The sequence below is a fragment of the Aquarana catesbeiana genome, linkage group LG03 (genome assembly GCF_042186555.1).
Source record: "Aquarana catesbeiana isolate 2022-GZ linkage group LG03, ASM4218655v1, whole genome shotgun sequence".
Classification (NCBI taxonomy): Eukaryota; Metazoa; Chordata; class Amphibia; order Anura; family Ranidae; genus Aquarana; species Aquarana catesbeiana.
The window spans coordinates 681,590,169-681,662,257 of NC_133326.1; the positions used below are offsets into that span (position 1 = coordinate 681,590,169).

At 43.1% G+C, this 72,089-nt stretch overlaps 2 protein-coding genes across 2 annotated transcripts; both read left to right on the forward strand.

The window, feature by feature from the left end:
- Nucleotides 1-22,424: 22,424 nt before the first annotated feature.
- On the forward strand, nt 22,425-38,092 carry LOC141134118 (extracellular calcium-sensing receptor-like). The gene is made up of 6 exons (XM_073623703.1): nt 22,425-22,552; nt 27,070-27,361; nt 29,291-30,097; nt 32,299-32,526; nt 34,254-34,377; nt 37,004-38,092. Exons 1-6 carry the CDS (start codon nt 22,425-22,427, stop codon nt 37,915-37,917), a joined length of 2,493 nt encoding a protein of 830 aa, XP_073479804.1. The 3' UTR covers nt 37,918-38,092.
- A 12,804-nt stretch (nt 38,093-50,896) lies between these two features.
- On the forward strand, nt 50,897-63,515 carry LOC141134120 (extracellular calcium-sensing receptor-like). Its single transcript, XM_073623704.1, has 7 exons — nt 50,897-51,122; nt 51,320-51,563; nt 56,664-56,955; nt 57,067-57,891; nt 58,484-58,828; nt 60,002-60,125; nt 62,596-63,515. The coding sequence occupies exons 1-7, from the start codon at nt 50,897-50,899 to the stop codon at nt 63,513-63,515; spliced, it is 2,976 nt and encodes a 991-aa protein (XP_073479805.1).
- The last annotated feature ends 8,574 nt before the right edge of the window (nt 63,516-72,089 follow it).

Consider the following 72,089-nt stretch of genomic DNA (forward strand, 5'->3'; position numbering starts at 1 on the left):
GTTTATTTATTTCATTGGCTTTGATTCGCATGGGGGTTCTGGTGAACACATCCAAATTTCCACAAATTGTGAATGCAATCCTAAAAATTTTAAGGAAAATTGTTATCCATACTTACCGTAATTTTCCTTTCCTGGATTCTCCCCATGTCAGCCTACTATGAGTCAGCTCTGCCCCCTCTGACCCCTCCAGGACCACCTCTTTTCTAGCCCATAAAAGGGTGGCTGTCTGCCCACACCAGTGTTCAAAAAAGCCCCGCGACGGATAAACTGGGTGGGAATCCTCCAGCTGACATGGGGAGGATCCAGGAAAGGAAAATTATGGTAAGTATGGATAACAATTTTCCTTATTCCTGGACCTCCCCATGTCAGCCGACTATGGGATGTACCAAGCAATATTAAGAAGGGAGGGAAGACAAAAAATAAAAAATAAGCCTAACCCTCAATGCAATGCTACTTTTATTATACTTATACTTATTTTTAATGGGCAACAGCCACTGTAATAACCGAAGAGCTAAATGTTTCCTCAGGCGGACAAGCCATATTAAGCCTGTATTGCCCAATAAAAGGTGTTGGGCGCGCTCCAGCTTACTGCTCTGCAAAATACCTCAGGGGCGACCTTCCCGTATGCCCAGGATGCTGCCATACCCCTCGTCGAATGTGCTTTGATCTCTGAAGGAGGAGGAAGGCCCAGCGTTTTGTATGCAATATGTATGGTCTTGACAAACCAGGAAGACACAACTCTGGATGTTGCTGGCATACCCTTTTTAGGCCCCATTGGGAAAACCTACAGCTTATCTTGTTTTCAAAAGCTTTTATTTCATTTCAGGTAGGTTGAAACCGCAGAGAAAGGCTGGGAGAATGACCTCCCAGTTCATACAAAATTATGTGTCTACCTTAGGTAGAAAGCTCAGTAACAGCCTAAGGACTATCTTGTTTGGGAGCACCAAACAATATGGTTCTTTAGATGAGAAGGCGCACAACTCGGAGACTCTTCTGGCCGAGGCCACGGCTAGTAAAAAACAAAAACAAAAAACTGTTAAAAGAAATAATGAACAAGAGAAAGCTTGATCAAACCGAGGAACCAGCAATGTTCCCAAGACTAGTGATAAGTCCTCTTTTGGAAAAAAACATTTCAATGGAGGTCTGATTTCTATGGCTGCCCCTAAAAATCAGATCACCAACGGATGTAGAGCATATCTTGTACACGACATAGCCGACAAGGCAGGGATTTGACCCTTCAGGGAATTATAAGCTAACCCTTGGAGACCACTCTGCAGAAACTCCAAAATGTTAGATACTGAAGGAGATCCAAGGTCCCAACACCTTTCCATAGTATTCCAGATCTGGTGATAGGTTACATTTGTTCTTACAAGCCTGTAATAATGCCATTAACTTTCTGCTGTTCGGATGTCAGGCCCCACTCTGCAGAAGGAGATTTTGACAATGAGGCAGAGGGATTGGTGAGCCCAACTTTATCCTCCAAGCCAGAGGGAACCACAGCTCCCTGAGTCAGTAAGGTAAGACTACTATTGCTGTGACCCTTTCTCGCTTCAGCAGGATTTTGAGAGCCAATGGAAGCGGCGGGAACACATACACCAAGGGGAAGTTCCAAGACCTGGACAGAGCACCCAAGCAAGGCAGTTGACAATTCTCCTACAATGCCATAAGATCTATCAAAAGCGTCTCCCTGACCCTGAAGATCTTGCGTAGGTACTTGGGGTTGAGGCCCCATTTGTTGTGATCCCCAAAGCCTCGACTCAAGCGATCTGCTAAAACATTCCCAGGCCCTGGGAGATAAGATGCTGTAGGAGCCGAGATTCTTCTCTGTGCATAGGAAGATTGACAATGCCACCTGAAGGAGAGGGTGACTTCTTGTGCCCCCTTGATGAGACACATAAGCCACCGTAGTTTTGTTATCCAAAAGAATCTTGACGGCTCGACCTCGTAACATAGGTTGGAACACTAAGAGCGCGTCTAAAAGCATCCAATCCCAGGAAATTTGAACTCTTCGCACCACAAAGCTTCCACTGGCCTTGAACCTTCTGTCCCAGGCAGTGTGCCCCGCAGCCTGCCAGACTTGCATTGGTTGACACCACTAGGCCTTCAATGGAACTCTGTGGGAAAGATTGCGAGCTACTGACCACCAAACCAGGGACCAGATTATCGGAATTGGCAGACAATCCAACTAAAGAAGTAGGTTGCATTGAAACCTCCTTCTGCACCACCTGACCCAGGGGACTACTGGAACTGTGGCGGATAAAACCTCCAGATACTGCATGCATTCCTTCAGCATCATAGAAGGACTGGCCATCACTGCTTTGTCTGAGACTGGATCTCCTGGACCTTCCTCTGAGGATGAGTAACACGACCCCGATCCATGTTGAATTGTACTCCTAAATACTCCAACATTTGGATCAGATGCATCTGGCTCTTCCGAAAGTTGATCAACCCACCGAAACGAGCTAGTGTTTTGCAGGTGAAATTCACATGAACTAGAAGGAGCTCATTTGAGGGACCCAGAAGTAGCATGTTGTCTAGATAATAGAATATTTGCGTTAAAAACGTTCTCGGAGTCGTGCAGAGACCGAATGGGAGAGATTAAAAATGAAAACGAGAGCCTTCCATGGAAGGCCTGAGAAAGCGATGGTGAGATGCGTTTATGGAGACATGAAGATACGCATCCGCCCGATCGATGGAAACCATCCAGTCTCCTAACTCCACAACCAAAATTATCGTTTCCAATGACTCCATATTGAATGGTGAAACCTTCATGTAAGAAATCAGGACTTTGAGGTCAAAAACTGGTCCAAAACCCCTGAAGCCTCTGGGACCAAAAACAGAGGGGAACATACTCTTTTCGTGCCTTGGAGCCGGAAGGATGGCCCTTGCTGCCAACAGCTCCCCTATATATCCTTACATCCTTTCCAAATCCATGGAAGTCCAGTTTCTATGAACAAGGTCTGAGGGGGCCTTGTTCTGAATTCGAGACGATAACGTGATCGAATGACAGCTACAATCCAGGCATCATGTAATTTGTCCACCCAAACCCCCCCTGAATTGGGCTAGTCTTGCTCCTACTTGAGAGGGTTAAGTGGAGACAGCTTCAGAAGGACTTATTTGAAGCCTTAGGAGCTTTGTTGGCCCTAGGCTTGTAAGGTTTTTGAAAGGTTCAACCGGCTCCCCTCCACTGTATGAAAAACTGTCTGTAAGCCCTGGCCTCTCTGAATCCTTCTTTGGATCCCTTGTTAAACCGAAAGGGCTGCTGTGTCTTTTTCTCTTCTGCGGGATTAGGCCAGATCTGCTGCCGGAAACCCGCTGAATTGCTGATTCTAAGACTTCCCGAAGAGTAGCTTCCCTTCAAATGGAACTGAACACAGACTGTGCTGAGAAGCCTTATTGGCCTACCAATGCTTCAACCATAAGGCTCTGCGGGCTGTGACGGAATGAGCCATTATCTTTGCTGTCATCTTGACCTGGTCACTTCAGCCACAACTCTACAGCAGTCTTAAAAACTGAAGAACTGCCACTTCCCAGACTTTCACCCAAACATCCATCCACCAGCTCCGCTACCCACACCCATGCACTCACAGCGCTCAATGCATTCCGCAGAACCGCACCACAGAACGTGTTCCATAGGAGACCATGATAAATGGACGGTAGTGCAAATCCGCAAAATGCAAAAAGCACCAAAAAATGCACAGGTGCGAACCCAGCCCAAGTGCTGCTGCCACAGAAGTGAGTGCTACCGCCGGTCTGCAGGCTGCTGTGGCCAAACTATACAACCTTTTAGGTCTGCGTTTATTTTGCGATCCATAGGATCCCTAAAAGAGACCGAATCCTCCAGCGGAAGGGTAATGTGGTGGGCGAATACACGTAATGAAGCATCCACCTTTGGCATAGTGTCCCAAGGGGTACAGCTTCAATACTCTATTATGCACATTGAGCTTCTTCTCAGCCCCACCCCCACTCATCATCAATTACTTCTTTAATTTCAGAAATGAATGGGAAGGAAGGTAACAATTTCTTTAAATACGGGTAGTATGTTTGCTGTTTCTTTGGAGGCGACAATTCTTCCTGCCACTTCATCGCATCCTTAACAGCCTCCACCAAGGGGGGAACCAGTGCAAGAATCAAACTTATGCGATTCTGAGACCATCTCAGCCTCAGATGGATCCGAATCGCTATCGACTTCAGAGTTAAAACGTACTGAAAACACATGATCTGAATCTGCAGATGGTGAAGATACAGCAGAATGTGCAGGATTCCTTGAAACACTCTTTAACCCTTCCTTGACTGCATGCTTAATGTAGGATTTAACTTAGCGTGCTTTCACAGCATTGTCCTGAGCCGTCTGATGTCTTGACCTCTCTTGGCTTGGGTCCAAGAGACTAAAGTGTGGTAAGAGCGAGGGAGATCTGGAATGCTGTGACAAAAGGCGTCTATCCAGCTGCATGCGACTCTGCGATTTGTCATGTCTAGTCCCTTCTTTACTCTTTTGAGGCTGGAATGCTGATTTGGAACCTCTTTGGAGGAGTTTATCCCGCACTGGGCCCTTCTCTCTGTAAAACACAGAGGATCTGCTCTCTTTTAAAAAATAAATACATTTTTTTTTTCTTAAACAAAAATAAATAAAATAAATAAATACAATTAAAATAAACTTCTCCATCCAAATCTTCAGTGCTAAGGCATCTAGGCAGGCAGGCAAAATTCCCCAGTCCTAGAAGGTACAGGATAATAAAAATACTCTGACAGACAAGTAACACAGCAGTAAGTAATGAGAGACCTGGAAGGAGGCTTACCAGAGCAGAGCAGAGCAGCAGATTGACTAGCTGGAGACTGAGATTAGCCTAAAGGACAGAGCCTGCTGCAAATCAGCAGTGAGCATTCTGGTATTTGCTAGGCAATCCAAAGAGGAAGCTGCCTCTGACCTCACCTGCTCAACCCTGAGCTTCCTGAAAGGACTACATGTGGAGGCGGTGAACTACAAGACACAGCGAGCCAAACCACTGCCTGAACACATAAAAACATGGAAGGAAAGAGTGCCAGCACCTGCCTAACGAAGGTATATACAGTCATTTATACTGCCAATGACCTTTGCCAGAAATACACAGTCATTTATACTGTACCATACAATCCCAGTACCACGGGAACCCACCTCCTCAGGAGATTTACAGCCTATATGAGGGGGTCTTCTGAACCGGGAGAGGCTGAACCCAACAGGATGGATGGAGAAAAAAATAAATAAAAATAAACTTTAAAAGGCGTCCGGAGCGAGGACGAAAAAAGAACACTGGTGTGGGCAGACAGCCGCCCTTTTATGGGTTAGAAAAGAGGTGGTCCTGGAGGGGTCAGAGGGGGAGGAGCTGACCCATAGTAGGCTGACATGGGGAGGTCCAGGAAATATATATATACAATATATATATATAGTGGGGATGGAAAGTATTCAGACCCCCTCAAATTTTTCACTCTTTGTTATATTGCAGCCATTTGCTAAAATCATTTAAGTTCATTTTTTTCCTCATTAATGTACACACAGCACCCCATATTGACAGAAAAACACAGAATTGTTGACATTTTTGCAGATTTATTAAAAAAGAAAAACTGAAATATCACATGGTCCTAAGTATTCAGACCCTTTGCTGTGACGCTCATATATTTAACTCAGGTGCTGTCCATTTCTTCTGATCATCCTTGAGATGGTTGTACACCTTCATTTGAGTCCAGCTGTGTTTGATTATACTGATTGGACTTGATTAGGAAAGCCACACACCTGTCTATATAAGACCTTACAGCTCACAGTGCATGTCAGAGCAAATGAGAATCATGGGGTCAAAGGACCTGCCTGAAGAGCTTAGAGACAGAATTGTGGCAAGGCACAGATCTGGCCAAGGTTACAAAAAATTTCTGCTGCACTTAAAGTTCCTAAGAGCACAGTGGCCTCCATAATCCTTAAATGGAAGACGTTTGGGACGACCAGAACCCTTCCTAGAGCTGGCCATCCGGCCAAACTGAGCTATCGGGGGGAGAAGAGCCTTGGTGAGAGAGGTAAAGGCTGAGCTCCAGGGATGCAGTCAGGAGATGGGAGAAAGTTGTAGAAAGTCAACCATCACTGCAGCCCTCCACCAGTCGGGCTTTATGGCAGAGTGGCCCGACGGAAGCCTCTCCTCAGTGCAAGACACATGAAAGCCCGCATGGAGTTTGCTAAAAAAACACCTGAAGCACTCCAAGATGGTGAAAAATAAGATTCTTTGGTCTGATGAGACCAAGATAGAATTTTTTGGCTTCAATTCTAAGCGGTATGTGTGGAGAAAACCAGGCACTGCTCATCACCTGTCCAATAAAGTCGCAACAGTGAAGCATGGTGGTGGCAGCATCAGGGCTGTCTTTAATATTGATTGGACCCTGGGCAAAACTTTTCTTGGGGGCTCCCCCCCCATGCAGTTTTGCTCTCCACCTGCTCTGAGACATGCAATAAATAGCAGCTAGACTCAAAATCAGTTTACTGAATCAGATCAGGCAGCTATTGCGTTTGGTTGCCAGAGGTTACAATGTATCCTTACCACCCACTGACAGGTGGGTGGTAAGGATACAGGTTACAGCACATATTACGGCTCACTGATTAGTTGCTAGAGGTTACAGCACATGATTTCTGCTTGTTGATTGGTTGCTAGAGATTACTGTGGATATGACCTCAGGGTGGCATGATATACATATCAATGCCGCTGGCCGCCGCTATTTACATATGAATGCCGGTAATTTACATGTAAACACGGGGTCTGCAGGTGAGTCATCTGTACACAACAATAGGGCAGAGCTGGGCAGCATTAGTAGCAGCACTTCACACTGAGATATTGGGACACAGCACAAGCTTAAAACCTCAAGGGACAAGGGAATTTAAGCCAGGATAGTTGGCAAGTATGAGGTAGCTGCTTTGGGCCTCACAAAATGACAGGGCCCAGGGCAGCTGCCCCTTTTGCCCTGCCTTAAAAACGGCCCTGGGCAGCATCATGCTGTGGGGGTGTTTTTCAGCTGCAGGGACAGGACGACTGGTTGCAATTGAGGGAAAGATGAATGTGACCAAGTACAGGGATATCCTGGACAAAAACCTTCTCCAGAGTGCTCAGGACCTCAGACTGGGCCGAAGGTTTACCTTCCAACAAGACACACAGCTAAAATAACAAAGGAGTGGCTTCACAACAACTCTGTGACTGTTCTTGAGTGGCCCAGCCAGAGCCCTGACTTAAACCCAATTGAGCATCTCTGGAGAGACCTAAAAATGGCTGTCCACCAACGTTTACCATCCAACCTGACAGAACCACAGAGGATCTGCAAGGAGGAATGGCAGAGGATCCCCAAAACCAGGTGTGAAAAACTTGTTGCATCTTTCCCAAAAAGACTCATGGCTGTATTAGATCAAAAGGGTGCTTCTATTAAATACTGAGCAAAGGGTCTGAATACTTAGGACCATGTGATATTTCAGTTTTTCTTTTTTAATAAATCTACAAAAATGCCAACAATTCTGTGTTTTCTGTCAATATGGGGTGCTGTGTGTACATTAATGAGGAAATATTTAAGGGGGTCTGAATACTTTCCGTCCCCACTGTGTGTGGATATATATATATATATATATATATATATATATATATATATATATATATATATATACACGGGTGCATCTAAAAAAAATAGAATATCATCAAGTTCAAGGGCCTCCTGTGCAGTAACCAGACCCCCCCCCCCCCCCCCGTTTTACTCACCGGAGCCCTGGAGATGTGATCTCCCTCTCTGCACGGGGTCCCGGCTCTTGATTGGATAGATTGATAGCAGCACAGCCATTGGCTCCCGCTGCTGTCAATCAAATCCAATGACGCGGGTGCTGGGGGGTGGGGCCGAGTCCGACATTCGTGTCTATGGACGCAAATGCTGGACTCTGGAGCACGCCTTCAAGGTAACCCCCCGGGAGAGTGCTTCGCTTAGGGGGTTATCTGATGTGAGGAGGAGCCGCGAGAGCCGCTGGGGGACCCCAGAAGAGGACAATCTGGGCCACTCTATGCAAAACAAGCTGCACAGTGGAGGTACGTATGACATATTTGTTATTTAACCACTTCCCTACCCAGCCATAGTCATATGACGTCCTGGGATGGGATCTCCCATCCTGGGTGGACGTCATATGACGTCCTGGGATTCCCGGCCGTCTAGGGGACGTGCGCGTGCCGCCGGGGGCGCGCGTGCGCGCCCGCCGCGTTGCTCGGGACCCGGTGCGTGTGCCCGGCGGCCATGATGTCCGCCGGGCACACGCGATTGCCCGTTAACCGGGCCGGACCGTGGATCTGTGTGTGTAAACACACAGATCCACAGCCTGTCAGGTGAAAGGAGACCGATCTGTGCTCCCAGAATGGAGGAACACTGATCGGTCTCCTCCCCTTGTACGTCCCCTCCCCCTACAGTTAGAAGCATTCCCTAGGAAACATATTAACCCCTTCCCGCCCCCTAGTGGTTAACCCCTTCACTGCCTGTCACATTTACACAGTAATCAATGCAATTTTATAGCATTGATCGCTGTATAAATGTGAATGGTCCCAAAAATGTGTCAAAAGTGTCCGATGTGTCCGCCATAATGTCGCAGTCACGAAAAAAAATCGCGATCACCGCTAAAAAAATAAATAAATAAATTAAATATAAATAAATAAATAAAAATTACTGAATCAATGTGGATTGGCATGGAGGCAGTCAGCCTGTGACACTGCTGAGGTGTTATGGAAGCTTTGATAGCGGCCTTCAGGTCGTCTGCATTGTTTGGTCTGGTGTCTCTCATATTCCTCTCGACAATATCCCACAGATTCTCTATGGGGTTTAGGTCAGGCGAGTTTGCTGGGCAATCAAGCACAGTGATACCATGATCATTAAACCAGTTATTGGTACTTTTGGCAGTGTGGACAGGTGCAATGTCCTGCTGGAAAATTAAATCAGCATCTCCATAAAGCCTTACAGCAGAGGTAAGCATGAAGTGCTCTAGAATTTCCTGGTAGAGGGCTGCGCTGACTTTGGACTTGATAAAACACATTGGACCAACACCAGCAGATGACATGGCTCCCCAAATCATCACTTACTGTAGAAACTTCACACTGGACCTCATACAACTTCTGGGCCCCTCCACTCTTCCTCCAGACTCTGGGACCTTGATTTCCAAATGAAATGCAACATTTTCCAAGGAGTTCCCACCCTGAGGGGCTTTGCTTCTCTGGGCAGACTGCTGGAGTTTTGCTACCTGGTCTGAAGAACTCAATTGGAAGGGTCTGACTGTCCTGTGGCATTATGAGCATTAGCTTCTCCCTGACTGAAGAGGGTTTGGTGGATACTGAAAGGAGATATCCAGTGATCATGTGACATTGTGGGTTCTGACCTGAGCGCAGAGTGCTAGTGACTGTGCTGTTTCCTTTGGGTAGAAAAGCCTTCTAAGAAGGGACTTAGGTCTGTCATCTGTAGTTGCTCCTACATAGAGACTGTTTGGGGAGGCTTAGCATAGTGGAATGTCCTCCTGAGAAAATTCAGTAAATCTGGCATATCCCATATCACTCTACACCCCATCCAAGTTCTTCAGCAATAGAAAATCCTAAAATGACATCCTACAGACTGATTACTGAGCCAGAATGAGTGAACTGTTGCTGTGTGCTTGGCTGCCTCTGCACTATTCTTGGGAAAGAACCAGTTAAATTACAGCAGCTCCTTTGGGGGTAGCACTACATATTATTTACCTGTACAATCTTCAATTGTGTACACATCTAAAGCTGTGGGAGTGCTACTGGCTGGCACCATCTTAAAGCGGGGTTCCACCCAAATTTTGAACAATATCTGTATGTATTCTCTTCCTTGCCTAGATGCTGACATGCTGTTTAAAAAAATTTAAATCGCCGTAATTACCTTTTATTTTTCTATTCTTCTTTGCACTTCCTGGTTCTCCTCCCGTGGGAGTAGGCATGTTTCTAGCCTCTCCCAGACTCCTGGGAGCTAGTCTCAGGCTTCCCAGGATACCACTGAGCATGTGCGGGAATGAGCGGTGAATGCTGGGAGCACAGCATTCACCACATCCAGGAAATAAATGCTTGTGGGCTTCAAATGCCCACAATGAAGATGGAAACTGCCTGCAGTGAATAATATAAGTTATTCTTTCCGACGAAATCTGACACAGGCAGACATATTACACACAATATGTGAGTATGTAATGCTGAGAAGAAAAGTTTGTGAATGAACTAAAAAAAAAAAAAACGATAGATAGGTGGACCCCCGCTTTAAAGAGGTTCTTAAAAAGGTCAAATTCTCGGACCGTGAAACTATGCATGATTGCTTAGAGTCATTTTGAAAGCCAGTGACGCTGTCAGGTTTGGATTTAGGTTGCATTGAATTGGACTCTATCGGAACCCAAGAATGAAATTCCCCAAGTTAGTCACTTGGGAATCACTAAAACCAGGACAAAGTTATTTTCTGGCCTAATATGATTAGCACACAGCCTCCAAGAACAGCATACGTTATGCCTGTTTGCAGCAGGCCTGAACAGGATGAAACAGACCCATGCTTACTTGCTTACTTGCTTAGACTTGTTAGCTCACAATCAGGGCTTGGGGGCTGACCTCAAGATCAAATCACAATTTTTTTTTCACACAGGTACCTTTGCTGCTGTAAGTGCTTACATTACACCAGGTCCAGTTCACAAGGAAACCCAGGAGGGCTCACCTTGCAGTCCACAATGTGCACATTGTGTATCCTACCAAAACAGTCTGCCTACCACATCTCTATGGATGAGCAGACAGACATGAAAAAGGAGACTGAGAAAATGTTGCAGTTATGGTTCAATCACAAGTCCCCCATTTCCTGGACATTACGTTTGGCCCTGGGCTCCAAAAGGGATTCGATGGCCAGGTTCTGCGTGGTCACCGTGAAGTTGAACCCATCACTACTGCTGATACTTACCCCATGCCCAGGGTCAAAAAGTTGTTGGATAAGCCAGAAGCTGGTCACTGTCTAGCAATCATGAGTCTGAGCAGCAGGTATTGACATTTTCCTCACACACATGAGGCTTGGGAAAAAGCCTTCATCAGCTTACTTGGATTGGCCAACTTTATGGTAATTCTATTTGGAATGAGGAAAACACCAGCCATCTTTCAGAGGGTCGTGAATGACCTGTTAGAAGGCTGAAACCATTCTCAGCCAGATACTGCAGTATTCAGTTCTGCTTAGGAATAACACCTTGTGTACTTTAAACAAGTCCTAGACAAACTGACGGTGGCTAATCTGATCATTACACCCAGCAAGTGTCAGGAAGACTAGACAGAAGTCCAGTTCCTGGCACACCAGGTAGGAGAAGGCGCCCTGGGATCTGAGACAGGGAAGGTCAAGACCATCATGGCCTGGTCTACCCATCAATACAAGAAATAGGTTATGCAATTTATGGGGACAGCCAGCTAATATCAGAAGTGTGTGTGTTTTCATCTTCAGTACCTTGACTTGACTGACCTAATAAAAAGGAACTGCCAAGGCCTGTGTCTTGGATATCGGAGTGTGAAAATAACTTTCAGTCCTTGAAGGAGGCACTGGTCAGTGTTCCTGTGGTACAGGTTCTAGATTTTACTCATCACTTTCTAGTGTGAACTGATGCCTCTTCCTACAATTTAGGTTTAGTCCTAAGAAAGGTGGATCTGTCAGAAAAGGAACATCCTCTACATGAGCAGGAAGCTACTCCCCAAGGAGGTAGAATATGTCATCATCAAGTGGGTGTCTTGTAATTGTATGAGTGCTACAGAAGCCACAGCACTACCTGTATGGTCGCAGCTTCACAGCAAAACTGGATGTGTTAAAAAGCATTTTTCTTTCATTACCTATTGCTGGCAGCAGCAGCAGCATTAGAGGCTGTCGATCACTGTGATCACATAGTTTAAGTTGATAAAACATAAATATATAGCAAGTTTAAAAAAAACATAAGGCACCAATATATATTTTTTATATGCCCTTTCCCTTATGTAATTTTTATGGTGTGTTTTGTTTTTACATGATTTTTTTTTTACACAAAAACTGTTTTTAGTCATCCGAAAGTAGATTCCAGTGTTTTAATCTAGTTTCAGTAAAAGCTTTGTTGCTTTGGTTATTTTAAATTCCTTGTTGTAATGAGTTCAGCTGAGGTTTACCTAGACTGAGCAGTACAAATTATAGTAATGGTAAAGCCCAAAATCACTAACAGGAGTTTCAGCTGCTTAATCCCCCTATGTCCGGCACTGTAAACTGCACACTCAACCAATCACCAAGTCCTGCTCTTGTCCAAGTCTAGGTGGAATATGGCCCAGCATCGATCAAACCAGTTCCCCTGTGCTCAGGGTCTCATGGCTATGTGCTCACCCTGGACTCTCAGGATTTCTTAACTAGGGTTCCTCCAGAAGTTGCTTGGGGTTCCTCAAGCAATAAGCAATTTCTGCCTATCAGATAAGTTCCCATTGACACCATTGATCTTTTAAGCTATCTGTAGGGGGATAATTCTTCCCAATCACCACAGGTGTAAGGACCATTTTCTCACTGATCATCACACCAATGAATCATGAGTTGTAGATCTAGTAATTATTGGCAGGTGTTTCCTGAGACCATAGAGATATTTTAAGAGTTCCTCTGTGTTACAAAGGTTAAGTATGGCTGCTCTAGAGGGAGGAATCATGTCATTAGATAGCATTTCTCTCTGCTGCATTTATGATCTGTCAACTGCCAGAGGAAAAAGAGGATGAAGAAGACCTGTGATATCATTGGAAAAAACGGAAGATGCCTGCAAAAGAGGTATGTATACTGATTTATTCAAATAATTGGGGGGAACAAAACTGGGAGAGGGGGCAAAGGAGTAAGCCCTCAGTTGAGCTTTAAATTAAGACTCATATGACCTCAGGAGAATCCAACCACCACTCCATCTTTTCATCTCAATCAATTATTTATGAAAAACGTTTCTAAAATCTACTAGCCTAGGATGCTGGAGCCCAGGTTTATCAAAATGCCCAGGTTTATCAAAATGGACATGTTACTTGCTAAGCCAAGTAGTCTTACCCTAATGAGTGAAAACTAAAAGGTGAGAGCTTGTGGAAACCATTCCTGTCCCCCAATAACTTTTAATCACTGAAATGAACTACATTCAATGCAAAAAATATTTTCCCAGGGCCAGTGAATGGTTCCTGATCTATCTTGGGAGAGCCAATAAGGTTTTTCCAGGGACATCCCAGTAAGTGGTAAACCTTGTAGGTAACTTTTAGGGACATATGTTATGGTTTTAAAAATACTACTATTGGCCCGAAGTTCCTCCATGGGCTTCATTTGCTATACAGGGTCCCCAGGGCACAGGTCCGCACTAATAATTGGCTCTCTGACTCCTTTCTCCTCCACCCATGCACTCTTCAGGACTGTCCATTGTTCCCCAGTCTGTTTGCCCTGGCTCTGGAACCCCTGGCTATCCTAATCAGGAGATCTCAAGGGTCTGTGGGTAGGGAACTTAGAGGAGAAGTTGTGCCTTATTATACCTTAGAGATGTGGGCCTGTCACTCCTGGCTGCCCTGCGGATCTTTGACACTTTTGGTGCCTTTTCAGGAATTAAGATCACTTGGTCCAAGTCGCTTTTTTCCTCCTTGATGAGGATGCGATTATGTCTGCATGTCCCTCTCCTTTGCACTGGGTGGGTGAGTTCAGGCACCTGGGTGTGCAGGGGACTAAACAGTTGTCCAACTATTTTGCCAAGAACCTTCTTCCCCTGTTCTCAGCTCTGAATGTGCAGTCCTCCACCTACGCCAGACTTCCTCGGAATCTCCTTGGATTAATTATTCTCATCCAAATGATGATTCTACCTAAATTTATTATATTTTCCCGGAATTGTCAAATCTGGGTCCCTAACTGATTTTTTCAAGGCATCGATAAGTGTGTGGGATCATTCATTTGGAATGGTGAATCCACTCTCTGGCTTCCTACTAATCTGGTATGGTTCAGGAAGGGGGGGGGGGGCGCTCACTCGTCTCCCCGCTATTTGCTGGCCTGTATGCCAGGTTGCATGCTCAGGTAAGGGCCTGGTATGGATTTTGGGGGGGACCCCATGCCATTTTTTTTTCTTAATTCTGTCATGGCGTTCCCCTTAACCACTTCAATACAGGGCGCCTCCTGCCCAGACCAATTATCAGCTTTCAGTGCTCTCACAATTTGAATGACAATTACTCAGTCATGCAACGCTGTACCCAAACTAAATTTTTATCATTTTTTTTCACACAAGGACAATCCCAGGAGTACAAATACCCCCTAAATGACTCATTTTTGGAAAGTAGACAGTCCAAGGTATTTAGTAACAGACATGGTAAGTTTTTTGAAGTTGTCATTTTTTTTTTCCTACAAATCTTGAAAAATGAAGACATTTATTTTCTTTTTTTTTTACACATAATTGTCATAATAACAAGTTATTTCTCACATACAGCATATGCATACTATTACAACCCAAAATACATTTTGCTATTCCTCCTGAGTATGGCGATACCACATGTGTGAGACTTTTTCACAGCCTGGCCACATAGAGAGGTCCAACATTCAGGGAGCACCGTCAGATGTTCTATCAGCATAAATTACACATATAATTTCATTCCTACCTATTACACTTTTGAAGGTCCTAAAGCACCAGGACAGTGGAATCACCCACAAAATTACCCCATTTTTGGAAAGAAAACACCCTAATGTATATTCTATGAGTCATGGGCTGCAGATAGGTACTCGGCTACTCTGATGGGCTGCAGGAGGAAGGGAGTGTTCCTGCTGCCGTCATTTTACAACATGCCAGTAAGGGTCCCCCCACGCCATTTTTTCCCCAATTTTTTTACAATTCTTTTTTTTAAATTTAGCTCTCAGTGGGGAAGCCTAGCAACCTATTGACTGTGTGCTCGGCGGGCGAACATCCCACTAAGTGCCCAGAAAGTTTGGGTGTTAGGTGAATACCTGAATGGGCAATGTTCAGGCCAAACTTATGCTTGGGCCAAACCATTCACCCATCCCTAGTGGTGCCTGAACCCTCTTGGGTGCAGGAACGTGCCTTGCTGTTAAAAATTAAAATAAAAAAAATGAAATTACATGCACCAATGTAGTCAATGTAGTTGACAAAGTGTCAAACAGGTGCAGAAAACCTGTTAACATAGGGGCTATTGGAGCTGCAGCTCCAGGCCCCTTACCTCAAGATAGGCCCATTTGCCCAAAAAAAAAATAATCGACTTCGAGGGTCATGGCTCGGCGACCAGGGGTCACAGAGACCCCAAATTTGGGGGTTAGGTAGCTGAAGACCTTCCCCACAACTGATCAAAATGTGGGTCTCCTATCATCTATTTGGTTCCAGAGATATGGGGCTCCTCGCGCAGCCTGCCGGAAGCTACATACAGAGCGGCCAGTTTAAATACAAGCTGACACACTCTGCAGCAGACAGAGGATGAGCTCACAGTGCCTCTCCTTACTTCTTGTCAGAGGCACTGAGCTCAATGGACAGCTTGGAGCCTGCAGAGTTTGACAGGCAGCACCGCCTGTCAAACTCGCCTATTGATTTCAATGGGACCACTCTGCAACTGCAAGCCAAACTCGCTCGCAATAGCAGCATAGTCCCACAATGTAAAACTACCGTTCAGCAATGTAAAAAAAAGAACAAAGAGGCAACAGTAGCACCTCATGAACGCCTGTCAGCTGCTGCTATACCACTCGTTGAAAAGCAATCCACCACAGATCACTTTTCAGAGGGCAGTAAGCATTACCGCAAATGTGAAAGAAACTTGAAACACATCATCCATTTCACGCTCACCACCAACCAGGTCACTCTCCAGCCACTTCCCATGTTGGCCACCTCCCTTCAACTTATATCACAGGTGACTATTTCCCAACCTGCAGATGAAAGACCCTACTCCAAAAGATATCGCTCCCAGTTACTCCCCCCACCCGCTGATTGATATGCCTCCATGACTACCTCACACCCCCCTGCTGACAGATCTCTCTCCCCAGCCTGTCCCCACACACCCTCTCACCTGCTGACCTGTGGATGGGGAAATCGCTCCCACAGTGTTATTGTGTTCTGCCAGTGGGGAGCCTTCCCTACCCACACAATACAATGATCAGTGTTGCTAACTATAGATGGCAGCACTGACTGTTTTGGGAAAAAGCTGACAGGCTGGTTGTACTGAAGTCAATTAACAGATTGACTTGTGTACAACCCGCTAGCCCATACATAGATCAACTATGGCTGGTCTCTGCTTAATTGGCTTAATTTCAATCCATGTATAGCCCGCTTAACCACTACGCAGTCCCTAAACATCCTTCCATGAACCTTTACATTTTTCCTTCCCAGATTCCTTCATCCTCCTCACCTGTACATAGTGCCCGCTGTCATACCCTCCAAACTCCTCTCCTGTACATACTGCCCACTGTCATACCCTCCACACTTCTCTCCTATACATAGTGCTCACTGCCATACCTTTCATACTCATCTCCTGTACATAGTGCCCACAGTTATACCCTCCACATTCATACTCCTGTACATGCTGCCAACTGTCTTTCTCTCCACACTCCTCTCCTGTACATACTGCCCACTATCATACCCTCCACACTCCTCTCCTGTACATAGTGCTCACTGCCATGCCTTTCATACTCATCTCCTGTACATAGTGCCCACTGTTATACCCTCCACATTCCTCTCCCTCAACTGCGCATACTTCCCACTTTTATACCATCCATACTCCACCCCTATGCCTCTTATCCACAAAAACAGTTCTTTAAAATTATATTGAATATCCTCAATGTTACCAGCTCTACAGTAATCGCGGGTTGCCGACGGACATCGCGGCCACCAGCCACGCGCATTGGCTCCGGCGGTGCGCACGCCCCCCCATAGCTCTTAAAGCGGCCAACGTACACCTACAGCGGTTTGCGCAACCATGCCAACCTGCCGCAGTATAATGGCGGCAGCTGGTCATCAAGCAGTTAATGAAAAAAATGGAATCAGCGGTGACAGTTTTGTACACACCAACACTTGTGATAGGTGGCCCAATTGTTTTCAGCAGGGAGCTGACTACACTCCCCAGCATGCACTCTGCTGGGGGGGGGAGAAAACCTGGAAACAAGTTGAGAATTGCCTGTAGCAGCTACTACAGGAGACATAAAAAAACGAAAGAGAGGACTGTGCTGGGGGAACTAATATCCCCAGCACCACCAGAGAGAGCCACGCTGTACCCGCACCACCAGAGAGAGAGCCACGCTGTACTCACACCACCAGAGAGAGAGCCACGCTGTACCCACACCACCAGAGAGAGAGCCACGCTGTACCGCACCACCAGAGAGAGAGTCACGCTGTACCCGCACCACCAGAGAGAGAGCCACGCTGTACCCACACCACCAGAGAGAGAGAGCCACACTGTACCTGCGCCACCAGAGAGAGAGAGCCACACTGTACCGCACCACCAGAGAGAGAGCCATGCTGTACCGCACCACCAGAGAGCAACACTGTACCCGCACCACCAGAGAGAGCCACACTGTATCGCACCACCAGAGAGAGAGCCACGCTGTACCGCACCACCAAAAAGAGAGCAGGTCAGTGTCACTGGGCAGTGTGGGCACAATAGGAGACAGACAGTACTAGCATTTTATGGCCACAATAGGACTGGGACACTGTAATATAAAGGGGACTGCACTGTAAAGGGGCACTGTAATCAAAGCAGTGCCCCTTTACAACACAGTTCCCTTTATATCACCGTGTCCCTGCACATTACAGTGTGGAGGAGGGACACCAGCTACCCCCGCATATGTCTACCAACCGTCGCCCCCCCCTCCGTCCCTGGAAAAGTTGGCTGCTCAGTCTAAAATGCCCGGGCCTATTTTTTGTCCCAGTCCGGGGCTGCTCTGCAGTGCACTGTATATACGTTGCACTGCACTATATACGCTGCAATGTATTATATACTCTGCACTGCACTATATATTCTGCACTTCACTATATAAACTACACTGACTGCACTTTATTATATACACTACACTGACTGCACTGTAATATATATTCTACACTGACTGCAATGTATTATATATTCCACACTGACTGCACTGTATTATATATTCCACACTGACTGCATTGTATTATATACTCTACACTGACTGCACTGTATTATGCACTGCATCACCGATCAACCCGCAGGGACTCACCGGATAGGAGTTCTAGAGGCCATGTGTATGCTGCCATGGATAGGCCCCAGGAAAGGAAAATTATTTAAAAATTATCCGTTTTCTTACATTAGAGAAAATTTAGGCAGGAGCCAAATAAAATGCCACCATGTCTTTGGATTGTGGCAAGAAACATACATAGACACAGTGAGAACATATAAACTTCAATGCAAGCAGTGGAATGTTGGGGATTTGAACCAACAACCCCAGTGCTGGTAAGTGGAAATGCTAACCACTTAGCCAGTGGGTAGCCTAATGCATGTAGACCATCTCTGCGGTGTGAACCAGCCCTAAGTCCCTAGCCATGCTCAGTGTCAGCAATATACACTATATTGTCCTTAGTATTAGGACACCTGCCTTTACATGCACATGAACTTTAATGACATCCCAGTCTTAGTCCATAGGGTTCAATATTGAGTTGGCACACCCTTTGCAGCTATAACAACTTCAACTCTTCTGGAAAGGCTGTTCACAAGGTTTAGGAGTGTGTCTATGGGAATGTTTGACCATTCTTCCCAAAGCACTTTTGTGAGGTCAGGCACTGATGTTGGACGAGAAGGCCTGTCTTGCAGTCTCCACTCTAATTCCTTACCAAAGGTGTTCTATTGGGTTGAGATCAGGATGCCAGTCAAGTTCCTCCACCCCAAACTTGCTCATCCATGTCTTTATGGACCATTCTTTGTGCACTGGTCCAAATCATTTGGTGGAGGGGGATTATGGTGTGGGGGTTGTTCTTCAGGGGTTGGGCTTGGCCTATTAGTTCCAGTGAAGGGAACTCTTAAGACGTCAGCATACCAAGACATTTTGGACAATTTCATGCTTACAACTTTGTGGTAACACTTTGGGGATGGCCCCTTACTGTTCCAACATGACTGCACATCAGTGCACAAAGCAAGGATAAAGACATGGATGAGCGAGTTTGGGGTGGAGGAACTTGACTGGCCTGCACAGAGTCCTGACCTCAACCTGATAGAACACCTTTGGGATGAATTAGAGCAGAGACTGCGAGCCAATGTCGCCGGCCATGCGCATCGGGTCCCCCGTCGTGCGGCGGCGCATGCACCCTCTGGCGGCTCTTAAAGTGAACCGTGTATATGTATGGGATTTTGCGCAGTTGTGCCGCAGTTGATGTGCTTGAGCCGGTCGGGAACTGGTTAAAATTTGCATCAGCAATGGTATTGTTTGTGGTTTCTGAAGATATCTGTGGGAGTTTCGATTTAGATTTTTGTGAGATGGACAGCAACAAGTGAGCGCGAGAGAAAAATATAATTTACCAAAACATGAAAAAATGACACATTACTAGCATTCTTAAAAAAAATAAATAAATAAATATGAAGAAGAAGCAACGTAAGAACCCAGCAAGGACAATTTATGGTAGAGAAATAAACAGTACATCTCAAAATTAAATTTTTTTTTTTGTGAAAGTAACAATTGTACAATTATATTCAGTGGTTGAAACTTGCATTTGGCTTTATAACGCTCATTTTCACGTTCGGGAACGCATGTTTTCCAAGCGTGAATTAGCAAATTTAGTATAGCGCCCGGGAAAAAAGGAATATGAGTTAAATTGTGATTATTTTGCATGTCTGAGCATGCGCACTTGTGCTGGTATATAGTTGTAGAAAGAGGGGGAATTTATCTCTTCTCAGACTTTCAATGATATTTCAAGTTATACATCAATTTTTTCAGCAGTTTAAAAGCAGATTATCTTCAAACAATATACAGGGGGTCCCCTAGTTACAAACATCTGACTTACAAACGACTCCTACTTACAAACGGAAGAAGACCACAGGAAGTGAGCGGAAATCTACCCCTAGGAAGGGAAATTCACTCCTGTAAGAGCTATTATGGGGAAAAGGTGTCTCCACTGATGCTTTATCACCAAAGCTTGTTTCCACAACAACCCAAAATTTTCAAAATCCAATTGTCATTGGGACAGAAAGTGAGGTGAAATCTTCTGAACAGGGGCACAGACAGCAAAACAAATGTTACAGGGGTGTTAACCCTTCCCTATGCTATCCAAACAGCTTAAAAATAGTTTTTTTGGCTGGAGCTACAATAAAAAATGTACCTGTTCCGACTTACAAACAGATTCAACTTAAGAACAAACCTACAGTCCCTAACTTGTTTGTAACCCGGGGACCCCCTGTAGAAGCATTTAGGCTATAATATCATGCTACAAACATTATTTCCATGTTCAATTCCCATGTTTCAATCACGACTACTGATTTAGACGGTCTCTGTTTACCTTTAGTAAATTTGATTTTGTGACTATTTTGTCCAGGGCACTATAGTGAATTCCATTTTCGCTCTAATTTACACATTTTTGGCCAATTTGCGACTATTTATTCTCGCATTCGTAATAGTAAATCAACCCCAATGTGTTTTGGATTGTATTGTGATTTTGGTGTTTGCCTGACGTTTATTCTAATCTATGCCTGGAGGACAATTCACTGAGGCCTATGCTAAAAAACTGAACAAGTTATTAAAAAAAATTTTTAAAACCTGGTTGGATTAAGATTAAGAAATAAGATCTTAGAAAGCTTGTCTTAAAAAAGAAAGCTCTGTCCACAAGAACACAGGTACAGCTGACTAGTAAAGTATTTAATTTGTTCTTTACATCCATAGTAATACTAGCTACAACTTTTTCTTTGTTATCCCTTTTAGGATGTAAGTGGACAGGGGTATTGGTAACCATGAATACACGGAGCTACTGTTGGTGAAACTTACACAGGTGTTACATATGTGTTAATTTACTACTGGGACTTCCATCATTGTGGTAATAATTCATCCCGGAGGATAACTATCCCTAGATCTGCTCCCTCCACACTTATTATCACATTAGTAAAGCAGAGAGGCATTATCATACTGTTCCGATGCAACCCTTCAAAAGGTATATAAGACTGCTGCAGTTGATGAGGACTTCAATATTTGGCTTTATAACAGAAGAAGAACTTACTAACATGGTACTGTAGGTAAAAGGGTAACATCCTGAATGAACACACACCCAGATTTGACCATTTCTGCAATGCTCCCTACCTGAAAATATTTTAGTTTACATTTAAAATTGTTAAAAAGTCAAGGAAAATGACAGTCAATACATTTTTAAGGTGGGAAAGGTGAGATGCTCTGTCAGGTGTTTATTGTTCTTTGTGTCTGTCAAGAACCTAGTAGAAGAGCCTGACACGATAAGGAAGGTCTCTCTTACACCTCTGAACTCGGGCCCCTGATAGAGCAGACAGGTGGCACAGGAGTACAGAGTGGCATGAGTGCCTGTTGGTCTTGCTAGCAGCAGGGCTGGACGGACTCTCTGGATCAAGCAGGAGAAGACCGTCAGTAGACCACAGTGGAGCAGGAGCGCCAGATGGACATCAGTGAGCAGGAGCAGGCTAGCACTGGCAACAGTAGACAAGTACAGGCTGGTAGAAGACAGACGGTAAGCAGATGCCAGAGAAATATAGGCAGAGACACACAGCAGGCAGCTCAGCAGCGATGGGGACAGAGGCAGAATCAGACGAACTGGGTCATACACAGGCAGATGGATCAGATACAGATATGCAGGCAGGATCGAAGTCAGGTTACAGGCCGAGTCAGTAACAGTTCAGTGGAACAGCAGCAAGGGGCACAGGCAGAAGCGAGGTCAGAGGCTGGCCGGGGTCGGTGCAGATGGAGTTTAGGAGTATTCAAGAATTTACGTTTTACTATAGTGTTTCATCTTTTTTTTAAATTTTAGGCAGCACATGGTCTTCTTCAGATGCAAATCATTGTTGGCTCCTAACAAAGTCTACTAAAAGTTAGGTTTTCGTTATGTATTTTGATACATAAGTTTTCAGTAAGTCTTCAAGTAAACCCCTCAGAGCAGGAATAGTTTAGCTTTTAATGGTGACTTTTCTCTTTTAGGATTTAACCTGTGCAGTGGTGTAGAGTTTGGAAGAGCATCTACAAATATCTGCTGCTTTGAAGAGCCATTTTCCTAAACTGCAAGCCCACACCTACCACACGAGTTGCCAGTAAAGGCAAGAGGCAAGCTCCTCAGAAAAGCATTTTTTCAAGGCCCAGTGTCAATCTATCTTTCACAGGTACCTTTGTGGCTAATACCCAACATGATTGGCCCACACATAAGTCTCTGGGTTCTGGTCCTGTCCCATATTATTAATGTACTCAACTCTAAAGACTCCCCATGCCATCTGGATATGGCTGAGCTGGAGGGAATAATACAGCCTGGAGATGTGATGATTGGCATTGTACTACCTCTTCATGTGGACAATATATTCCAGCTTAACAACTTCACCAAGAGACCACCTAGGACTACCTGCTCTAAGTAAGTGATGTCTGGGGTGAGGACTAATTTGTTACTACTGCATTTTGGCAGACATTTGAAAAGATTTTCTCTTATGCAAGCATTCTACTGTCATGCCAGAAAGAAAAAGATTAGGGGGTGGAAGCAAGGGCTTTGTTGTGGATTAATTAAAGCTTCTCCTATAAGCAAATAATTCCATGCGCTAATAAGCACAATCATAGCTCTCTTGTATAATGCCGGGAAAGCGCGCTTGTTTATCTACAAGTAACACAGACAGACGCTGGTATCACGTTGAGCTTAGCAAAATCCTGTCTACCATGATATGCTGCTTTATTTATACTGTAAACATGAATAACAAAAGAAGGTGGTGGCTTCAGAATCAGCCAGACACTTGTATTCTTTCAAAAGAACCACATGTATATATTCAAATAGAATTCCAGTAGTGACGTGTGGAGATGGTTGTGTGCAGAGCCATGCGGCAAGCTTCTTGTGAGACACAAAGTGTTTCACAATTTGAACACTACTTACATGGCTCTGAACACAATTGGGTGCACATTCCCACTGCGACCAATGACGCGAGCCGTACTCTATCATGGCTCAGTGGGCCATGATTTTTGTATGGTTATGCTATGGTTCCCATGTACTCAGATCTGTTTGCTAGGAGCGTTAACGCAGTTGCCATGAGGTGGCCAGCCTCTTGGTGAGGCATAAACAAACATCCCTAAAAGAGCAAACAGATCTGCTGTGTCCACGGGAAGGTTTCCACAGCCAATGGTCTTCCACCAATGCCTGTATGTGCGAATATGCTCGCATGAGTGTATTACAGCAAAACTGACACTGGAGGACATCTGACAACATATATTAATAAAAATTTCCACAACAACTTGAGGAATGAAAGGGATTAGGGCTGCACAGTGGCTAAGTGGTTAGCATTTCTATCTAGCAGCACTAGGTTTGTAAGCTTGAATCTCAACCATGGCACTAGCTGTATGGAGTTTGCATGCTCTCCCTGTGCCTGCGTGGGTTTCCTCTGGGTACTCCGATTTCCTCCCACACTCCAAAGACATGCTGATAGGTTAATAGCTTATATTCAAAAAGTATGCAAATTGTTTTATGTATCAACCATATCACCTAAAATAGGTTAAGGGTATAAACCCTTAGATAGGAAAACACACAGAACCAGTAGTGCATAGCATGACAAGCATGCAAACATATAACAAGACCACAAACATAAAACACAGAATATAAACAAAATCATCCGGTTGCAAAGTGTATTGACACATGGGGTACTGCCACGGCCAATGGCCGTATGACTGTATCAAAAAAAGACTTCCTAGGTGGTACTCCCTTGTGTCAACCCCTTGGAGGCTCGAGCTAATGGAGAATGCTAATATGAATGCCCGTAGTCCTGTGTGTGCAAGGTACCGGGTGTATCTTCCTCTGAGAGCAATTGCACACATGTCCATCATAATTACTGAATTATTGTGTAATCAAAGAGTGATCAGTATATTAAGATAGTGGCAACTGGGCAGGGCCCTGGAATGACAGTGTCCAAGTGCTAGAGTCAACCATAAGGTGTCTCACACCAGTCACTGGAGAATAGTGGTTAAATATGGGAACTCAGCCGCAGTGATGAATGGTGCACATCTTTAGGGTGATGACTAATCTTCTGACTCTCACAGTCTTGCTATGCATCTAAGTGAGAATGGTTGTGGATTGTGTGACCCCCCTACCACCCTATGAATGGATGCTGTGTGTGGGATCTCGCGTGGGTGGGAGACAGTTAAGGAGAGGCTGGGACTAGATGGAAGAAATGGCAGTCATAACATGGCATCAAAGCGCTCAAACTTGACAGTCTCAGCCAATGGCATCGGTACTTTAGCACTGTCTGATCAAGACTCCAGCCAGTCTCCATCTGAGTATGTCTCCACCGAGGATGCTTTTCTCCATGCTTGTCCCAGATGATCCTACTGTACAAGTTGCTGCACATGGAAAGTGACTGTGGAAGTGGAAGTGACTGCACATGGAAAGCCGGCCCTGCTGGCATCCAGAATGACGGGCGCTGGATCCACTCTGTATTAAAGTAACCTCCCCACTGTATGCTTTAGTGGCAGAATCTTATTGGTGTGAGTTTGGTAGGACCCGTTGCTTCAAATTCATGTCCTTAGCTCTTTTGTTTTATGTTGGTAGGATAATTGGTTCCTGTCTAAATTGGCCCCAGTATGTGTATGTATAAATGTGAGTTAGGAACCTTAGAATGTAAGCTCCTTGAGGGCAGGGACTGATGTGAATGTACAATATATACTGTATATGTAAAGCGCTATATAAGTTGACGGCTCTATATAAGTACCTGTAATAAATAATTAATGACAGAGACAAAGGAAAGGAGGGGGAGATAAAAGAGAGAAAATAAAGCAAGTAAGGAATGAAGAAGGGATGAAGGAGAAGAAAGGAAGCAAAAAAGGATGGATGGCTCATTGGTTGATTTCAGTTGTAGTGGAAAAAGTAGGGTTAGATTTAATGGATGACTTTAATTTGAATCTGAATTTTAATGTTAGTTTTAGTGACTTGGATTTCCAAAAGACTTCAAATGTTTTTTTGGGAGATCAAAAGGCTATTTTTGCCTTACATCTGCTTCTGCTATTTCCTGAGCACCCTTTGCTTGACAGCCCAAGATCTTACCCTTCTATCATAGAACTAGCATTTTTAAAGGGAGCAGGCCAGGTCATTTTCTAGGCCCCATCATCTCATCAGGTAGGACAGCCAAGAACCTCCCTGACCATTCTGCATAATTTTGCATCACTGGCCGCAGTGATGAATGGTGCACATCTTTAGGGTGATGACTAATCTTCTGACTCTCACAGTCTTGCTATGCATCTAAGTGAGAATGGTTGTGGATTGTGTGACCCCCCTACCACCCTATGAATGGATGCTGTGTGTGGGATCTCGCGTGGGTGGGAGACAGTTAAGGAGAGGCTGGGACTAGATGGAAGAAATGGCAGTCATAACATGGCATCAAAGCGCTCAAACTTGACAGTCTCAGCCAATGGCATCGGTACTTTAGCACTGTCTGATCAAGACTCCAGCCAGTCTCCATCTGAGTATGTCTCCACCGAGGATGCTTTTCTCCATGCTTGTCCCAGATGATCCTACTGTACAAGTTGCTGCACAGGAAAGCCCGGCCCTGTCGGTGTCTGAGATTGCGGACACTGGAACCACTCTGTAGTGGAAGTGACTGCACATGGAAAGCCGGCCCTGCTGGCATCCAGAATGACGGGCGCTGGATCCACTCTGTATTAAAGTAACCTCCCCACTGTATGCTCTTGCTCTTAGGCTTTAGTGGCAGAATCTTATTGGTGTGAGTTTGGTAGGACCCGTTGCTTCAAATTCATGTCCTTAGCTCTTTTGTTTTATGTTGGTAGGATAATTGGTTCCTGTCTAAATTGGCCCCAGTATGTGTATGTATAAATGTGAGTTAGGAACCTTAGAATGTAAGCTCCTTGAGGGCAGGGACTGATGTGAATGTACAATATATACTGTATATGTAAAGCGCTATATAAGTTGACGGCTCTATATAAGTACCTGTAATAAATAATTAATGACAGAGACAAAGGAAAGGAGGGGGAGATAAAAGAGAGAAAATAAAGCAAGTAAGGAATGAAGAAGGGATGAAGGAGAAGAAAGGAAGCAAAAAAGGATGGATGGCTCATTGGTTGATTTCAGTTGTAGTGGAAAAAGTAGGGTTAGATTTAATGGATGACTTTAATTTGAATCTGAATTTTAATGTTAGTTTTAGTGACTTGGATTTCCAAAAGACTTCAAATGTTTTTTTGGGAGATCAAAAGGCTATTTTTGCCTTACATCTGCTTCTGCTATTTCCTGAGCACCCTTTGCTTGACAGCCCAAGATCTTACCCTTCTATCATAGAACTAGCATTTTTAAAGGGAGCAGGCCAGGTCATTTTCTAGGCCCCATCATCTCATCAGGTAGGACAGCCAAGAACCTCCCTGACCATTCTGCATAATTTTGCATCACTGGCTGCTTGTTATAGGGGCTTGGATTGTTTCTTGGGGCTTGGTTTGGGTTTTATTGACTTCAATGGGACTTCCAATTTAGAAATGTTACATTTAGAAGATTAACTAATTTGTAACGAATTTAGCTGAAGCAAAACTGATCAAGCTGTTCAGAAGTTTTCTTATCTCTATTATTTGAAACGCTCAAATGCCTGATTAATTGGCCACCTAAGCATCATTATTGTGACTATATGATCTGCAAAGGTCTACAAATCTTGGTTTGTTAATATTCTTGTTTGGTAGTGTGTTGGTGGACCATATTCATACAAACATTTAAACAAAACAACTGTCAGTGAAAAACAAATGTCATATCTGATATCGCCATAACATAAGATAATAATAAACAGGGTAGGGTAGGACAAATCCCCTCCCCACCATAAAGTTTTTTCATTGACTTTGAGAAGAAGCTGAATTCATGTAATGCCTTTATTTTAAAATTTTTATGTTATATTAATTACATTGAAGGTTCAGCTTTGAGAATTTCCAACAGCTCCAAGCAATGGTGTTTGCAATAAATGAGATCGCACAGAGCCCAGCTATTCTCCCCAACATCACACTGGGCTTCCAGGCCTATGACTCCTGTATGGTGATACAGCAAAGTTTAGAAGGAATGTTACATGCACAGACAGGAAATGGAATGGCAATCCCCAATTACCGATGTCTTCCAAATGTCCCTCTAAGTGCCGTCATTGGTCACTCTGCATCTACACACTCTATACTCCTGGCTCACATTCTTGGGCTCCTCCACTATCCTCAGGTAACTTACACCAAGATTTTATTCTAAAACATAAAGAAATGCTAATAAATTCAAGTGTGTTATATAATATATCAAGCTAGAAACAACGAGACAATGAAACAAAAGAAAAAAATGCTCAGATTAATTTAAAATGAGCAAAAACGGAAAAGGCACACATGAATAATTAGATACTGTACTTCTGTGTTAGGGAACACATTTTACAGGGCTGTCTTGATACAGCAGTTTGGCTTTACTTGTTTTTATAGATGTTTGCAACAAAACCTCTGTTTTTAACTTAAGTAGTTTTTTTCTTATAATTTGTTTATTTTTTTACAGTTTTTTTTTTTTTGCTGCTTAGCTGGAAAGTGTGGAGGAGAACGTTTGTATTGCTTTGTAGATTGCCCTGCCTATGTGCACCATTCCCCTTCTACTAGTTTTAAATTAAGGTCCTGTTTACACCTGAAAAATCTGAAGCGTGATTTGAAGCTTTACCGGAATCAGTTCAATGCTTGACAGAAGGATTTCCATTATACTAAAAGGTGCCAGTTAACATGTGAGCATAGTGTTGTTTAAAGCTTGTCACTTAAAAAATAATTTGGGGCAGATTTGCGCTTTTTGGCCCCCAAAAGTAAAGGGAAATGCCCCAAAAATAATGCAAAAAAAACACACATATTGTGCTTTTGCTTACCTAGCTTTTTATTGGCTATAAATGCAATTAAAAAGGTCAAGCCTTCTGTTAAAAAAAAAAAAAAAAAAAGGCTCAAGCCTGAAATTCATGCAAAAATGCCTGTACAAAAACACCAAAAAATCAACCAAAGATACTCAAGTGAGAATAAAGCTGTTATGAAGCCGGTGCAGAACATATTTTCTTAATGGGTGGTACGTTGAGTTGAGTTAAACCTCTAATTATGCATATGAAAAGTCTAGACACCCTCAGATCTATAAACTAAAAAGTTATTTTTGAAGATATTAAAAATGATGCAATGTAAAGAAAACAAACTAATTATATTAGATTTAAATGCCCTAAAATCAATTTCTAACACGTTTCATCATAAGTAATTGGTTATGATGAAACTTGGTGGGAAGGGCTTTTGGGGAAGTCACTTCTGACCCATGGAGTGCACGGCGACGCTGCGATTTGGGTTTTTAAGCTGTTCCATTTCTATGTATATGTAAGTGTATTGATTGTAAGGCATTTTAATCTAATAAATATTACTACACTATGGTAGCTTTCCCCTTTTCATCCTTTACATTTGTCTGAGCATTGTGGTTCACAAAAAGAAGTGGTACTGACCAAGACCTTGCACATGGAGTTAATTTATGTTGCCTTAGATGAGAGATCTCCTGGATATGAAGTATATCCATGCTACATCAGCAGAGGGATTCCAGAGCCCTGGGAGAGATCCATGAGTGGAGATAAAGAGATACTTGCTTGACTCTTTTGCTAGCGCTCACAGTCATATAGCTCCAGTGACTGTGGGAGCACAGAAGGGGGGTCACGGAGTGCTCATACATACAAGCACGGATGTACTGATCTCTGCATCATATTTGATTGACTTTTTCAAGCACGGAGCATGCTATAGCATGGATTGAAACTAAATAGAGGCATTATTGTAATTAATCACGATTTACTGTTAAATGTCACAATCCTAATTTATTAAATTTTTATTCATTAATTTGAATATACAGGAGAGCTCTCTAATTGTTGGTATAATTGTACAAGTAGCAACAGAAACTTGTGAACAGCAGATGTCCAAGCAAATAATTTATGGTGGTTGGTTATCACCAGTTTATTTTACAATTTATTTTTTTACATAGGGCAGGCACATTTGGTTTTTTAAATAGATTCTAAACTTAAAGATTATTATATTTAATTGTCTTGTCACAGAATTTTATTTGGAAAATTTTATGGGTCTTGGTCATTTTCATAAACATTTTTTTTTCCAACAGATCAGCCATTTTTCTACAAGTCCTCTCCTCAGTAACAGAAGAAAGTTCCCTTCTTTCTTCAGAAACGTTCCTAGTGATGCTTTTCAATCTAGGGGTATCGCCCAGCTATTGTTACATTTTGGCTGGACATGGGTGGGCCTGCTGGGTATAGACAATGATTATGGACAGCAAGGCATTCAGCTTGTCAAACAAGAAATTGCCAAGACTGGGGCATGTGTGGCTTTTACTGAAAACATTCCCTCCAATCAACCTGACCGAAATGCCCCACATATTGTCAATGTCATTAAAGAGTCATTAGCAATGGTGGTGGTTGTCTTCTCCAAGGACATTGATTTCGCTCCGATATCGCTCGAGATGATAAGGCAGAATGTTACCCAAAGAGTATTTGTGGCCAGTGAAGCTTGGGCAACATCTGCCCTCTTCTCTGTGGGAACCCTTGCCCAGTTTGTTTCTGGAACAATTGGATTAGCTCTTCCCAGTGGGGCAATCATGGGATTGAAGAAGTTCCTTAACAAAGTCCACCCCTCTTCGCCCTTGGGAGGGAAGTGGGTGAAGATCCTCTGGGAGAAAACTTTCAATTGTGCTTTAGTAAACCAAAGCAATGTTACGAGTGTTCCAAACACCTCAGTTAAGTTTTGTAGCGGTGAGGAGAGCCTCGAAAGAGTTCAGAACAGCTTCACTGATGTCTCCAACTTGCGAGTCACCTACAGTGCTTACATGGCTGTACAGATTGTCGCCAAAGCTTTAAAAGACCTGAGAAGTTGCTCCAACAAATGTGCCAGTGTTTCAAATTTCTATCCATGGCAGGTAACAAACATATTTTATTTGCAGGTGACTTTTAAAGTTGACAAGATGCCATTTATTTACTAAAACAAAATGTACTTGAAATGTAAGCACCCAAAACAAGCTGGGTGTTTTTTTCAGTATGAAGGAATGCGGGAACATGACTAGCAGGAGGGTGAGTCAGTCAACCATAAGTGTTTTTTAAGGCTAAGTTCACCTTTTCCAGAAAATGCATTCAAAGGGCCTCAATAGATTTTAAACATCTATGCAGCTTTGTAAAATGATCATTAATTTTATTGTTTTACCTGTAGGCCATGTGGGTCCCCTCAGAAGCCCACATCTTGACTTGTTGCTAGGACATGAAAACCAGTGGATGCTCGCTCCCAGCCTAGCAATGAGGCAGGGGGACGTGGAGTTGCTAACTAAGAGTTTATTAGCCAGACTTCTGAGGGCACCCAAATGGCCTACAGGTAAAACAATAAAATTCATGGTCATTTTAAAAAGTGGCACAGATTTTTACTATCTATTTGGGTCCCATTGACTGCATGGGCTCTTTTCTGGAAAAGGTGAACTTAGTCTTTTACTATGTATGGCATAAATCTATACTTAAACGCAATATTTTGAGAAAAATACAAAAAAAAGAAAAAAAGGGGCACACTGGATGGACCACTTTTTCTTTTTTACAACTCTTCTATGTATTAATGGTTCCTTAACGGGCAAATTATTTACAACCCAATTCTCTGCTATAAATTCAAAACATGTTTTCAAATATAGTTATCGTAATTATGTGAAATCTACTTTTAAATTAACCACTGATGATAAGCAGGTTTGCTGGAGTAAGAATAAACCAAAATTATTTCCACCATTTTACATTCACACACCATCTTTTCAGTGGTGGGCAAAATGTTCATAAAGCCTAGAAAACATTCCAAGTCACCATGAGGTTCTCTCACCCTTAGCAACAGTCAATTTGCAGGAATTATACAGTTTAATACATCCCTATATGAAAATAAAACAACCAAAGAAATGCGGCCAGACTTTACTGGTACAACTGAGACCACACAACTGTTAAAGTCTTAACAAAGTTTTATTGTTTGCACATATGTATAAAAAGATATAATAGATCATACACAAAACTAAATCCATCAACTCTAGCCAAGGTATATTGCAATGCTAGCACACCGCTCACTCCCACCCATAGCCATGCCCCCAACATGTTTCATCCACAGCAGAGCTTAATTATGGGGATCATTTCCATGAGTGAAACATGTTGGGGGCATGGCTTTGGGTGGGGGTAAGTGGTGTGCTGTTATTCCAATAAACCTTGGCAGGAGAGGAATGTCCTTGGTATTTGGGTGGTGGACTACAGTGGAGAAAAAGTGCATTTCAGGGCCTTGACAGTTGGCACCTGGCTGACTGCAGGAAATTGAGGAACATCCAGTCTAATGACTAGCTAGGGTCACGGGAAATGGAGTGACAATTGCTGTTGTTCAGCCCAGAAGAGGACCAGTGGTACTGGATGCAGGAAGAATCTGGGGACAGTTCTGGAGCATAGAGAAAGTAGAAATTGACACATTATTGTTTAAATCAGGAGGGGGGCTTAATAGTAAAAAAAAAATCACTGTATGGTTAAAGAGTGTAACAAGAGTGTATAAATCATAGGCAGACTGAATTGCTAATTAAACCAATAAAAGAAAAAAAGTTCACATGTATGTTAGCAATGTAACTCTTTGGTCTCAGTAGTTTAACATCAGCTGGACCACAGGTAGTTTATATTTTGTTTTCACATATATTAAAGTATAACTAAAGTCAAAACTTTTTTTTTTCCATTTTGGATAGAGGGATTAATCAATGTCGATTTTTATTGCTGTCTGTGTCTCGGTTAGGGAGATTTATCCTCTCTATTTGTCCTCTTTACTATTAACATTGAAAGTGAAAGTAAAAGAAAATACCACATTTTGGGTAGTCCCCAGAAAAGTAATAGAGAGGAAATCTTTCAATGGGGACCTGGGGATCTCCGAGAGCTTCTCTTAATTTGCAGGGATTTCCTCTCATTTCCTGTTTTGGCTATGGGACAGGAAGTTAAGGCACGTCTCTCTATTGGGACAAAGAGGGCAAAAATAAACCTTAAAGGGGTTATAATCCTTTCTTACTTTAAACAAACAAAAAAATCATGGTCATGAAGTTCATTGCTAAAACATTTGTTTCTATCTTTGACCTCACAGCTTCTGAACTACATGAAGAAAGTCAGGGTGAAACTGAGCAGTGGCAGAGAGCTCTTCTTTGATGAGAATGGTGATCCACCAGCAGTCTATGACATTGTGAACTGGCAGCTGAACCCAGAAGATTCCATACGTCACGTAAAGGTTGGCAGTTATGACACAGCAGAAGTTCCTGGTCAACTGTTTAGTGTCAACACCAGCATGATATGGTGGCCCACTGGAGATCAACAGGTGTGTTCATACTAACTACATTGCCATCCATGCATTTGAATTACACACATTAAGGTTTATTTACTAAAGGCAAATCCACTTTGCACTACAAGTGCATTTGGAAGTGCAGTCACTGTAGATCTGAGGGGGACATGCAAGGAAAATAAAAAACAGCATTTTTGCTTGCACATGATTGGATGATAGAAATCAGCAGAGCTTCCCCTCATTTCAGATCTTCCCCTCAGATCTACAGTGACTGCACTTCCAAGTGCACTTGTAGTGCAAAGTGGATTTGCCTTTAGTAAATCAACCCCACTGCCAATTACCGTATTTATCGGCGTATAACACGCACCGGCGTATAACACGCACCTCAATTTAGGAGGGAATTTTAAGGAAAAAAAACTTTTAGGAGGGAAGTTGAAGGGGAAAAAACTTACATTTAAATGCCCATCATTGCAGCCTTCTCAGTGCAGCCATGTCAGTGCAGCCTTGCCAGTGCAGCCATGTCAGTGCAGCCATGTCAGTGCAGCCTTGCCAGTGCAGCCATGTCAGTGCAGCCATGTCAGTGCAGCCTTGTCAGTGCAGCCTTGCTAGTGCAGCCATGTCAGTGCAGCCATGTCAGTGCAGCCATGTCAGTGCAGCCTTCCCCAGTGTCCAGTCCAGCCTTGCCCCAGTCCAGCCTTGCCCCAGTGCAGTCTTGCTGAAGCCTCTGAGCTTCAAAATCGCCGACCGCGATTTGAAAATGGCGCCGCCGGCGCCGAAATACACAGAGCCGGTCCTCGGCTCTTCTCGGCGGCTCTCGTTTACTTTCGGTTCCACTCGGACGGTGAGCGGAGCTATCCGAAACTAGCCGAGTATACTCGGCTAGGTTCGGGCGGCGCTCGAGTGAAACCGAAAGCCGCCGAGAAGAGCCGAGGACCGGCACTGTGTATTTCGGCGCCGGCGGCGCCATTTTCAAATCGCGGTCAGCGATTTTTTCGTTCTGGATCGCAGGGGATCAGCGTATAACACGCACCCGCGATTTTCCCCTGATTTTAAGGGGAAAAAAGTGCGTGTTATACGCCGATAAATACGGTATGCATTTTCCGATTATGACCAGTTTCGATGGCCCTTTATGTGATACAGGGGTTCGGACAGACTTTGCTGTTGACTAGGGCTTTCTGCTACCCTATGGAGGAGTTTGATTATGGGTGTTTAAAGGGGGAAAGGGGGAAAGGGGGGAGGGGGTAAAAATAGATGTGTTCAAACCACAAACACCTCCTATTAAATACATGGCAAGAATATGCACTCAAGCCTACATTTCAGCCTTTGCAAAAAATAACTCTATAGCCAGTCTTTGTACAGTTTTTTGCGGTGGTCACATAAAGGCCAATGTCATGCGTAGTCTTCTTCTTCTCTGGGCAATAGGCTGGGTCTACTGATGTATCCAAGATGTGGGGAAAAACATATCTCTGCTTTAACCCTGGAGGCAGTGTCAGCTCTGTTCCTGAGCTGAGTGCGATGAAGTAATTGATTAAGTAATACAGATTTATCATTCCTCTTAAGGAAATCCAGGATTCCCAGTAGCACTGGCAGGTTCAGCAAGTTAACAACCTGAAATTAAGGGGAAGTATGAATATACTGTGAAATGTATTGTCTTCTATAGCCAAAGCAATGAATCCATACATCAATTTTGTTTTTCGTTTTGAAATTCTGCTTTATCTTTAGTAGTTAAAATAACAGACGTCTTGTGGTTGGTATACCACCAGGTTCCCCGTTCAGTCTGCAGTGAAAGCTGTCCACCGGGATTTCGTAAGGCTACTAGGAGGGGACAACCTCTCTGTTGCTTTCAGTGTGTACCTTGTCCCCCGGGAGAGATCTCCAACCAGTCAGGTAAATAATTTTAAGGTCTCAAATTGGGTCAAGCTTGGAAGAACGTGCACAAGAGTTACATTCAAAAATCACTACTGTGATCTTGAAAGCATTACATTGCTTTTCACTGCTCATGAACAGGACCAATAATGAATGGCACAAAAACATGCCCTCTATGTCTACCATCATGTTATAGGATTACTACTAAGGCCCCTCATTTACAGCTTACCATTGCAACCCTCATCGCCAGCCCTTCTCTCCACCCCTTTGGCACAGCTTAATTTTTTACCCCTCATCCCTCACTCCCCTCTGTACCCCCCTACACCTGCTTTCCACAGTTGACCTCTGTATTCTCTTTGACAGCTCACCCATGCACCCCTCTTCCATAGCTGACCTCTGCACCCCTCTTTCATAGTTCACCCATGCACCATTGCATCGATCTTCCACTGCTCGCTTGCCTTCTTCTCTGTTGACACCCACAATTACTGTATACATTGGGTGTTCAGGCAGCTGCCTATATAGTGCACATTACCTGCTCTCTGGCTCCATGACCTATCCACAGCTTTTCTAATTGCAACTAGGTAGATAGCTTCAGGGATAACATTGAAAGTTAGCATGGAATGTCTGCATGGTGTGCATGGCTGGCAGACTCTGAATGCCTGGCAGTGGTAGCACCCTGCAGTAACAGGCCATCTTCCTGAGGTGAAAGTCTAATGCCCCGTACACACGGTCGGACATTGATCGGACATTCCGACAACAAAATCCATGGATTTTTTCCGACGGATGTTGGCTCAAACTTGTCTTGCATACACAAGGTCACACAAAGTTGCCGGAAAATCCGATCATTCTGAACGCGGTGACGTAAAACACATATGTCGGGACTATAAACGGGGCAGTAGCCAATAGCTTTCGTCTCTTAATTTATTCTGAGCATGCATGGCACTTTGTGCGTCGGATTTGTGTACACACGATCGGAATTTTGGACAACGGATTTTGTTGTCGGAAAATTTTATAGCAAGCTCTCAAACTTTGTGTGTCGGAAATTCCGATGGAAAATGTGTGATGGAGCCCACACACGGTCGGAATTTCCGACAACAAGGTCCTATCACACATTTTCCATCAGAAAATCCGACCGTGTGTACGGGACATAACAGTTTGAGATATACTTTAATTAAATACAGGTCTCTATTAGACATGTGCACACTGAAATATTTTGTTTCGGATTTTGTTTTCGTCCGAAAAATACATTTATTTAGTAACTCCCGAAATTCGTTTTTATTTATTTTGTTTCGTTAAAAAATGCATTCGTCCAAAAATCCAAAATAATTAAGACTGAATCTGTCATTGAAGGCTTATGGTGTCTGTCGAATGTTGTAAGAAGATTCGACGGAGCAGCTAAATTGTACGACGCCGCAATTGTACATTTCCGGTCGAATGTTCCGCCTACAAGCTATAGTAGAATTCTAATGTTGTATGACACTAGTAATAATTATATTTATTAATTATTATTACTAGTCAACCAACATTAGAATTCTTCTATAGCCTATGGGCGGAGCATTTGACCATAAATGTCCACTCGTGGCGACTGCTTCGTAAAGTCTTCATGTCGAATCTTTTCTCTCATGTCGAATAATCTTGGATTAATAGAGTTAGGTTAGGCACATTCGACCTTTTTTTACTATTTCCTCTATAATGTCAAATCTTTTCTCTCTATGTCAAATCTTTTCTCTCTATGTCAAATCTCTTCTCTCTATGTAGAATAATCTTGGACTAATAGAGCTAAGGTTAGGCACATTCAACCACAGGTTCGATGGACACAGATCGCTATTGTCAGCGTCATGTCGAATTTCCTATCTATATCAAACTGTTGTCTCAACGAAAACGAAAATAAAGCATTTGTTTATGTCGGATCTTTTGGTTTTTGGATTTTGCACGTTCGTTATCGTTTGTTAAAACGATAAGTAAATACCCGAAATTCGGATGAAAATGCATTTGGAGGAAAACGAATGCACATGTCTAGTCACTACTTAACTGTTAAAGTGGTTGTAAACCCTTACATATACCCACTGAAGTGACTAGCCACAGGTGATACACAGAGATTAAACAAATCATCCTACATAAGTGATACCTGTTTATCTGCAGCCCTCTCTTCTCTATAGCCTTCTAATACACACAGATCAGAAGCTGTTTTTCAAATCCAGCAGGCAGGGCGCAGAGATCTGACATCACACATTGAGGAGTGTAATCTGAGACCTGAGAAGAGGGAATGGACACCCCCTCTACACAGTCTCACAGGGAAACGTGCAACTGAAGCTGTCAATCACCTTCTGTGCTTTAACAGATGTATTTAGCACCAAATCAGAGAGATGGTCTTGGGCGGAGTGTATAGTGTAAATACTGTTTACTGCTTTTGATTTATCTCCCAGAAGTATGCAGAGATGTTACCTTTATTTTATCTCCTAAAATAGTTTTTTTTGTTGAACATATGAATATGTGCCCTCCTGTGTTAATTTGGAGCTGTTGGAACATTTTTCAAATATGAACTATTGACATGATTCTTCATGTTTTATTTGCTTTGCTGTATTTTAATGATTACAGATTATATTCAGATTGCAGATATATCTTCTAGTATTGATCTTTTTTTCAGATTCTGTTGATTGTTTTAAGTGTCCATGGGATCATTGGCCAAATTCCCAGAAATCCTTGTGTCTTCCTAAAACCATTGAGTTCCTATCTTATGAAGATCCACTTGGTGCAACATTAGCCATGACCGCCATCATCTCCACTTTGGTTCCTAGTGCCATGCTGAGACTTTTTGTCAAGTATAAAACCAGCCCCATAGTGAAAGCCAACAACTACAATCTGAGCTGCCTTCTCCTTCTCTCCTTGACTCTTTGTTTCTTTTGTTCTTTGGCTTTCATTGGACCTCCCCAGAAAGAGACGTGTCTCCTAAGACATTCTGCATTTGGCATGATTTTCACTCTTTGTATTTCTTGCATCTTGGCCAAAACCATCATGGTAGTCTTTGCCTTCATGGCCACCAAACCTGGTAGCAAATTGAGGAGATGGACAAGTCCTTGGGTTTCATTTCTGATAATATCCATCTGTTCCCTTTTACAACTAATTTTGTGTATCTCTTGGCAGTCGCTTGCCCCTCCATTTCCAGAACTTAGTACTAGATACCAGTTGAGGTTTATAAGCTTTGAGTGCAATGAAGGTTCAGTCATTGCCTTCTGGGCCATGTTGGGGTATCTTAGTCTCTTAGCCTTCATTAGTTTCCTTGTGGCCTTTCTGGCTAGGAGGCTTCCTGATAGCTTCAATGAGGCCCAGTATATTACTTTTAGCATGTTGGCCTTCCTCAGTGTTTGGATTGCTTTCATTCCAGCGTACCTTAGTGCTCAGGGGAAGTACACGGTGGCCATGGAAATTTTTGCCATACTGTCTTCTAGTTGGGCATTGCTGATTTGTATGTTTTTTCCCAAATGTTTTATAATTTTGTACAGACCAGACATGAACTCCAGGGAATATCTAATGAGGAAACCCTATCTAGCGCATCAATAAAAATTAAAGAGTAACTCCGCTTTTGTTGGGAAAAAAAAACATTTCCCTTTGGGTGATCTATGTACATTATGTAAAAAGTATAAGTACACAACCTTATATGTCAAAGGTTCTTAATATAACACAATCGGAATGTCATACAATAAAAGTGAAAATCAGTATATCCACATCCAATACTAGTGAAAAAAGGAAGAAAAAGTCCAATTGTTCGTGCATGAATCTATCCACGGCCAGTGTAGCCACCCCCTATTCAGGCGTCCGGCCCCTTTTTCGGGCGCTGGGTGCCTGAATTACAGCAGCGGGGGGTGTTTTTGAAGCACCTGATTAGAGCCATAAGCTCTAATAGGCTTCAAAAAAGGTGCACTGCATATGATGGGTACAGTTGGCTGCATATTATGGGCACAGTTGGGTGCATATGATGGGCACTGGTGGCTGCATTTGCTGGCCACAGGATCTGCATATGATGGGCACAGTGGCTGCATATGATGGGCACAGTTGGCTGCATTTGATGGCACAGTGGCTGCATATGATGGGCACTGGTGGCTGCATTTGCTGGCCACAGGATCTGCATATGATGGGCATGGTGGCTGCATATGATGGGCACAGTTGGCTGCATATGATGGGCAGAGTGGCTGCATTTGCTGGCTACAGGATCTGCATATGATGGGCACAGTGGCTGCATATGATGGGCACAGTTGGCTGCATTTGATGGCACAGTGGCTGCCTATGATGGGCACAGTGGCTACATTTGATGGCACAGTGGCTGCATATGATGGGTACAGTGGCTGCATATGATGGGCACAGTGAGGGTGCAATTGATGTTTTTGTTTCAGTATTTTTCAGAATTTTCAAAAATTTTGAGCAGCCCCTGCTGGCATTATCAATATTCCTGAATTTTATGTGAAAACGTCAAGAGCCCACCAACACTTTGGGGTTGATTTACTAAGGTTGGTGAGTGCAAAATCTGGTGCAGTTGTGCATGGTATCCAATAAGCTCCTAGCTTCAGCTTGTTCAATTAAGCTTTGATAAATAAAACCAGGAAGCTGGTTGGTTTCTCTGCAGAGCTGCAGCAGATTTTGCACTCTCCAGATTATTAAATCGACCCCTCTAGGTTTAACCACTTGCCTACTAGGCACTTTTGCCCCCTTTCTGCCCAGGCCAATTTTTTAGCTATCAGAGCTATAGCACTTGCGCGGTCATGCAACACTGTGCCCAAAATTTTCATCAATTTTTTCACACAAATAGATCTTTCTTTGGTTGTAATTAATCACCACTCTTTTTTTTTTTTTTTTTTTTACTAAGCCCTGGTTCACACTGGAGTGTTTTGACATGCGATGTGACATGTCATATCGCATGACAAATCGGTCGCAATTGCCGTCAATGGCACCGTCCTGCATCTGCCGCACTGCACCGATTTCAAAAAGTAGTTTCTGTACTCACTTTTGCGATTTCGGGCTGAGATTTTCATTGACATCTGTGCAGAAACATCTGGGCCGAAATCCGGACTGACATGCGGGAATGAAATTTGCGAGCGCAGCTGAACTCGCACGGCTTTATTCCCACAGCTCAGTGTGAACCTGGGCTTAACAAACGAAAAAAGACTGAATATTTTGAAAAAGAAAACCTTTTCATAGTTTGTTATAAAGTTTTGCAAACAGGTAATTTTTCTCCTTCACTGATGTGCACTGATGAGGTGGCACTGGTGGGCACTGCTGAGGCTGCACTGATAGGTGGCACTGATGGGCACCGATAGGTGGCATTGATGGGCAGTGATGGGCACTGATAGGCAGCACTGATGGGCTACACTGATGAGGAGGCACTGTTGGGCACAGATTGGAAGAACTGGTGGGCACTGTTGGGACTGCACTGATAATCAGGATACTGATAATCAATGCCCTGATTATCAGTTTACATGTCCCTTTTAGAGAAGCCGGTTATCGGCTCTCTTCTCCTCTCCTCTGGCTCTCAGCATGAGAAAAGGAAAGTCGATAACCAGCTTCTATTTACATCCGGGATCAGCTGTGATTGGACACAGCTGATTATGTGGTAAAGAGCTGCTAACTGGCTCTTTGCCTCAATCTGTGATTGCCGCCCGTGCCCAGCAGCGGTCGCAGGGCAGGTGCGATCACAGGAGGACCTTATATGACAGCCTTGCAGAACTAGCTGCCTGCACTGTAGCCATCATGCGGGTTATAGCGTGGTCGGCAAGTGGTTAAAGGAGAACATTGGCTGTCGGGAGAAGGGGGAATAAGGTAAGTATTCCTCCACTTTAAACCCCATAGACTAAACAAGCATTTAACCCATAGGGTAAAATTAGACTAAATCTCCCTTTCATCTGAAGTCTGATCAGCAATACAATTGGGTTTTAGAGGCTCAAGCGTAAGTCTAAATTAAGCCTTACTGTCTGGGGAAGGGGAGCAGGGGGCACCTTTAAAAAATTTCAATGTAAAATTCTCATTTTTCAAATATTTTTCGATTTTTCACCCTATATTAACCGCTTCAGCCCCGGAAGATTTTACCCCCTTCCTGACCAGAGCACTTTTTGCGATTCGGCACTGCGTCGCTTTAACTGACAATTGCGCGGTCGTGCGATGTTGCACTCAAACAAAATTGACGTCCTTTTTTTCCCACAAATAGAGCTTTCTTTTGGTGGTATTTTATCACCTCTGCGGTTTTTATTTTTTGCACTATAAACAAAAAAAAGAGCGTCAACTTTGAAAAAAACACAATATTTTTTACTTTTTGCTATAATAAATATCCCCCAAAAATATATAAAAAAACACTTTTTTTCCTCAGTTTAGGCCGATACGTATTCTTCTACATATTTTTGGTAAAAAAAAATCGCAATAAGCGTATATTGATTGGTTTGCGCAAAAGTGATAGCGTCTACAAAATAGGGGATAGATTTATGGCATTTTAAAAAAATTTTTTTTTTTACTAGTAATGGCGGCGATCTGCTATTTTTATCGGGACTGCGACATTATGGCGGACACGTCGGACAATTTTGACACATTTTTGGGACCATTGGCATTTTTACAGCGATCAGTGCTATTTAAAAATGCATTGATTACTGTAAAAATGTCACTGGCAGTGAAGGGGTTAACCACTAGGGGGCGATCAAGGGGTTAATGTGTTCCCTATTGTGTGTTCTAACTGAAGGGGGGAGGGGACTGTGCAGGGGAGATGACAGATCGCTGTTCATACTCTGTATGAACACACGATCTGTCTGTTCTCCCTCAGAGAACCGGGATCTGTGTGTTTACACACACAGATCCTGGTTCTCCCTGTGCCCCGGTGATTGCAACCGCCGGGCACTCGCATCGGCTCCGTGGTCGAGCAGGGGGCACGCGCACGCCCCTAGTGGCCAAAGCTAGAAGCGTCGTAACACGATGGCGATTCGCGCAGCCGAGCCATGTTGCCGCAGTACAACTGTGGCGGATGGTCAGCAAGCGGTTAATAAATCTAAAAAAAAAGGAATTTATTAAAATATTTTACCATATAAAAGCTTTAATGTCTCTAAAAATAAAAACGGAAATGGAAGGCGCGCACACCTAGTGCATTACCAAAGATAATTTAATAATAAGACATTTTTATATAAAAGTGGGTACTCACAAAATGCAACTAAAAGGCCATAAACACAGTGCATGGACATGCACAGAACACGGGGTATAGCTAACACGTTTCGGGGGCGCACCCCCTTCCTCAGAGCTAGGCTTTTGTCAGTTGCATTTTGTGAGTACCAATTTTTATATAAAAATTTCTTATTATTAAATTGTTTTTGGTAATGCACTAGATGTGCGCGCCTTCCATTTCTGTTTTTCTTGTAGTTCCTTTCGGATTACCCTATCTGAGGAAGGCAGCATCCACCCAGTTTTGGATACCATTATATACTTTTCACACCACCATTGTATCTGACATCTGTTACTCCACATATAACCAAAAGAGAACAACTCTCTCCTGCGCTCAAGTGTCTAGATGCTCAGTGTGTGATAAGGTCAATAGGCTTCAATGGTATCTGCCGTCTTGCACCCCTCTTCAGAATGTTGGGCATTCAAAAAGCTACAAAAAGAAAAAAAGAAGAGAGGGCGCACCGACCTAGCGCATTACCACTGATAGCGTTTATTAAAACTGTAAAATAGCAAGTATATACTCACAAACCGGCTTAGAATACAGGCATGGACATAGACTGCAGGTGTGCAGTAACAGACATCAGGATACAAATGGGACCGGACATCGGGTTGATACGGCGATGGCTAACGCGTTTCGGGGGCGAGCCCCTTTCCTCAGAGCCTAAGCGGGTGGCCGGGTGCTATTTTACAGTTTTAATAAACGCTATCAGTGGTAATGCAATAGGTCGGTGCGCCCTCTCTTCTTTTTTTCTTTTTGTATCTGTTACTCCACACCTTGGAAGACCCATTAGCGCTGGAAGTGACTGTGTTTTTTGTATCTCTCTAAAAAATAAATGCAAAATCATTTACCCAGCCAAATTAGTCATATGGGGCTGGTTATATATCAGTGACGTTCGTCAAATATTTACTGCCGTTGAATCCATCGCTGAAATGCAACAGGAACAGGAACATGCAACAGGAAGATACACCTGTAGTGAAGGTTTGGTGAATGTTACATTCACTGCTAGTTAGATACGCTCCGTTTTGTTGTTGACGGCAAAGGAAAATCGCGGCTCCAGGTGAGAGACTCCAGGCACAATGGACATCGGTGTGCAGCCAATTTCTTCCTTCGTCCATTTTGTTCTTGTCATGTTGACCGAAGCATACTGGATATAATGGACTTCTAGGATTCAATGTCCCATAGTCATAAAAGGGTCAAAGTGAAACTTTTTATGTCTGTTTCCATCAGTATATAAATATAATTGATCTAACCACCTATTCAACATATATTTGTGACCGTATAACTGGCATGTGTAAAATGTTTTTAATGATTTCATTTTTAACCATGTATTAAATAAGCTATGTAAGTTTTATATTTAGAATTGTTCTTTCTCTGTTTTGCGGCACCGCTATAATCTCATCAAATACCTGTTGTTTTGCATATACTACTTCAGGGATGAGGTGCCTGATATAGTGTTGTCACCTAGCCGCAACACCACAAAAACACTTTTATTTCTTTCATGTGACTGCTACAGTGCCAGTCAGCATTGTGCTGATATTGGAAACTAATACAGACTTCCACACATCATTGCCAGGGGAGGCTTCAGACAATTTTTTTGGAGGGTGTTGTTTTGGTGCTGGAAGTATAAGTGTGGAAGCTACTGAGTGCCCAAAGATGGGAGTGGCCAAAAAGGTGGGTGTTTCTGTGGTCTGTAATATGTCTCTTTCCCCCTTTGTAAAGATGAAATAGGGCCTGAGGGAACACTAAAGAGATTGTGAGAGTAAAAGAAGCCAAATTAGGAACAGCAATGATAACACCCAGTATATGCCGGGGCCAGCAATAACCCCCCAGCATGGCATAATAAATAACCCCCGCAGGGTGCAGTGTAGTGTACAATTGGCAGAGAACACACGCTGAGGCCAAGGTGAATGAGAACAGTATATTAAGAAAGTCCCACCAATATACAATCAGGCCTGGAGGGTAGGAATATCTGACCGGAGCCGCTTACAAACAATAGCAGAGGATTGCTATCTTGAGCTTCTGCCGCAAGGAGCAGGAATGCGGCCTGACATGTCCTGACCAACCTCACCCTGTCCCTAAACACTGCCCCGACAGACGGTGAACCTGTCCCTACACTAGCCATGTGCACAATGCATGCTGACAGGGAATTAAATAAGCTCTGCCCTCACCTAAGATGGCCACAGAGGTCACGCGGGGCCCAGCGTCCAATTAGCCAGCTCCTCCCAGGTGACTGTAGGAAATCATAGAGGAACCAAGTTCCTCACAACTTTCTTCCCTTTCTGTATTGCCACTTTGGTTTAGCCCCACTTACAGTGGGGAGTACAGACTGCACCTGCCTACAATCCCCCCTCTTTGTCAGATGCTGTCCTTGGCATCAAAACACAATAAAGATCAACAAATAATGAAGCATAGCTACGGTAATAACAAGAGAATGTCAAACAACATAATCAGAGTACTTTGCAGGGAGTCACCCACAGTTAGACCGAAATGGGTGGTCAACCTCACTGTCCTCTGTGGGGTCACCCTCAGGACTGTCACCTTCTGCATGAGGCTCTGAGGCCTCAGGTGATTGGAGGTCAACGGGACTAGCCATACCACCATCTCTTGAGCTGAATGTAGTTTCTATGGTGGAGTCCAGGGAGTCAGCAGGACTTGCAGTTGCTATGGCCAGACCGCACTTTCTGCAGATGATTCGGTAGATCAGCGGGGGCCTGAGGCCAGGGTTCAATGGAAGGCAGGTACCACTCATAGGGGACTTCCTGGATGGGCGAATCATTCATGGGATTGTTGTCCTCACCGTTGGCTGTGGGTCTGACGGAACAGACCTCACTCAGTACACAGGGCCTCAGCAGATTATGGTGGATCCACTTTATGATTGGTTCAGGGCCTCCTGAGACCACATTGTATACAGGAGAAGGTGGGACTGGTTGTTTCTCCACCTGATAGGGAATGTGCTCCCACTTGGGCTCCAGCTTGCTGTCTCTGCTGGATTCTTCACCAACACCCAGTCCCCTGGGTGCAACGGCAGCTCGTCTAGGACAACATCTTCTTCCAAGTCTTTATGCCTGTCCAAGACTGTTTGTTTAGCTTTTTTCAACCCACTGTTACTGTACCCACTCACTGGGCATGCAGGAAGTAAGGTATTCTGTGGAGTCCAGAAAGAGTTCCACTGGTTGGTCATAGCACCCGAACATTCGATAGAAGGGGGTATATCCAGTGGCCCGGTGCATGGTGTTGTTGTAGGCCCATACCACTGCCCCCACGTGCTGATGGTCCCAGTGGCCTTGCTCTAAAGTCTGTAGCATTTCCAGCAGGGTATGGTTTAAGCCCTAACATACTCTGTTACCCTGAGGGTGATAATGTGTAGTGTGTGACTTCCGGATGCAGCGCAGTCGGCAAAGTGCAGACAGTATCTTGGATTCAAAGTTTACAGATGCATTTGGGGCATCCGTAACACTGAACCACATGTTTCCAAAATAGTTTAGCTGTGGTCGCTGCTGTTTATTCCCTGGTGGGTACTACCACAGCACACTTTGAAAAGTAATCCTTGAAGATGAGTGCATAGCAAAACCCAGAGAGGGAGCTGGAGACTGTGAGGAAGTTCATTGTCACAAGCTCAAAGGGTTAAGAGGCAGTGATTGTCATTGTAGTAGTCTTTTCTTGGGTAGCTTTATAATTGGTGCATGTGGTACACTCTCGCCATGCTCGTACCCATTCCACCACTGGTGGAAAATAGAAATACCTCCAGACCAGGGCTTCAGTGTGATTCACCCCAAAATGTCCACCAGACCCATGCATCACTTGAGAGACTTGAAGAATGTGCAGCTGGGGACCACAATTTGTAGAATGTCCGGTTGTTCAGTGAGGATGCGTGCCTGCCAATACAGTACGTTGCCTCGGGTCTTGAGTCGATCCCACTGTCTTACTAGCATCCTCACTGTATCTGACAATTTTTAACAGTTTCAAGAGGGTGGTTTATGCTGCTGTGAGAGGAAATGTACTTCAACAAAATCAAGGTCCCACTCATCCAGGGTTTGCTATTGCCCCTTGAGGAAGCACAAGGAAGCAGCTGAAGGCAAAACTGGCACCACCTCCATGTCTTTCTGATCTAGATCTACGTCCTCACTCAGGCTCTCCGCTGGATAGCGGGAGAGAGCATCCACTTGTCCATTAAATTTCCCAGGCTTGTAATGTATTTTGTACTTGAAGCGGGCCAGGTGGGCGACCGACGCTTGTTCCAGCACCCCAACTTAGCTGTTTCTAGGTAAGCGAGAGGGTTGTTGTCTGTGTAAACTTCAATTTCCACTCCAGTGAGATATTCAGCAAACTTTTCCATGATAGCCTACACCAGAGCTAACAGATCCAGCTTAAAAGAGCTATAATTGTGGAGATTATGCTCAGTGGGGCGCAGGCTGCAGCTAGCATAGGCGATCACTCCATTTTGTTCTTGAGCAAGGACGGCCTTGCAAACTCCCATCAGTATATACCCAGAAAGGCTGTGAGATTCTGCTTCAGGGTGTCAAAGTTTTGTTGTTGCAGCTCTTGCTACTGGGCTTCGATCAATGGGGCGAACCCTCTTTGCGTGGGTTGTCTGCTCAACAGTTGGGTGAGCGGGGAGGAGATCTGTGCGAATTTGGGGATGAACCACCTGTAGTACCCAACCAGTCCTAGGAAGAAGTGTAACTCAGTGATGTATATAGAGGGAAGCTATTCCTGAACCACCTGCACCTTGGCCGGGTCTGGGGAGGCCCCCCAGCCTTCACAACTTGCCAGGTGCTGTATGTGGACCTCAAAGATTTGTAGAAAATAATGATGTCATCTAGATAGATTAACAGCCGCAAAGTTGTAGTCCCCCAAACACCTCTCTATCAGCCATTGAAAGGTGCTATGGCCATTGCTCAGCTCAAAGGGCATGCAATTAAATTCAAACAGTCCCAGTGGAATTAAAAATGCAGTTTTCTCCTGATCCTGTTCCCTCACTGGGACTTGCCAGTATCTACTCACAAGATCGAGCATAGAAAAGTATCAAGCCTGGCTGGGTGCTAGGCATCTCGTTGGGCGCAGGCATTCAATATGCGATAGTCCAAACAAAACCGTAATCTACCGTTCTTTTAGTGCACCAAAATAATGGGGGAAACCCATGGGCTGAAACTCTCTTTGAATATTGCACTCTGTAGCATATTGTGGATTCTGTCCTTGACCTCTTGGCCAGTGAAATATGGCGGTATTGCTCTTGGATAAGCGGTGCGTCCTCTATGGGAATTGGGTGCTCTATTGCCTCAGTGCAGTCACAGTCTTCAGGACTGGATGTAAAAGCCAGTAGATGTTTCTCCAGCAACTGGTGAAGAAGTCATTGCTGAGAAAGAGAATAGTCAGAAAAGAAGATGGCCAGTTAGTCCATTAGCTGTTGGTATTGTTTGTCCTTCAGAGAGGTCATGACAGCTTGCAATGGAGCGCACACAGCCTCCACTCCTAGTTGTTCCCCAGAGATGCTTTGACTCGGCACCATGTAAATATCTGCGATGGTGGTGTGATTCAGGGGTAGGATGGTTAGGCGGTTCCCAGGTTGATAAGTTTGACCAGTACCTTACCCCTTTGTACTTTAGATAACGTGTGGGCCATCAGCCACTCCCCACCCCAAGGTCTTTGCGAGGCTTCACCATTACTGTGGCTCTTTGTCATTTCTTATGGGTCCCAATAGGCATAGACCAGACGATTGGAGGGGAGAAAGCAATAACTTTTGCTTGGGGCGTCCAAACAATGCCCACCCATTCTGTCTGTCATCTAGCTGCTCGCTGGTAGGCCTCGAAAGCCCAAATCATATTGAACCACACAGCTCGCAAGCCAGAGCCCATGCATGTCAGCACAGTTCAGTCTTGGCCAGCAAGGGGGGTAAGTCCAAGTCCTTCAGGATGATCATCTCCAGGACAATGAGTACTGCCGAATTTACTGGACTGTGGGTAAACAGGACCCTTACCCGCTTCAATAATTGGTTGTATATTTGTATCTTTACCCAGGTAAATTCTTCCACCATGATGGGCAGATTCTTGGCCACTTTCAGTGACAACCAGGATGAGTCCAACTGATCCTGGGTCCTGAACTGCTGGACGTAGGACTCATACTCCATGACTGTGACTCCGGACCCAGTGTCAATCAGGCAAGGCACCATCTGGTCATTCTCTAGGGAATCGACTACTAGACTTGGCGCAACAATATTCTCTAGCCTTTTGGAACCTTTTGCAGGGCTCCCGCAAAATAGGTGAGGTTTTTGTCCTCCTGCTGTCTGCCGATGACAAATCCATGTCTCAGTCACATCTTCCTCAAATAGGCCTCCCATCCATGCCGCAATTTGTTCTAGGCTAGCCCATGAATTCTCCAGTAGTACCATTACCGCATGAAGGGCAACATCCTCTAAGGAGTTAATGGTCAGCTCTGCAATTAGCCAGATAGGAACCTGATACAGTCTCTCCTCCCACTCTGATAGCGAGATGTTTGACCCATTAAACTTCGGCACTAAGGCCAAGGCTGCTCCTAGTGGTGCCATAGTGGTCCCTGCTCCTCCTTCCACACCATCCATGAAAAGAGGCATATCTTGCCACCTGCCACCTAGTGTGAGAAGAGTGCAGCATGTTGCTCTGGCGGCAGAGAACACACACCAAGGTCAAGGTGAATGAGAACAGTATATTAAGAAAATCCTAAAAATATACAATCAGGCCCGAAGGGTAGGCACAGCCAACCTGATCCACATACAGTAGCAGAGGATTGTTATCTTGAGTTGATATCAACGGCTTCTGTAACAAGGAGTAGGAATGTGACCTGGACAGTCCACACCCGATTGGGGGGCTTCCTGAGAGAATATAGCGTAGTCGCTGCTCTTTTCCTACTCCTCTGAAACGCTAAGACGGGAACCTGTCCATACACAACTGGACTGCACGCTTCTTCCCCAAGTATCAGGTGTGATGGGGTGAAGCCTAATGGGGAACAGAGAGACTAGGTCCCCATTAAGTGCACCTTGTTTTTGAGAAACTTTGCACGACAGTGGACAGATTCCATAGCCATAGAGTGGACCTGATGATCCATCAGTTCCCTATCAGGCTCCACCTACACAACAGGCACTGCACTGTGGAGGCTAGTTCCCTATTAGGCATGCCTCCTCTGCGGCTCATTATTTCCCAAATACAGGCATTGACATATTTGGGGTATCAACATCTCCCGTATGCCTGGCCATACTAGCTCATTATGAAATGCTTACCTTAGAACGATGCCCTGGATCAGCGTCGGTCCTCCGAGTACAGCGCGGACATCTTCCACCAGAGTTACTTCTGAGTTTGCGGCTCCGGTGCTGCGATTGGCTAGAGACACAATGACGTCACTCCAGCTCATGCGCGCTGGTGCCAGCGGTCACGGCACAGCTACTGAAGAAATTTGCACGAGCGGGCCATTTCTTCAGTGCGCATGTGCCGATGACGTTGGGACATGCGGATATAGTGAATATCTCCTAAACGGTGCAAGTTTAGAGATATTCGCTGAACCTACAGGTAAGCCTTATTACAAGCCTTTACAACCACTGTTGGTAATAAGAACAAAAGAAAAAAAGAAAAAGAAAAAAGATGAAGGAAGAAAGAGAGAGAGAAAGAGGAAAGAAAAATAATTTTAAATATTTTTTTAAAGTACATTTTAGGACCAGCTTTCTCCAGATCTATATATTCTTATTTCCGAAAGTTTATTATTTAATCCCTTTTGCTGTGTATGACTAAATGAATGCTGTATTTTTTTCTAGCACCCCTGGGCGTTGTGTTATATTGGTTATACAGACAGGATACATTTAGCTATAAACCAGCAAAATGTCTGTATATATTAAATACATATTAGTCATCTACTGGGAATTATATATATATATATATATATATATATATATATATATATATATATATATATACACACACATGATAATTGATCCTGCTGTTCTCAGATCTGCTCCCTCCAGAACACCGATTATCACAATAGTGGAGTAGAGGGAAATTATTATCACTGGTCCGCTGTGCAATCATGCAGGATGCAGAAGGTTTATAAGACTCCGTAATAGCTGATGAGGATCCTAGTAATTGCTTCTAGAAAAGAGGAAGGAGTAACTGGCACTGTATTGTGAGTAAAGTATGCATCTCCTCAAGGTTTAGAATGCACACACTCTTATCCAGCATTTTCTGCTAATCCTTGGATGTAATGGTTGCATTCATTTTCTTTTTCAAGACTTTTTTTCCCCCTTTATCTTTATCGGGTAATCCTGAGAATAACACACTTCCTGTCCTACAGTGGCAATGCTTCACTGTATCTATGGAGGGAGCTATGGTTGTCTTCCAGGCTGGAATTTAAACATGCCTTTCATTTTCATCTGCATTATACTGTATGGGGGCTAATGAGATTTGTAGTTTAGAGAGGAATAAGATTGCTTTTGCTTCCTGTTCAGCACAGAAAGTGACAAGGACATGGCATTTCTATCAATATCAACAGGCATTTGCTGTACTTGCTGAAAGTGTTCTTGGCCTGAAAAATAAATATGAATTACATATGGCAGCCCACTTTTATTGAAAACAAAATTAAAGTTCCATAAAAAGTAGTTGCCCTCACAGGGGTTTCAACTTCACAAAGCAAACAACTGAAAAATTTCGAGCCACCTGGCTCCATGGTCAGCGGCACTGCTGCTCTCTTTGTTCTCCATTTGCTTTCCAGCGGGCACAAATGCCAACTTTGCTGTATAGGCTTCTGCCTTGAGACACCCCGTCTCACAGAACCCAGGCTCTGTATTTCTCTAATGCCGCGTACACACGGGTGGACTTTTCGACCGGACTGGTCCGCTGGACTTTCCGACCGACTTTTTCCGGACTTCCGACGGACTTTCTAACGAACGGACATGCCTACACATGATCACACCAAAGTCCGATGGATTCGTACGTGATGACGTACACCGGACTAAAATAAGGAAGTTGATAGCCAGTAGCCAATAGCTGCCCTAGCGTGGGTTTTAGTCCGTCGGACTAGCATACAGACGAGCGGATTTTTCGACCGGACTCGAGTCCGTTGGAAAGATTTAAAACATGTTCCAAATCTAAAGTCTGTCAGATTTTCGACCTGCAGGTCCGATGGAGCCCACACACAGTCGGATTGTCCGCCGGATTCGGTCCATCGGACCAGTCCGGTTGAAAAGTCTGCTGGTGTGTACGTGGCATTACTGCTTCCTTGGTTCTCTGACTCAAAATTCCATGCTGCACAGGTCCACACTCTCCTTATAGGAGGCCACCTGACTCTTGTGCTGGGGCACCCCTGACTCCTGTCTGGAGTCCTGTCTCCAAAATGGGAGCCCTGAGCTATCCTCAGGCCTTGCCTATAATGATCCTGCACACCTATGTACTTGCACAGGCTGAAGACATCCAACAAAATCTTGACAGTGAATTGAAGGTTGCATCCCACCCAAGATACTTTGGAACCTTTAAGGCTCCAGTCCCCAATGCGGAACTACCAACCCTGGAGAAAACATCCAACACGCCAGAGAATCACAAACAGAAACTTAGAGAATCCTGTGTCGTCTTTACATACCCTTTCCTAATTTCACACCATGGCAGGGCCTCACACTGTTACAATATACTGTAGAATATACAGAATATATATATATATGTATAATTTTTTTGTGGAAGGCCATAGTTCTACTTTAAAATAGAGTGTTACTGCACAGTTCTTCTTATATGTTATGTAGATATTTTCCCTTTTTCTCTCCAGGTGTTCATGGTACTACTCAGTGCAATATGACTAATTCGCATGCAGTAGTCGGTGCCATCATTTTATTCCAGCTTATACCTGTTATATATGCCATGGATGGAAGGTGCAGACTGGATATTAAAGAGTTGGAAGGTTTATCACAGCCTGGGGATATCATGATTGGAGCCGTGTTCCCTTTTCACTTAGATAAGGTCTACCACAATATCTCCTTCACCGAGAAACCCAACAAAGCCACGTGTACAATGTAATTTCCTGTTCTTGTGCTTGAAAAATGAAGTACAATAAAAATATTATTATATTATTATTATACAGGATTTATATTGTGCCAACAGTTTGTGCAACGCTTTACAACATGAGAGCAAACAGTACAATTCAATACAGGAGGAATCAGAGGGCCCTGATCATTAGAGCTTACAATCTAGGAGGGAGAGAAATGAGAAATAGTTCAGTATTCAATAATATGCTTTGCGCTTAATTGGTTGAAAATAGTTGTTGCTCTTTCACACTGCTCAGTTGCAAAAATGTGTCAAAAACCCATATGCATTTTTGCCACATTTTTTTCTGTGGTGTGTCAAATTTAACACGACGCATGATGCGTTTTTGATGCCTTTTGACATGTTTTCTATTCATTTCAATGGAGAGGTGTGTTTTTTGTGCAGTTTTTTTTTTACTACACCAAACATTCACCAAATAGGCAGCAAGCAGGACTGTTACGGATGCAACGCAACAGACCAATGTGAAGAGGTCCATAGGGTTTAAAGGGATGCATTTTTCATGCATTTTTCTTCCACTTTTTTTTAAACTGAACATCTGATCAAAAACTGATCAGTGTGAAAGAGTCCTTTTTCTTTGGTCTATTACCAGATGTACAAATGTCTGCTCTAAGTTACTTTGATGTCAAAATAAAAAATGGCAGTTACTTATTATAGAACAGGGGTCTCCAAACTTTCTAGCCAAAGGGCCGGTTCACTATCCTTCAGGTTTTAGGGGAGCCAGGTTGTGGCCAGTAGTAGGAGTAGAAAATGTCATGGCATTAGTGCCCTTTCCTTGCTTTTAATTGGGGGAATAGTGCCCCATTGTTTATATCTATGAAAAGAATAGTGCCCTATTGATGGAGTCAATTGGATATGGTGATAGTGCTCCATCAAAGATGTTAGTTGGTGTAATAGTGCCCCAGGAACCAATTATAGACAACCAAAGGCCCACATCTGGCCCCCGGGCCACAATTTTGAGACCACTGCTATAGAAGGACATCACCAAACACCTAAAATGTGTATTTTTTTATTTACTGATTCCCCAAAAAACATCAAAATTACCTTCTCATTCCACTGTGACACATTATACACAGTACCAAATAAATAGTGCAGGACTCAATACTGTAATATATATATATATATATATATATATATATATATATATAGTGAATTATATATTACAACAAAATAGTGAAGTAAACAAAATGGCAATGAGACCAATAAATAATGCAAAATTGAAAATATCAAATAATAATGTCCACCAACAAAAAGTTGGAAATCATGAAAAGTAGTGAAAAAACCGTGCTATAATCAACGACACTCTTATGAATTCATAAATGCATGCTCATTAGGGAAATAGTCCACCATGGAAATGGAATTATTGAGGTAAAAGGAAGGACACCCGTGTGAAAGCACAGTAGAGTTATGACTTTACCTTTAGTTGTGAGATCCACCACCTTATGGTAAAATTGGCATACCGTATTTATCAGCGTATAACACGCGCCGGCGTATAACACGCACCCCAAGTTTAGGAGGGAATTTTAAGGAAAAAAAACTTTTAGGAGGGAAGTTTAAGGAAAAAAAACTTACATTAAAATGCCCATCAATGCAGCCTTATCTGTCCATCTGCAGCCTTTTCAGTGTCAATGCAGCCTTGCCCCAGTGCAGTCTTGTCAGTGCAGCCTTGTCAGTGCAGCCTTGTCAGTGCAGCTTTGTCAGTGCAGCCTTGTCAGTGCAGCTTTGTCAGTGCAGCCTTGTCAGTGCAGCCTTGTCAGTGCAGCTTTGCCCCAGTGCAGCCTTGTCAGTGCAGCTTTGCCCCAGTGCAGCCTTGCCCCAGTGCAGCTTTGTTAGTGTAGGTTTGCCCCAGTCAAGCCATGTCAGTGCAGCTTTGTGCACTTGGTGTAGATTCAAATATGGCGCCGAGACTGCAGGGAGCCGAGATACACATACCCGAGTGTTTTTTCGGCGCCGCTCACAGTCACGCCCAGTCCCGCCCTATGATGGACATAACACAGGTCCAGGGGCGGGACTGGGCGTGACGGCGGCGCCAAAAAAAGCCGAGAACACTCGGGTATGTGTATCTCGGCTCCTTGCAGTCTCGGCGCCATATTTAAATCTACCCACGGCTGTGTATGTCGGCGGCGACCGCAGCAATCGCCGCGATCACTCTGATGACACAGAAATCGGTGGGGAACGGCCTATAACACGTATCCACGATTTTCCCCTGATTTTCAGGGGAAAAAAGTGCGTGTTATATGCCGATAAATACGGTACTTACCAGAGAGTGTGGACTCACATACCAATAAGTATTGAGTCAAACGAGCGTTTGTGAGGTATACTCCATTATGCGGCTGTAGCAGATGGATGTATGAAGATCACCTCGTCATGGTATGGATGGAGAAGTTTCACTTGAAGCAAACAGACTCAAAATATCGGTAGACAGCAATGGGGAAGGCCGCTCCAGGACATATATGTTTGTAAGTGTACTCCTGTTTTTGTATTAAAATATTTTATGCAGTGCATAAAATGCAATATTTTATCAGCATGCATTTATAAATTCAGAGTGTCATTGATTATAGCACGGTTTTTTCACTACTCATCATGTTTTCCAACTTTTGTTGATTGACATTATTATTTGATATTTTCAATTTTTTATTATTTATTGGACTCATTGCCATTTTGTTTACTTCGTTGTCTTGTTTTAATATATAATTCACTTTTATATATATATAGATATCTATATATATCTATATATAGATCTATATATCTATATATAGATATATAGATCTATATATAGATCTATATATCTATATATATCTATCTATATATATAGATATATATAGAAATAGATATCTATAGATAGATAGATAGATAGATAGATAGATAGATAGATAGATAGATAGATAGATAGATAGATAGATAGATGATATATATATATATATATATATATATATGTATATATATATATATATATATATATATACAGTGGGGATGGAAAGTATTCAGACCCTCTTAAATTTTTCACTCTTTGTTATATTGCAGCCATTTGCTAAAATCATCTGAGTTCATTTTTTTCCTCATTAATGTACACACAGCACCCCATATTGACAGAAAAACACAGAATTGTTGAAATTTTTGCTGATTTATTAAAAAAGAAAAACTGAAATATCACATGGTCCTAAGTATTCAGACCCTTTGCTCAGTATTTAGTAGAAGCACCCTTTTGATCTAATACAGCCATGAGTCTTTTTGGGAAAGATGCAACAAGTTTTTCACACCTGGATTTGGGGATCCTCTGCCATTCCTCCTTGCAGATCCGCTCCAGTTCTGTCAGGTTGGATGGTTGGCAGAATTGTTGACATTTCTGCAGATTTATTAAATAAGAAAAACTGAAATATCACATGATCCTGTGTTTTTCTGACAATATGGGGTGCTGTGTGTACATTAATGAGGGAAAAAATGAACTTAAATGATTTTAGCAAATGGCTGCAATCTAACAAAGAGTGAAAAATTTAAGGGGTTTGAATACTTTCTGTCCCCACTGTATATATATATATATATACAGTATTGAGCGCTGCACTATTTATTTGTTATATGTTTTCACTATATGTCTAGTAAGTGTTAGCTGCTATTCACAGTCTCCGAGCGCAGTTTTTAACCTTTCCTTTATTACATTATACACAGTATGAGCAAATTATTAAGGCTAGCTCACAAATTACGGTACAGCATTTTATGAAAAAAAAACACAAGGTAGTAATAGTTGAACTGTTTTGGACCTATTATTTGTAGTAAAATGAAACCTTGCTGCTTTGTTCGCTACATTTTTCTTTCTTGTGTTTTTGTGTTTTATGTGTATCACATTACAGTTTTTGAGGGCTTTTGTAAGGTTTTTAATTCTTTCTGTGATCCCCTCATTGGGAAGATTTTATTTCAACCTCAGACCTTGTGACACTAGGGAAAGAAATGGATGAGCAGTGGTTATTGGGAGCACTTACTCTGATTTCACTACACACTGTAGACTTCTTACAATGTGCACTAAAAGCTAGAGAAAGTCAAATAGAGCTACCTCATTTCCTGGTCGGAGGACATCCAGTAGCATCTAGTTCTTTCCTGCACAGTCTGACTGTCCCTTGCCCACCTTTTAAATTGATCACATTTCAGTTCCTTAAATCATAGAGGCTGAGCATCACATGTGGGTCTTACCTAAGTCCGGACATACACGGTTCGAATGTTTGCCAGTTCAGCAGGAACAGGATGAGATTCAAACCGTTAATAGGCAGGCTTAATGTACCAAGTCAATCAATCAACTTGGGTACAACCAGCCTGCCGGATTCTCTTACGATTATCACTAGTGGCTGCTAAATCCAATAACAATAATCACTGTCTTTTCCCCGTCGGCCCCCTTGCCAGGAGCAGACAATGGCTCGGCAGGAGGGATTCCCCTGTCAGCACTATCTGTGTTGATGGGGGAATCATGCAAATTTCATTCCTACAACCCATTGTGTGACCTAAGTCAGTCTGCCTGCTAATGTGGCCTGCCTAGGAATACCTTAGACTGACATCTTCCATGAACATGAGAACACGACATAATAAAAGCTTTTGGAATGTGATCAGACCCAATAACATATAGTGGAGTCCCAATTACTATTTAGGGACCATATGATTTTCTTTTTTGCAATTGTAGCTACTAGTTTTTCCTACAACAATATTCAGTCAATCCTGAGCTGTACGCAGTAAGTAAATTTCCAACATTGACCTGATCACCAAACAAATTTTACATTTCTGGAACAAATAAAAGTGTTCTACCTCCTTTCCACATACCTAACTCCACTTTCTTTAATGTGTTATGGTGGGTACAGGAAGTTCTCCTGCTATGATTTTCATTTTTGGCAAGCATTTGAGCTAGAATTTATAATGAGAAAATCTCACGATAAAGGGAATGTACAAAAAAAGAGGGTGTAATTATAGTTAAAAAATGTGTTCAGGCCACCGAAAATCAAAACGAAAAGTGAACAGTTGTTGACCATAGGAAAATACCACCATTAGCATAGTTATGGTTATGCTTTTTTTAATTCTTCTTGATCCTGTAGGTTTCATTTTGAGAGTTATCAGCATCTCTATGCTTTGATATTTGCACTGGGGGAAATTAACAAGGAGATCACCGTTCTTCCCAATATCTCCATTGGTTTTCAAACATATGACTCTTGCACTTTACTTCATCAGGACCTACAAGGAACTTTACAGATATTGACAGGATCTGGTGGGGTCATCCCAAATTACCGTTGTTTAAGTGATGTTCCGTTGAGTTCACTCATTGGACATTCAATTTCCACAAACTCAATTTTAATTGCTCACATTCTTGGCCTCTACAGATACACCCAGGTAAGAAGTGTCAAAGTATATAAGTATATATTGTCATGATCCTGGTCTTAGTTGTACTGTATATGCTCTAAGATCAATATAGAAATTTCATCATGGGAACTGTCCCAACAGATCAGCCACTTCTCCACCAGTGCCCTTCTGAGCGACCGGACAAAATTCCCCTCATTCTTCAGAACTGTACCCAGTGACATCTATCAGTCACAAGGTCTAGCTCAGCTAACTATACATTTTAATTGGACTTGGGTGGGACTGTTAGCTGTGGACAATGACTATGGTCAACAGGGAATGCAACTCATTAAAAAAGAACTGCTTAAGGCTGGAGCTTGTGTGGCCTTCTCAGAAACCATTCTTAGAAATCAGGCTGACCGCAATGCTCCGTATATTGTAAATGTCATAAAAAAGTCAACAGCCAATGCCATTATAATCATCTCCAATGATATTGACCTTGTGCCAGTTCTGAATGAGATGCTGATGCAGAATGTCACAAGTAAAATATTTATAGCTAGTGAGGCTTGGTCCACATCAACCCTTGGTCCTATGGCAAGATTTTCACAACTTCTGTTAGGAACTGTTGGCTTTGCCTTCTATAGTGCAACAATTCCTGAATTTCAAGCCTTTCTAAACAAGATACATCCTTCAATACCTGTAGAAGACAAGTGGATGAAAATATTTTGGGAACAAACATTTGGCTGCAAATTTTCCAATGTAATGAACACCAGCGAGTCTTCAGAGGCTGCTACTAAAGTATGTACTGGAGAAGAAAACCTGGAAAATGTTCAGAACAGCTTCAATGATGCTTCTATCTTGAGAGTCACATATAGTGTATACACAGCTGTCCATGCAGTAGGCAAAGCTTTGGAAGATCTGAACAACTGTAGAAGAGGAACAGGCCCTCAAGAGAGATGTGCTGACATCTGGCATTTCAAGCCATGGCAGGTAACGCGACAGAGAAGAACACTATGGGGGGATTTACTAAAACTGCTGCACACATAATCTAATGCAGCTGTGCATAATAACCAATCAGCTTCTAGGTTTTATTGTCAAAGCTTAATTTAACAAGCTGAAGTTAGAAGCTGATTGGTTACTATGCACAGCTGCACCAGATTCTGTGTACATCAGTTTTAGTAAATCACCCCCTATATGTTGCTATACTAAAATAATTGAAAAAGCAATGCAACATGTTACTTAAAATAAATGTTGAAAATAAAAAATAAACCTTTCAAAAACGATTTCTTTATCTTGAACATTTTTAAAGCTAGAATTCAGCTAAGTGTGTTTACGGGTCATGTTTTAAATGTTGGATAGAATGTGGAAGAGTTAAACCTTTTGTCAAGTTTTTATTGCTGTCTGTATCACCACTGGAGACAATCACTCTTCCAATTGTCCTGATGACCATTGTCACAGGCAGAAAGTAAGGGAAAATCCCCAAATTTTGAGTTTTCACCAAGGCTAGAGCTGAAGAAAAATCCCCTGATGGGGATACCTGTTTTGTAACAACTCTCTAAAATGGAGATTTTCTTTACTTTAGAGACTTCCATTTTCTAACCTACTGACAGTGCTACCAATAAGCTCTGATATAGTGCAATATGATGTCACAGGATGGTTCAGCACAGAACTTGATATGGATTATTCCAATTTCTCTCAGCTCCTTATCTATATGAAGAAGGTCCGGCTGAGGCTAAGTAACGGGAAGGAACTTTATTTTGATGAGCATGGAGACCCACCTGCAATCTATGACATTGTGAATTGGCAGATGACTCCAGAGGGCATTCTAAAACAGGTCAAGGTTGGTAGTTATGATACCCAAGCACCTTCTGGTGAAGTCTTCATCATCAATTCAAGTACCTTGTTGTGGCCTGGCACAGATCAGCAGGTGAGATCACTATTCAAGTAATAGTAAATAGAAATAAATTCGACTTGCTTGTTATACTGGACATTTTGCCATTAATCCAACCCCCCTTCAGTGATCTGCATGCCACACCTCAGCTTTCTTCCTGCTCTTTCTTTGGCATTGACATATGGTTTACAAACAACCTGGTACTGATATCAGCTTGACCCTTAACTAGGAGTTTGTCTTTCTGTTGACATCATCTACTCCTAGCTTGTTTCACCGCTCACTTAGGTTTTGACTAACTTAAGCTTACCCAGCAGTTTCTCATCTGATCCCTTTTAAGCTATGATGATCATGTTTGAGGAGCACACACATTCCAGAAAAGGAGATGTCAAAGGTGAAGGAAGTGAAGGGAGCTAGACACTGTCACTCACCACTGTTTAGATTTCTTAGCTAAAACCTATTAACGATTTGTTGTCTGAGCAGTGAGCACACTGTGTTAAAGGATCCTTTGAAGGTAGTGAGAAACATCATGTGTCAATGCTTCATCCCAAGCCTTGATCATCACAACCAATGAAGTACAGGCATGGGGAATTCTTAATAGTTCCTGGGAAAAAAAGTTTTTTACTGTTTCTTATTAATATAGTACCTGCTCACACTGGTGTGGCTACACATACAATCGCTACTAGTTTTTTAAATATACAAAAAGGAAGAAAAAGTCCCTATTACTTCCTTCGGGTGAGCCCAACTCCAGCCATATTTTTCCATTATGGACAGAGTAGTGAAGGGGTAGAACCTGTCCAGTTTTTACTGCCATCTGTGTCCCCACTGGAGAGAGTCACCCCTCTATTAGTCCCGGTGTCCTATGTTGCTGAGATAGAAAGCAATGGGAAATCCAAAAATATAGAGCCAGTTTCAGAGTAAGCAATTTCATTACAGAAAATAGATTTTACAACTGTGCATGGCTGAAGCTCAGGGTGAAGTTAATCTTTAAGACTTGCAGACCTAGAGGAACCCCATTTAAAAAAAATATATCTGGAAAGAATGTTATTTTACTTAGATAAGTACTGGGCAGATTGAAAATGTCCAGCTAGTGAAGTGTATAGCAATATCTGCTCTACCTAATTAGCCTCAATGCAGAAGTAATGTGTAAGCCTTATAAAGTAACATTATTATTACTATAAATATTATTACTATTATTATTTCAACCTTTAGGTGCCTTCTTCTGTGTGTAATATAAGCTGCCTTCCGGGTTACAGGAAGATGATATTGGAAAGAGAACCTGCATGTTGTTTTCATTGTGTACCATGTCCACTTGGTGAGGTCTCAAATCATTCAGGCATGTAATATATATTTTTCCTTCATCGCTTTAATGAATACAGCACCAGAAAGCTGTGTATTAAGGCAATATTGTTTTTGTGGACATTATTGTAAGCTCTTCGCTTCTTAAAATCCCTAGATAGCAGCTGTGAAAACTCTGTGTAAAAATCATCATTACCTTCAGAGGTTTGACCTGCAATGACTATGCATAGGATGTCTGTTCATTTACCATGAAATTATCCCTCCTTTCCCATCTGGTAGGAATTTTGGAAGGAGGAATGAGGACAAAGATAGAAAGGGAATGGAATAGGTTGCTTAAAGTGAGCTGAGAAATGGCAATATAAAAAAGTGGAAATATAATGTGCTCAGTTATAGAAAGAATGAGTTTGAGGAAGTGACATCTAGGGTGATATATTTAACCCTTTCGCTGCCGGCTCCGTACGTCATAGGGACCTGACAGCGGGGGGTTTCACACATAATTTAATGATTGCAGCCATGGGGATTGTGTGTAAAACTGACAGGCAGACTCCTGTCTGTGCTGCGGCCCAATTTCTTCCACACACCCCCGATAAAGGCATCCTTGCCATGTATTCCGGTTTCCACTTGCCCATCTGCGGGCTCGGGACTGACGTGGTGGGTGGAAGGGAAGGGGGAGAGTGGACACACTTCCGCTTTCCTACCCTACTTGTTGCTGACCCAGAAAGCGACATGTTTGATGACACTTTGGGGTCACCCTGTCACTTTCCATGGCTAGCATAGCCGGGAAGGAATGTATTGCAATCCATTCAGTGGAACCCAAAAGGAGACATGTAGGGTCTTTTAGACCCTGCGTGTATCATTAAAGAAAGCCTGTTACCAAAAAATCATCACATAAATTTTACCAAAAAATGTGGGTAAATTATTGTATTTGCTCTAAAATTCACTTTCAAATTCAATTCACTAGTGTGTTTTTTACTGAAATTTTCCTAGACCTTTGCAGTAATATCGTGTGACATAAAAAATTGGAACTACCACTATTTTATTTTCTAGTGTGTCTACTTTCAGAAAATATATATAAATGTTTTGGGGTTTTGTGTAATCTTCAGCCCTAAAATGATTTTTTAACCACTTCAGCCCCGGATGATTTTACCCCCTTCCTGACCAGAGCACTTTTTGCGATTCAGCACTGCGTCATTATAACTGACAATTGCGCGGTCGTGCGATGTTACACCAAAACAAAATTGACGCCCCTTTTGCCCCATAAATAGAGCTTTCTTTTGGTGGTATTTGATCGCCTCTGCGGTTTTAATTTTTTGCGCTATACACAAAAAAAGAGCAGCAATTTTGAAAAAAACACAATATTTTTTACTTTTTGCTATAATAAATATCCCCCCAAAATATATAAAAAAAAAATTTTTCCTCAGTTTAGGCCGATATGTATTTTTCTACATATTTTTGGTAAAAAAAAATAAGCGTATATTGATTGGTTTGCACAAAATTTATAGCGTCTACAAAATAGGGGATAGTTTTATGGCATTTTTATTTTTAATTTTTTTTTATTAGTAATGGCGGCGATCTGCGATTTTTATCAGGACTGCGACATTATGGCGGACAGATTGGACACTTTTGACACTATTTTGGGACCATTGTCATTTATACAGCGATCAGTGCTATAAAAATGCATTGATTACTGTGTAAATGACACTGGCAGTGAAGGGGTTAACCACTAGGGGGCGGTGAAGGGGTTAAGTGTGTCCTAGGGAGTGATTCTAACTGTGAGGGGGCTGGGCTTCAACACACAGGACAGTGATCACTGCTCTCGGTGACAGAGAGCAGTGATCTCTGTCCTGTCACTAGGCAGAAAGGGGAAATGCTTTGTGTACAAAAGCATCTCCCCGTTCTTCCTCTCCGTGACACGATTACGGGCACCGGCGGACATCGAGTCTGCGGGACCCACGGTCACAGAGTCCGCACACCGCTTCTTAAAAGGGACGTACCTATACGCCCTTTTGCCTACCAGTGCCATTCTGCTGGCGTAAATCGGCGTGCGCTGGTCGGCAAGCTGTTAAACATGTGTACAAAAAATGCAAAAAACAGCTCTGGTAGCATAATGGTAAATAGGTATTTACCAGTTTGGCAATGTTGATTAGAAAGTTTTGAAAAATCAGGCTAAAAATGATTGCCATGTATTTTGCACAGAATTTCCAATAACTTTGCAATCAGCAAAGCTCATGCCTCTCATTGATATGAAAATAGATTCCAATGGCCTAGTTCCTAAGCTCCATTGTCAAATAAAAAGGTTAATTAATTTAGAAATATCTATTTACAGTAAGTTGGAAATAGATATTGATGTTGAATGAATTATGTAAATCACAAGACTTTGGCTGTGAAAATTTGCCAGATATGGATAGAATGTGATATACTCCATAGTTTGCTTTGTTTAACAGATGTATTAAACCTAAACCAAATATTTTTTTTAAATAACTGATGCATACTGTGTTGACTTTCAGACTCACTTGACTGTTTCCGTTGTCCATGGAACCAATGGCCAAACAAAGAAAGGACAAGATGTCTTCAAAAAAACATAGAGTATCTCTCTTACGAAGAACCACTGGGGTCAACCTTATCTTCTATCAGTGTTGCTTCTTCATTGATCCCAGTTGCACTTTTAAAGCTTTTAGTCCATCATAAGGCTACCCCAATAGTAAAAGCCAGCAACTACTCCTTAAGTTGCCTTCTTTTGGTTTGTTTATCCTTGTGCTTCCTTTGCCCTTTGGTTTTTATTGGTTATCCCCAACCACTGAAGTGTCTTCTCCGCCAGGTTACATTTGGGATTGTTTTTTCTCTTTGTATTGCTTGTGTTTTAGCCAAAACGATAATGGTTGTTTTGGCTTTCTTAGCCACTAGGCCAGGCTGCACACTTCAGAAATTCACCAGCCACCGTTTTTCTTACACAATCATTTGTGTAGTCCTCCTCATACAGTTCATGATATGTGCAATCTGGTTGTCCTTTACACCTCCCTTTCCCCAGTACAATATAACCACCTACCCTGGGGTAATAATAATAGAGTGTAATGAAGGATCGACTTTTGCTTTTTGGGTAATGTTGGCATATCTCGGTCTGTTAGCCTTCAGCAGTTTTATTGTTGCGTTTCTATCTCGAAGTCTTCCTGACGTCTTTAATGAGGCCTCGTACATTACGTTCAGCATGTTGACCTTCCTAAGTGTCTGGATCTCCTTTATCCCAGCATCCCTCAGTGCTCAAGGCAAATACACTGTGTCCATGGAAATTTTTGCCATGTTATTTTCCAGTTGGGCACTGGTCATCTTTATGTTCCTTCCTAAATGTTTCATTATGCTTTTCCAACCTTCCATGAACTCCAGAAACCATTTAAGGGTAAAGGGAGAAAATCAAACACATATTGCATAAAATTCTAAACTGGGAATGTAAATTCCGAAAAAATAATGTAATGTTGTACTTGGTCTGGCTTTCATGAAAGTCTATGAATGTTTCTGTATATTAGTCCTGCCTTTTTTTTCTCTATACTAGTCCTACCAGTCCCCACATTGTTCTCTTTGCATCTCCTATGCACTTTTTCCTGCACAGTTAGTTGCATCGTATTTCTTTTTATTCTTTATAATACTTGACATTTTATTTTTCTTAATGAGAATGTAGCCATTTTGTATATTTTTAATTAATGTATAGTGGCCAGCACCAAAATTAAAAAATAAAGTGACTTTTCCACTTTTTCCATTCCTTCACAGATTTCAGGTTTCAGTCTGGCAGTGAGCCTGAAGGCAGGCCACTTTTGCTGTGTTGTCCCTTTAGAAGAACATCTCTCTCTAGGAATCCTTTGTAAATTATTAAATACAATATATATATATTCGGGATCAGAGGGTAAACAGGCATCCGCAACACAGTTTATAAACTTAAAGCGGAACTATACTCAACTTCAAGGCGACATCATGGAGTTCCCTGCCTGGCCACTGACATCTTCGGGAGGCCGGATTCCAGGTCTTGATTGCTTTTACTGGCCAGGTGGGGATGACATCACTCCTGTGCACGTGCGGCCAGCTTCAACATTGGGGAACTTGTACTGTACAGAGAGCTGTGCGTGCACATCTCACTGTACAAGGGCAAGCATGTAGATAGGTAACTTTATTGCAGAAGAGACAAAGCATGTCTCTTCTGCACTAAAAAACCTGCTTGTTCTCCAATTTTTTTTTTGGTAGCCTAAAGTTCCACTTTAATATTCTGCTTTACTGGCCAACAAACACAAAACAAATACAGGTTTTTCCTTTGGCTTCCATACAAACTTCTTGTCAGCACAATACACAATAGGGGCAGATATGTACACAGAATCAAAGTATAACAGTGAAGGCTCACCTTGGACATAATGAAAGAGTGCCCACATTCTGATGCAGTCTACCATGTACTGTACTGTATATGTATCACTGTAAATTTGAAATCCTGGGAAGTGAGAAATCACCTAATGATCCTGAAGTTCCTTTCTTTATTTTGTGGCATCAACATAATGGGGGGTATGATCTGACACCAGCTTGAAGTGTCTGCCCGACAACTAGTACCAGAGTGTCGCTAGGGCCCACTTTATGCCAATTAAATAGTTTCCACAACTGAATAGTTTTTCTCTGCTGGAGTGAGATTCTGGCTCAATTACATGATCTTGTCCCCCAACTAGCATCCTTCTGCAGTAGGAACTCTTTCTGAAGGTCTGGGGTTACAAGCAGGGCCAGTGCTTGACTATTTTGTGCACTAGGCAAGACTAACACCCCCCGCTGCCCTCCCGGCTCGGGGGGGGTGTCGGTAGTCTTGCCTGGGGTGCAGGTGACTACAACAGGGTCAGAGCGGACACACCGGGGCAGCAGAATCTCTCCTATGTTCAGAGACCTGAAACATGGTGCCCACCTCCCCAGCTGTCCTCGTGCTGGCCTCCTCCACCCCCCAGTGTCCCCTTTCAAGCTGTGCACACCTCCTTCGCCTCCCCAGTGCCCCCTCCCCACTGTCCTCCTCCCCTCTCCAGCTGTGCCCGCCTCCTTCGCCTCCCCAGTGTCCCCTCCCCACTGTCCTCCTCCCCTCCCCAGCTTTGCCCACCTCCTCCACCTCCCCAGTGTCCCCTCCCCACTGTCCTCCTCCCCTCCCCAGCTGTGCCCACCTCCTCCACCACCCCAGTGTCCCCTCCCCACTGTCCTCCTCTCCTCCCCAGCTGTGCCCACCTCCCCAGTGTCCCCTCCCTACTGTCCTCTTTCCCTCACCAGCTGTGCACGCCTCCTCCACCTCCCCAGCTGTCGCCCTCCTCACAGGCTGAGCTGCTACTGACCTTTGCAGCAGCAGCCATGTCGGATGTCCTCCATGGCTGCTGCTTTTTCTGGAGAGTCAGTCAGTGTCCCAGCCCTGTGTAGGGCGGCATTCTTCAGCCCGCCCTGGTTACAACGACTGGTTCCTGGCATAAAGCCTGCTTAAATGCCAGAATGCTGCTTCTGCCTCAGGACTCCAGTTATTGACAGTGGAGGCTTTTCCATATTGTTAGGTCTGTCAAAGTTATGTCTTAGCTTGCACAAACCAACCTGAATACCCCAAAAAGCCTAGAAAGAAGCATGCCTGCTTTTTAAGAGGGGACAGGGCCACTTTTCATAGTTACATAGTTGTTGAGGTTGAAAAAAGACACAAGTCCATCAAGTCCAACCTGCGTGTGTGCATTTATGTCAGTATTGCATTATATATCCCTGTATGTTATGGTCGTTTAGGTGCTTATCTAATAGTTTTTTGAAATTATCTATGCTCCCTGCTGAAACCACTGCTTGTGGAAGAGAATTCCACATCCTTACTGCTCTGACAGTAAAGAACTCTCTACGCAGTTTAAGGTTAAACCAATTCTCTTCTGATTTTAGCGAATGGCCGCGTGTCTCTTTAAATTCCCCTTCGCAGAAAAGTTTATTCTTATTGTGGGGTCACCAGTACGGTATTTGTACATAGAAATCATATCCCCTCTCAAGCGTCTCTTCTCCAGAGAGAATAAGTTAATTTCTCGTAATCTTTCCTCATAATTAAGGTCCTCCAGTCCCTTTATTAGCTTTGTTGCCCTTCTCTGAACTCTCTCCAGTTCCAGCGCATCCTTCCTGAGGACTGGAGCCCAGAACTGGACGGCTTACTACAGGTGCGGCCAGATCAGAGTCTTGTAGAGCGGGAGAATTATCATTTTATCTCTGAAGTTAATCCCCTTTTTAATGCATGCCAATATTCTGTTGGCTTTGCTTGCAGCAGCTTGGCTTTGCATGCCATTGCTGAGCCTGTCATCTATTAAGATCCCCAGGTCCTTTTCCATCCTAGATTCCCCCAGAGGTTCTCCCCCTAGTGAGTAGATTGCATTCATATTTTTGCCGCCCATATGCATTAATTTAAATTTTTCTACATTAAACCTCATTTGTCATGTAATTGTCCACCCCATTAATTTGTTCAGATCTTCTTGCAAGGTTACCACATTGTGTGGAGAAGGTATTGCCCTGCTTAGCTTAGTACCGTATGCAAATACTGAGATTGAGCTGTTTATCCCATCCTCCAGGTCATTTTTGAATAAATTAAATAGGATTGGTCCCAGGACAGACCCCTAGGGGACCCTGCTTTCCACACTGGACCATTCCGAGTACTCCTCATTTATCACTAACCTCTGAACTCGCCCCTGTAGCCAGTTTTCAATCCATACTGCCACCCTATGGTCCATGCTGACAGACCTTAGTTTGTACAGTAAATGTTTATGGGGAACTGTATCAAATGCCTTTGCAAAATCCAGATACACCACGTCTACGGGCCTTCCTTTATGTAGATGGCAGCTCACCTCCTCACAGAAGGTTAATAGATTGGTTTGGCAAGAACCATTCTTCATGAATCAATGCTGATTACTGCTAATGATACCGTTTTTATTACTAAAATCTTGTATATAGTCCCTTATCATCCCCTCCAAGGGCTTCCAAACTATTGATGTTAGGCAAACTGGTCTGTTGTTCCCAGGGATATATCTTGGCCCTTTTTTGCATATTGGTGCTACATTGTCTTTTCTCCAATCAGCTGGTACCATTCCAGTCAGTAGACTGTTCTTAAAAATTTAGGAACAATGGTCTGGCAATTACTTCTTAAGGACCCTCGAGTGCAAGCCTCTGGATCGGTGACTTATTAATATTGGGCTGCACAGTGGTGTAGTGGTTAGCCCCTTTCAACTAGCAGCAAAAAGGGTTGCTGGTTCAAATCCTGACCAGGACACCATCTGCCTGGAGTTTGCATGTTCTCCCTGTGCCTGCGTGGGTTTCCTCCAGGTACTACGGTTTCCTCCCACACTAAAGACATGCTGGTAGGTTAATTGGATCCTGTCTAAATTGGCCCTAATATATGTATGAATGTGTGTTAGGGACCTTAGGTTGTAAGCTCCTTGAGGGTAGGGACTGATGTGAATGTACAATGTATATGTAAAGCGCTGCATAAATTGACGGTGCTATATAAGTACCTGAAATAATAATATTACGTTTTTCAAGTCTATTCCTAATTCTGTCCTCTGTTAGCCATAAGGGTACTTCCTGTGACATGTCATGAGGATAAACCTTGCAGTTTTGATTACTGAAGCCCTCATTTCCCTCGTGAAGACTGAGGAGAATAATAAATGTAATACCTTTGCCATCTCTCCATCCTTTGTAACCAGATTCCCTTCATCATTCTTTATGGGGCCAATATGATCTGACCTCCCTCTTTTAATATTTATATACTTAAAGAATTTCTTGGGATTTTTTTTACTCTCCTCCGCAATGTGCCTTTCGTGTGCTATCTTAGCCACCCTGATTGCACACTTACAATTATTGAATTCTTTGTAAAGTTGAAATGCTGATGATGATCCCTCAGCCTTGTATTTTTTGAAGGCCTTCTCCTTTACTTTTATATGCATTTTTACGTTGGAGTTAAGCCACCCAGGACTTTTATTAGCTCTTTCAAATTTATTTCTGATTGGGATGTACTGGCTAATACCCTTATTTAATATCCTCTTAAAGCACACCTATTTTTCCTCCGTATTCTTTGTTCCTAGGATTTTATCCCATTTAATACCTTCTACCAAGGAGCATAGTATATGGAAGTTGGCTCTTTTGAAATTCAGTGTCTTTGTATTCCCCTTATGTTTCCTATTTGTGTGATTTATACTGAAACGAATTGACCTGTGGTCGCTGTTTCCTAAATTGCCCCATATTTCTACATCTGCGATCAGGTCTGTATTGTTAGTAATCAGTAGATCCAGTAACGCATTATTTCTTGTTGGTGCATTTACCATTTGACCCATAAAATTGTCTTAAATTGTCCTGTAAGGCATTTAGGAAATGGCGAGCCTTAGACGAATGCACGATTCCTTTTGCCCAGTCTATGTCTGGATAATTAAAATCCCCCATTATAATGACACTTCCCAGCCTTGCCACCATTCCAAACTGTGATAGGAGGTCCATCTCCCCTCCCCCTCTGGTTAGAGGGCCTATAGCATATTCCCAGTATTACTTTTACCTTGGTCTCCTCCCTTTGTAGCTCTACGCATAAGGATTCCACCTACTCCCTTGCTCCATTAGTGATATGGTTCCTCACATTCACTTGTACATCATTTTTGATATACAAGCATACCCCTCCCCCTTTTTTAATCTTCCCCTTTTTTAGCCCTTTTTTCGATCACTTCCCCCTTGTTCAACTGAGGATTGATCATAGGATATGTGGTAGTTGTGCACTGCCACCTAGTGGTGTGTGAATATAAAAGTACCAATAAACGCAGAAACTGTGTGACATAAACCATGTGCAATAAATCTAGTTGCTGCTATCACCAGGATGTTATCACAAAACAACAATGAAGGAATATCTAAAAAATGTGATAGCGCTGCTGTAATCTGACAAATAATACATAAATCCAATAATATGCAATAAACACATGTGCTGAATAAATATACAATCCAATAGTAAATGTATAAAAAAGCTAATTGAAACAAAAAATCCTCTTATATAGAATGTGTTTCAAATTACACTGTGAGAAAAAAGTGCTTCTCAAGTAAAAAATGTAAAAAAATCCTGAATAAATGAACAGTCCAATATCAAATATAATATGAAAGTTAATTGGAACACAAAATCTTTTTATATAGGGTGTGCTTCAAATTCCACTGTGAGAAAAAAAGTGCTTCAACAATCTGTGACTAGTGTTTCCTTCACCAGGTGAAATGGCTGCTCACCTCCTTCTTAGACCCTGAAAGGGTTAAACTCGCTCACAACTAATGATAATTCCCATCAGGAAAAAGGCTCACACTGATCTTTAATGGTTCCCACCAAGGTCCTGCAGGGATCAAACACGCTTTGCACCTCGTATACTTCTCCTTTAAAGGTTGCCTCCGCGATGATCACAAGCAACGCCAGACCGACATGCAAAAATATAAAGTGCCTCCAATAGTGCAGTACCAGGTGTTAAATGGAATAAGCCTCACCCACCCAGCTTCATCTATTAAATTCACATTTATTTCAATAAAAAAACAGCATATAACATATTTAAAATCCAACAGGTCTCACGCCTGTCATCGCCAGGCTCTACCTCTACGCGTTACGCCATCATCTACTTGGCTTCATCTGGAGGGCAAAAGAGGATTGATCATGGCTCTGCTTAAAACATACCAAGTAGGGGGCCTCCTCTCTTTGAATCTTCTTTTTCTTCCCTCCGAAGGGCATCCAGGACTATTTCCCAGTCCCAGATAAAGATGGCAATGTTTGCTAGATAATCATCTAAGAATTCTTTATGGGGTCTCAAGACTTTGTTCGTGTCTAGTCCAGGGCCCTGTGACACCCATAATGGCATTCTGGCATGCTGCCAAAAACACTCTGGCATGACAAATGCTGTTTTTCTTTAGCTTCTATGGAGAGTGGGATCTGCCAGTAGCCCTTTATTAAATCGAGAGTGGTAATATAGCAGCCTGGACCTAATATTTTGGTTAATTCAATTTAGGTAGCATGGGAAAAACACATATAAGGAGAGATAATGGTGCTGCACACCTCAAATGATATATAATGGGAAAGTTCCCCCAGAGGGGTTTTTAAGCAGTGAGGTAAATAAATAGTAGATGAATTCAAAAAAATATTCTTTACTAAATCAATTTTAATTTTAATTTAATTTAATCTTAATTTGGCTCCCACTGCTGTCAATCACAGCCAGTGAGCCAATGAGGTGAGAGAGGGGGATGGTGAAGGGGGGGTAAATGGACACAGAGCAGCGACTTGGGAGAGAGCCAGCTTAGGTGCCCCATAGCAAGCTATTTGCTCTGGGGGCACTTGGCAGAAGGGAGGGGCCAGGAGCGCAGTTGGGGGACCTGAGAAGAGGAGGATTGAGGCTGCTCTGTGCAAAACCACTGCACACAGCAGGCAAGTACAGTATAACATATTTGTTATTTAAAAAAATAAAAAAACTTCCTTTAACCACTTTCCGTCCACACTATAGCCGAATGACGAATACAGCATGGGCTTCCAGTGCCGGGAGGGCATCAATAGATGGCCTTCCGTGATCGCACTGCTCGCATGCACCCAGCGCGCACTGTGATCACTGAGTCCTTCGGGCTCAGCTGATCACAAAAAAGGGTAAAGGGCCAATCACAGCGGGCTCTTTACCACGTTATCAGCTGTCAGCCAATGACAGCTGATCAGGAAGTAAACAGGAGCCAGTTACCGGCTTTTTTTCTCCTCAGGATCAGCGTTAGGAGAAAAGAATAAAGCTGATAACTGACTTCTGTTACAGGGACATTGGTCCCAATCTGGGCTACCCATCAGTGCCCACAAGTGCTGCTAATCAGTGCCCATGAGTGCCATCTGTCAGTGCCCACCAGTGCCACCTTTCAGTGTCAGTATCCACCAGTGACACCTTTTAGTGCCAATCACTGTTTACCAGTGCCACCTTTCAGTGCCACCAGTAGTGCCTATCAGTGCCATCTATCAGTGCTGCCAATCAGTGTCCATTAGTGCAATGGTCAGTGTCCCCTACCAGTGCCACCTATCAGTGCCAAGCAGTGCCATCTATCAGTGTCGCCTATCAGTGCCCATCAGTGCAGCCTATCAGTGCCCCATCTCAGTGCCCTTCAGTGCTGCCTATCAGTGCCACCTATCAATGCCCATCAATGCCACCTATCAGTGCCTCCTCATCAGTGCCCACCAGTTCAGCCTCATCAGTGCCCACCAGTTCCACCTCATCATTTGCCACCAGTGCAGCCTCATCAGTGCCCACCAGTGCAGCCTCATCAGTGCCCACCAGTGCAGCCTCATTAGTGCCCATCAGTGCAGCCTCATCGGTGCCCATCAGTGCAGCCCCATCAGTGAAGGAGAAAAATTACCTGTTTGGAAAATTGTATAACAAACTATGGAAAAAAATAATTTTTTTTCAAAATTTTTGGTCTTTTTTTGGTTTCTTTAGCAAAAAATGAAAAACCCAGTGGTAAATAAATGCCACCAAAAGAAAGCTCTATGTGTGTGAAAAAAATGATAAAAATTTTGTTTAGGTACAGTGTAGCATGACTGCGCAATTGTCATTCAAAGTGCAACAGCACTGAAAGCTGAAAATTGGCCTGGGCAGGAAGGGAATGTAAGTGCCCAATAGGCAAGTAGTTAATCACATGCCGACCTGCTCACGCAGATATACTGCAGCGGGTCAGCTCTCCTGCGCAAACTGATGTACCTGTACATCAGTCAGTAAAAGCGGGAAAGCGGGCACGTGCCGAGGTAGTGTGGAGCGACAGAACGGGGAACTGCCTTTGTAAACAAGGCATTTCCCCCTTCTGCCTAGTAACATGATAGAGATCTACTGCTCCCAGTGATCGGGAACAGTGATCTCTGTCATGTTTCAGTGAGCCCATCCCCCCTACAGTTAGAACACGCTGAGGGAACACACTTAACCCCTTCATCATCCCCTAGTGTTAACCCCTTCCTTGCCAGTGTCATTTATACATT

What these genes read in the sequence shown, in the direction of transcription:
- LOC141134120 (XM_073623704.1), top strand. Translation starts at nt 50,897, where the DNA reads ATGGGAGCCCTGAGCTATCCTCAGGCCTTGCCTATAATGATCCTGCAC. An exon ending in ACAGAAACTTAGAGAATCCT is followed by an intron (nt 51,123 to 51,319) that starts GTGTCGTCTTTA and finishes TTTTCTCTCCAG; the next exon opens with GTGTTCATGGTACTACTCAG. An exon ending in GCCTCTACAGATACACCCAG is followed by an intron (nt 56,956 to 57,066) that starts GTAAGAAGTGTC and finishes CTGTCCCAACAG; the next exon opens with ATCAGCCACTTCTCCACCAG.
- LOC141134118 (XM_073623703.1), top strand. Translation starts at nt 22,425, where the DNA reads ATGGCTGAGCTGGAGGGAATAATACAGCCTGGAGATGTGATGATTGGC. An exon ending in GGCTCCTCCACTATCCTCAG is followed by an intron (nt 27,362 to 29,290) that starts GTAACTTACACC and finishes TTTTTCCAACAG; the next exon opens with ATCAGCCATTTTTCTACAAG. An exon ending in CAAATTTCTATCCATGGCAG is followed by an intron (nt 30,098 to 32,298) that starts GTAACAAACATA and finishes TTGACCTCACAG; the next exon opens with CTTCTGAACTACATGAAGAA.